We start from the raw sequence: 71713 nt of genomic DNA, 5'->3' as shown, positions 1-71713 counted from the left end.
CACATCAAGTGGGCCCCAGAAGTGGATTTCTGCACCATCTATCATAGTTTACTCATTCTCTGTAAACCTAGGTTACTAGTTTAGTATTTAAACAACTTTTAGAGATTTATTTTGTATCTCATGAAATTTTAGATCTGAACTTTGTACTCTTTGACGGCATGAGTCTCTAAACTCCATTGTTGGGGGTGAGGAGCTCTGCTGTGTGTCGATGAATTAATGCACGTATTTCTGTTTTCTATTTAAACATGCGTGTTCCTATCTAAGATATTCATTCGCACTTCAACATGAATGTGATGAACGTGACAATCATCATCATTCCCCCACGAACACGTGCCTGAAAACCACTTCCATTCCACTATAGAATGAATGAATATCTCTTGGATCTCTTAATCAAAATCTTCGTGGTATAAGCTAGATTGATGGCGGCATTCATGAGAGTCCGGAAAGTCTAAACCTTGTCTGTGGTATTCCGAGTAAGACTCTGGGATTGAATGACTGTGACGTGCTTCAAACTCGTGAGTGCTGGGCGTAGTGACAGACGCAAAAGGATAGTAAATCCTATTCTGGTACGATTGAGAACCTGCAGATGATTAGCCGTGCGGTGACAGCGCACCTGGACCCTTTTCACTGGAAGGATGGATGGTAGCCATTGACAACGGTGATCCACCAACACACAGCTTGCCATAGGAGAAACGTGCGTGCGCGAACAAGAAGGCAGAGGAAAGCAGAGATTCAAAAGACAAAGCATCTCCAAAACTCCAACACATTCTCCATTATTGCATAACAAGTATTTATTTCATGCTCTGTTATTCCTTGCAATCAGATTTGATAAGTGAATTGTTTTATTGTTTTCCTGACAAAGAGTTACAAGATAACCATAGCTTGCTTCAAGCCAACAATCTCCGTGGGATCGACCCTTACTCACGTAAGGTATTACTTGGACGACCCAGTGCACTTGCTGGTTAGTGGTACGAGTTGTAAAAAGTGTGATTTACAATTCGTGCACCATTCTTCATAGCCAATAATTGACCACTTCATTGCAATTCCTTGTGAGATGATCCGAGGTTTAAATACTTCGGTTAATTTTTATTGGGGTTTGTACTTGTGACAACTCAAAATTTTGATGTGAGAATTGTTTGTTGGTTTAGAAATATACTTGCAACGAGAATTCATTTGAGGAAATTCTAAACCATCAACTAAAATTCTCACTATCAAAATGGCGCCGTTGCCGGGGAATTGCAATGGTGCTATGTTATTGGCTATTGTAAATATTGTGAATATGTTTACCTTTTTCTTCTTTGTTAATTTTTGCTAGTTCTAGGATTTGGTTTTCTTTGTCTCTTGTTAGAATTTGTTTTTGCTTTCTCTTATCACCATGAATTCTCATCACTTTGGCTATGAGTTTGGTTCAAACTATGTTGTAGGAAATGGAAACTTTAATGAGGATGTGCATCAAGGATTTGGAAATCAAAGGATGGAGGAGCCCCAAGCTTATGGACAACCTTCTTGGCAACAACCTCCTTCCGAATCGAGTTTGACAAGAGTGCTTGGGAACATGACTACTCTCCTCACAGAGATGCGCAAAGAACAAAAGGCATTTTATTCCATCCGAGCCGTTCAAGCGCCACCCCAACATGACCACTCTTCAGATTCTTATGGGTATAATCCTAATCCTAATGTATACCAATCTAATGTATGTGATGACCCTTATTGTGATTGTCAACCACAACCATCATATGCATATCAACCCCCTCCTCAACATAGCCCTCAACAACCATACTCACAAGCCTCCTACCACCATCCACCTCCATATGACCATAATCTATATCTAGAGCCACCACCATTCCAACACCAATACCCACAAGAACCACAAATTCCATATACACCACCTCAAGACTTTCACCAATATGAACTACCTTCCAACTACAATACCTTTCCCTCAAATAATGAACCCTCTCTTCCACCACCACCGTCCAATGAAGACCTCACGCAAGAACTAAGAGATCTTGAATCTCATATCCTAAGGTAACAAGAGGGGACGGAAAAGTAGTTTAAGGAGCTAGAAGCCAAGATGGCTATCATAGTAGAAGCCGTTAGTCATATAACCTCCCACCTAAGCTCATACATCCCAAGTACTCCCATTCTTGAATGTGGAAAAGCAATCAAGGAGCATAGTGAGGGAGTGAATTCGGAGCTCCAAGTTGAAGAAGAGGAGTTAAAGCAAGAAGTACAACAAGAGAAGGAGGTAGAGATTATTGAACAAGAGGAAGTAGTGGTTGGGTATTTAGGATATGTTGAGTACGTAGAGGAATCTCAAATCGAAGGGCCTTCTTCTACGGAGTTTGGAAGAGATGTTAAAGAGGAGAGTGAAGTTAAGGAAATGGATAGAGAGTTGAGGGAAATTGATCAAGAAGTGGATTCCATCATTAGTGATTTTTTGTCCACATTGATCAATCCCCTTAATGATCTTATTGAGCCTTCTCCCATTGGATTAGAAAGCAATGTTGAGGAGGATGTGCAACCTCTAAGGCATATTGTAAGTGAAGAATTGGAAGAAGTGTTCCAAGCAACAAGCCCTCCTATCTATGATGATTCCGCCTCAATATATGATCCTTTTGAGCATGATGAGTCCTTCCACACTATGCTTGAAATGAATGACGAGGTAGACTTCACTAAACCTCCTATTTATGATTTGAGTGATGGGGAAGAGATAGAAGAATTTTGTGAAGAAGAATGTGAACTTGAGGAAGCTTAGCAAGAGGTAGATCTTGAAGAACCTTGCCAAGTGGTGGACACCTCTAGAAGAGGATGGACGGGAGTGGAATGCGCTTTATCAAGACCGTTGGGAACTCCTCTACCTAGGTTGTCATCTAACCCTTCATTTGAGTGGGTAAAACTTCTAACTCTTGGCTTTATTATCCCACTTGAATTTGGTTTGCTTGAAACGGATGGACAACTTAGGGCGCTTTGTGGAATTAAGCGTGAGAGAAGGATGTTTAGTGGTTAGCGTTGTAAGTCTAGGCTCATTATGGTTGGAAGCTCGAAATTGAAGAGCATGGATTGGTGTAATGCTCGATTGAATGGGTCTAGGAGGATCGTTTGGTGCCTTCATGAGAATTCGACTTCTCTACCACCCGAAGAGGACTACCATGATCAAATCAAAGATGGGTGTGAGAATAAGATATGGGATCCCGGATCGCCACATGAAGACCAATTATGGGAGCTCATATCTTGGGAAGAACTACCCCCAAGCTTGGTGAAAATGGTTGAAAATTCTAACAACCGTTTGACGAGCAAGCATCCTTAGAGGTTCAAGGATGAATACAAGCATAAGCCACCATGACAAGGAGCTTTCCAAATGTCTAACTTAAGGACTTAAACTAAAAATGCTTGGTGGGAGACACCCCACCATGGTAAACTCTTTTCACTCTCTTGTAGATATAATTAATGAATGAATTGAGCTCCATTGTAGGTAGCTTCTTTACTCCTTTGCATATTCTATTTTACTTACTAGGGTGTTTATACATTTTATGCCTTGAATAATGATTATTATTTGAATTTGAGTTTTTGCTTGGATTGTAAGTTTTCTCAAATTGTTTGAAAAATCCTGAAAAATCCAAAAATATGGGTAATTTTGCATTTTGGCTGGTTTTTGAGTCATAGGGAAGGTTAGGAGAACTTTGAACTGTTTCTAGTGTTTCTGAAAAAAAAAAGGAGAACCAGGGACGCGTGCGCACGCTGTATGCACACACGTCGATAAGTGAATACAGCCCCTCATACATGGAACCCAAGAGTCGCGCGAACACCACGCGTGCACTGCACTCCTTGCGCAAGTTGCGACCCACGCGGACGCGTACATCACGCGTCCGCATCAACGAGCACTCTCCCCATCCACGCTTAAGCGCATCTGGTGCTTCCGTGTTAATTCCTTCTTCGCTCCACCCACGCGCACGCGTCCAGGACGCGTAAGCGTGGATTTAAAACCATAACCCAAAGGACACGAGAAACCCTCTCCAATTGCGTCTTTTCTTATCCCTCTCTTCCAACGTCTCATTCACCTTCTCCTCTCCCTCAACTCTCTGAACCACCTCCGGCCATCCAGTTTTCTCCCTCTTTCTCTATCTCTCTTCCCTCTTCTCACATCTCTCTCTCCAGTCCTCTCTTTTTGCTCTCTGTCCGGCGACTCACCGTCCGGCAAGCCACTTATTAACCATCACCCCCTGCCACCATCACCATACCCCTTTCTCTCTTCTTCTCCCATTCCACACCTTTTCCTTACTGAACCTCACTCCTCCCTCTGCCCTGTACTCGCACCGCTCCCTGCTACACGCTGGCACCTATGCCGCCGCGAGCCAGGCTGCCGTCGTTGGTGGTTCTGCCTTCCCCGGTTCGTCCTTTCCTCCTCTTACCATTTCTCCAATTCTGTTTCGCTCTCCCTTCCAGTTTCTCCGGCCTTCTGCTCTGTCTCTTTACTTTCTTTTATTAATTCTGTTTGTTGATTTTTGTTAGATTAGCTGTTCGAATTCTGTTTGTTAGGATAGATAGAGATGCATGCTGTTAGGTAGATAGGTTGTGGTTAGAAGATTCTTGGCCTGATAAGTGCTCCGTTCCTGTTTACTTTCTGAATTTAAATTGCTTGGTTGCAGAGTGATGGTGTTACATGCTCTTACATACTGCTATGCTGTTATTTTGAATGCTGCTGATGAGCGGATAATTTATACGCTTTTTGACATTGTTTTACATAGTTTTTAGTATAATTTAGTTAGTTTTTAGTATATTTTTATTAGTTTTTAAATAAAAATCACATTTCTGGACTTTACAATGAGTTTGTGTACTTTTCTGTGATTTCAGGTAATTTCTGGCTGAAATTGAGGGACTTGAGCAAAAATCATATTCAGAGGTTGAAGAAGGACTGCAGATGTTGTTGGATTCTAACCTCCCTGCACTCAAAGTGGATTTTCTGGAGCTACAGAACTCCAAATGGCGCGCTATCAATTGCTTTAGAAAGTAGACATCTATGGATTTCCAGAAATATATAATAGTTCATACTTTGCCTGAGTTTTGATGACGCAAACTGGCATTCAACGCCAGTTCCATGTTGCATTCTGGAGTTAAATGCCAGAAACAGGTTGCAAAGTGGAGTTAAACGCCAGAAACAGGTTACAAACTGGCGTTCAACTCCAAGAGAAGCCTCTATACGTGTAAAGCTCAATGCTCAGCCCAAGCACACACCAAGTGGGCCCCAGAAGTGGATTTCTGCATCATTTACTCATTTATGTAAACCTTAGTAACTAGTTTAGTATAAATAGGACTTTTTACTATTGTATTTACATCTTCGGATCAGATCTTTGATCAATTTTATGCTATCTTATACCTTTATGGGGGCTGGCCATTTGGCCATGCCTGAACCTTCATCACTTATGTATTTTCAACAGTAGAGTTTCTACACACCATAGATTAAGGTGTGGAGCTCTGCTGTTCTTCATGAATTAATGCGAAGTACTACTGTTTTTCTATTCAATTCAAGCTTATTCCTATTTTAAGATATTCATTCACACCCAAGAACATGATCAATGTGATGATTATGTGACGCTCATCACCATTCTCACCTATAAACGCGTGCCTGACAACCACTTCCGTTCTACATGAAGAAGAGATAGAATGAGTATCTCTTAGATATCTAATATAGGGGACCGAGTCCGAGATATTAGAGTCTTTGTGGTATAAGTTAGAACCCATGGATGGCCATTCCTGAGATCTGGAAAGTCTAAACCTTGTCTGTGGTATTCCGAGTAGGATCTGGGAAGGGATGGCTGTGACGAGCTTCAAACTCGCGAGTGCTGGGCGTAGTGACAGACGCAAAAGGATAGTAAATCCTATTCCAGTATGATCGAGAACCGACAGATGATTAGCCATGCAGTGACAGCGCATTGGACCATTTTAACAGAGAGGACGGGATGTAGCCATTGACAACGGTGATGCCCAACATACAGCTTGCCATGGAAGGAAGTAGGAATGATTGGATGAAGACAGCAGGAAAGCAGATGTTCAGGAGGAACGAAAGCATCTCTATACACTTATCTGAAATTCTCACCAATGAATTACATAAGTATCTCTATCCTAGTTTATATTTTAATTATGTCTTTATTATCAATTCACCATAACCATTTGAATCCGCCTGACTGAGATTTACAAGGTGACCATAGCTTGCTTCAGGCCGACAATCTCCATGGGATCGACCCTTACTCACGTAAGGTTTATTACTTGGACGACCCAGTGCACTTGCTGGTTAGTTGTGCGAAGTTGTGACAAAGTGTGATTAACGTTTGAGAGCACCAAGTCTTTGGCGCCATTGTTGATGATCGCAATTTCGTGCACCAAGTTTTTGGTGCCTGGTTGACGAAATTGTGATTACACTTTGATTATGTAAAATTCATTGCTCTTTCTTTCCCTGGCAATGGCACCAAAAACATGATGCCAATACCATGGTTCACAACTTCGCACAACTAACCAGCAAGTGCACTGGGTCGTCCAAGTAATACCTTACGTGAGTAAGGGTCGAATCCCACAGAGATTGTTGGTATGAAGCAAGCTATGGTCACCTTGTAAATCTCAGTCAGGCGGATATAAAATAGTAATGGGGTTTTCGAAATTAATTAATAAAATAAGGATAGAAATACTTATGTAAATCATTGGTGAGAATTTCAGATAAGCATGTAGAGATGCTTTCGTTCCTCTGAACCTCTGCTTTCCTGCTGTCTTCATCCAATCCATCTTACTCCTTTCTATGGCTGGCTTTATGTAAGGATGTCACCAGTGCCAATGGCTACTTTCGATCTCTCTCGGGAAAATGGTCCAAATGCTCTGTCACAGCACGGTTAATCGTCTGGAGGCATCACCCTTGTCGTTGGTTGCATCCTATTCCTCTCTGTGAAAATGGTCTGATGCGCTGTCACTGCATGGCTAATCATCTTGGAGGTTCTCGATCATACTGGAATAGGATTTACTATCCTTTTGCGTCTGTCACTACGCCCAGCACTCACGAGTTTTGAGTTCGTCACAGTCATTCAACCCCAGAGTCCTACTCGGAATACCACGGACAAGGTTTAGACTTTCCGGACTCTCATGAATGCCGCCATCAATCTAGCTTATACCACGGAGATTCTAATTAAGAGATCTAAGAGATACTCATTCAATCTAATGTAGAACGGAAGTGGTTGTCAGGCACGCGTTCATAGGGAATGATGATGATTGTCACGTTCATCACATTCAGGTTGAAGTGCGAATGAATATCTTAGAAGCAAAATAAGATGAATTGAATAGGAAAATAGTAGTACTTTGCATTAATCTTTGAGGAACAGCAGAGCTCCACACCATAATCTATGGAGTGTAGAAACTCTACCGTTGAAAATACATAAGTGAAAGGTCCAGGCATGGCCGAGAGGCCAGCCCCCAAAACGTGATCAATAGTCTCCTAAGATGAATAATGGATTAAAACTGAGACCAAAGATCCCTAATACAATAGTAAAAAGTCCAATTTATAATAAATTAGCCACTAGGGTTTACAGAAGTAAGTAATTGATGCATAAATCCACTTCCGGGGCCCACTTGGTGTGTGCTTGGGCTGAGCTTGAATGTTACACGTGCAGAGGCTCTTTCTGGAGTTGAACGCCAGCTTTTGTGCCATTTTGGGCGTTGAACTCCACTTTGCAACTTGTTTCTGGCGCTGGACGCCAGAATTGGGCAGAGAGCTGAGGTTGAACGCCAGTTTGCGTCATCTAAACTTGGACAAAGTATGGACTATTATACATTGCTGGAAAGCCCTGGATGTCTACTTTCCAACGCAATTGGAAGCGTGCCATGTCGAGTTCTGTAGCTCCAGAAAATTAACTTTGAGTGCAGCGAGGTCAGAATCCAACAGCATCAGCAGTCCTTCTTCAATCTCTGAATCTGATTTTTGCTCAAGTCCCTCAATTTCAGCCAGAAAATACCTGAAATCACAGAAAAACACACAAACTCATAGTAAAGTCCAGAAATGTGAACTTAACATAAAAACTAATGAAAACATCCCTAAAAGTAACTAGATCCTACTAAAAACATACTAAAAACAATGTCAAAAAGCGTATAAATTATCCGCTCATCACAACACCAAACTTAAATTGTTGCTTGCCCCAAGCAACTGAAAATCAAATAGGATAAAAAGAAGAGAATATACTATAAATTCCAAACTATCAATGAATCATAGCTTCAATCATATGAGCGGGACTTATAGCTTTTTGCCTCTTGAATAGTTTTGGCATCTCACTTTATCCATTGAGGTTCAGAATGATTGGCATCTATAGGAACTCAGAGTTCAGATAGTGTTATTAATTCTCCTAGTTCAGTATGTTGATTCTTGAATACAGCTACTTTATGAGTCTTGGCCGTGGCCCTATGCACTTTGTTTTCCAGTATTACCACTAGATACATAAATGCCACAGACACATAACTTGGTGAACCTTTTTAGATTGTGACTCAGCTTTGCTAAAGTCTCCAATTAGAGGTGTCCAGGGTTCTTAAGCATACTCTTTTTTTGCTTTGGGCCTTGACTTTAACCGCTCAGTCTCAAGTTTTTACTTGACACCTTCACGCCACAAGCACATGGTTAGGGACAGCTTGGTTTAGCCGCTTAGGCCAGTATTTTATTCCTTTAGGCCCTCCTATCCACTGATGCTCAAAGCCTTGGATCCTTTTTATTTACCCTTGCCTTTTGGTTTTAAGGGTTATTGGCTTTTTTTGCTTGCTTTTTCTTTTTCTATTTTTTTTCGCCATTTTTTTTTCTGCAAGCTTTGTATTCACTGCTTTTTCTTGCTTCAAGAATCATTTTTATGATTTTTCAGATTATCAAATAACATGTCTCCTTGTCATCATTCTTTCAAGAGCCAACATATTTGACATTCATAAACAACAACTTCAAAAGACATATGCACTATTCAAGCATTCATTCAGAAAACAAAAAGTATTGTCACCACATCAAAATAATTAAACTAGTTTCAAGGATGAATTCGAAACCATGTACTTCTTGTTCTTTTGTTTTGAAAACATTTTTCATTTAAGAGAGGTGATGGATTCATATTCACTACTTTAAGGCATAGACACTTAGACATTAATGATCATGTAATAAAGACATAAACATAGATAAACATTTAACATAAGAAAACGAAAAACAGAAAATTTGAGAACAAGGAATGAGTCCACCTTAGTGATGGTGGCGTTTTCTCCTTGAGGAACCAATGATGTCCTTGAGCTCTTCTATGTCTCTTCCTTGACTTTGTTTTTCCTCCCTCATTGCTCTTTGATCTTCTCTAATTTCATGAAGGATGATGGAGTGCTCTTGATGTTCCACCCTTAGTTGCTCCCAATAATTGTGTGGAGGAAAATGTATCCCCTGAGGTATCTCAGGGATCTCTTGATTTGCAGTCAAATGTTCTACCACTGAGCTATAGACCCTTGAGATGAATCTCTCCATCTCCTATGACTCGGAGGTGGAAGCTTTTGTCTTCCCTTTCCTCTTTCTAGAGGTTTCTCTGGCCTTAGGTGCCATTAATGGTTATGGAAAAACAAAAAAAGCTATGCTTTTACCACACCAAACTTAGAATGTTGCTCGCCCTCGAGCAAAAGAAGAAAGAATAGTAGAAGAAGAAGAAGATATGGAGGGATGTATGTATTCGGCTATATGGGTGGGATTGGGTGGGAAAGAGATTTTGAATTTTGAAGGTAGTTGGGGTGTATGGATGTGAGTGGTGAAGAGGTGATGGGGGAGAGATTAAGGTGATTGGTGAAGGGTTCTTGGGAAAGGATGATATAGGATTATGAGGAGGGAAGGTGAGTGGAGGTATGTGGGGATCCTGTGGGGTCCACAGATCTTGAGGTGTCAAGGATTTACATCCCTGCACCAATTAGGCATGTAAAATGCCTTTGCATGCATTTCTGGCGTTTAGACGCCGAAGTGATGCTTGTTCTGGGCGTTCAACGCCCATGTGCAGCATATTTCTGGCGTTGAACGCCAGCTTCATGCTTGTTTCTGGCCTTCAGCGCCAGCTCCATGCTCTGTTTTGGCGTTGAATGCCAGCCAGATGCTCCTTACTGGCGTTTAAACGCTAGTAAGCCCTTCCTCCAGGGTGTTCAATTTTCAATGCTGTTTTTCATTCTGTTTTTGATTTTTCAGTAGTTTTTGTGACTCCACATGATCATCAACCTAATAAAACATGAAATAACAAAGAGAAACTAAAATAAAAATGATTAAATAACATTGGGTTGCCTCCCAACAAGTGCTTCATAATGTCAATAGCTTGACAATGGGCTCTCATGGAGCCTCACAGATGTTCAGAGCATTGTTGAGACTTTCCAACACCAAACTTAGAGTTTGGATATGGGAGTTCAATACCAAACTTAGAGTTTGGCTGAGGCCTCCCAACACCAAACTTAGAGTTTGACTGTGGGGGTTTTAGTTGACTCTGTACTGAGAGAAGCTTTCTATGCTTCCTCTCCATGGTTACAGAAGGAGATTCTTGAGTTTTAAATACAAGGTTGTCTTTATTAAGTTGAAGGATCAATTCTCCTCTGTCCACATCAATCACAGCTCTTGCTGTGGCTAGGAAGGGTCTTCCAAGGATGATGGATTCATCCTCTTCCTTCCCAGTGTCTAGGATTATGAAATTAGCAGAGATGTAAAGGCCTTCAACCTTTACTAACACGTCCTCTACCTGACCATAAGCCTCTTTTCTTGAATTGTCTACCATCTCTAATGAGATTCTAGCAGCTTGCACCTCAAAGATTCCCAGTTTCTCCATTACAGAGAGTGGCATGAGATTTATTCCTGACCCAAGGTCACATAGAGCCTTCTCAAAGGTCATGGTGCCTATGGTGCAAGGTATTAGAAACTTTCCAGGATCCTGTTTCTTCTGAGGCAATCTCAGTTGATCCAATGCATTTAGTTCATTGGTGAACAGGGGAGGTTCATCTCCCCAAGTCTCATTACCAAATAAATTGGCATTAAGCTTCATGATTGCACCAAGGAACTTGGCAACTTGCTCTTCAGTAACATCCTCATTCTCTTCAGAAGAGGAATACTCATCAGAGCTCATGAATGGCATAAGGAGGTTCAATGGAATCTCTATGGTCTCTAGATGAGTCTCAGATTCCTTTGGTTCCTCAGAGGGAAACTCCTTATTGATCACTGGGATTCACGTTCTCCTCCTCTCTTGTGGGTTCAGCCATGATGGTCAATTCAATGGCCTTGCACTCTCCTTTTGCATTTTCTTCTGTATTTCTTGGGAGAGCACTAGGAGGGGTTTCAGTGATCTTCTTACTCAGTTGGCCCACTTGTGCCTCCAAATTTCTAATGGAGGACCTTATTTCATTCATGAAATTTAGTGTGGCCTTAGATAGATTAGAGACTAAATTTGCTAAGCTAGATGGATTCTGCTCAGAATTCTCTGTCTGTTGCTAAGTGGAGGATGGAAAAGGCTTGCTATTGCTAAACCTGTTTCTTCCACCATTATTAAAGCCTTGTTGAGGCTTTTGTTGATCCTTCCATGAGAGATTTGGGTGATTTCTCCATGAGGGATTATAAGTGTTTCCATAGGGTTCACCCATGTAATTCACCTCTGCTATTGCAGGGTTTTCAGGATCATAAGCTTCTTCTTCAGAAGATGCCTCTTGAGTACTGTTGGATGCAGCTTGCATTCTATTCAGACTCTGAGAAATTATATTGACTTGCTGAGTCAATATTTTATTCTGAGCCAATATGGCATTCAGAGTATCAATTTCAAGAACTCCCTTCTTCTGAGGCGTCCCATTACTCACAGGATTCCTCTTAGAAGTGTACATAAACTGGTTATTAGCAACCATGTCAATGAGTTCTTGAGCTTTTGCTGGTGTTTTCTTTAGGTGAATGGATCCACCTGTAGAAGTATCCAATGACATCTTAGCTAATTCAGACAGACCATCATAGAATATATCCAGGATGGTCCATTCTGAAAGCATGTCAGAAGGGCACTTTTTGGTCAGTTGCTCGTATCTCTCCCAAGCTTCATAGAGGGATTCACCTTCTTTCTGTCTGAAGGTTTGAACATCCACTCTAAGCTTACTGAGCTTTTGAGGAGGAAAGAACTTGGCTAAGAAAGCCGTGACCAGCTTATCCCAAGAGTTCAAGCTATCCTTGGATTGAGAGTCTAACCATATTCTAGCTCTGTCTCTCATAGCAAACGGGAAAAACATCAGCCTGTAGACTTCAGGATCTACTCCATTAGTCTTAACAATGTCACATATCTGCAAGAATTCAGTTAAGAACTGAAAAGGATCTTCAGATGGAAGTCCATAAAACTTGCAGTTCTGCTGCATCAGAGAAACTAATTGAGGTTTCAGCTCAAATTTGTTTGCTCCAATGGCAGGGATGGAGATGCTTCTTCCATGTAAATTGGAATTAGGTGCAGTAAAGTCACCAAGCATTCTCCTTGCATTATTATTATTTTTGGCTACCATCTCCTCTTCCTGTTCGAAAATTCCTGTAAGGTTGTCTCTGGATTGTTGTATTTTAGCTTCTCTTAAGTTTCTTTTCAGAGTCCTTTCAGGTTCAGGGTCTGCTTCAACAAGAGTGTTCTTGTCCTTGCTCCTGCTCATGTGAAAAAAAAGAAGAGGACTAAAGATACCGGGTATCCTCTTTACCACAGTATAGAGGTTCCCTTGTGTGAGTAGAAGAAAAGAAGAATAAGAATGTAGAAGAGAAGAATTCGAACTCAGAGGAGAGGAAGGGGTTCAAATTTTGGGTGAAGAGAAGTGTTAGTAGATGAATAAATAAATAGAAGGAGATAAGGGAGAGGGAATTTCGAAAATTAATTTTTGAAAAGAAGTTGATGATTTTCGAAAATTAAAGGAGAATTAAAATTTAAATTAAAATTTAAACAATTAATTAACTAAAAAGATTTTTTTTTGAAAAAGAGGGAGATATTTTCGAAAATTAAAATCAGAGAGCTGGCGTTGAACGCCAGTTTGCGTCATCTAAACTTGGGCAAAGTATGGACTATTATACATTGCTGGAAAGCCCTGGATGTCTACTTTCCAACGCAATTAGAAGCGCGCCATTTTGAGTTCTGTAGCTCTAGAAAATTCACTTTGAGTGCAGCGAGGTCAGAATCCAACAGCATCAGCAGTCCTTCTTCAACCTCTGAATCTGATTTTTGCTCAAGTCCCTCAATTTCAGCCAGAAAATACCTAAAATCACAGAAAAACACACAAACTCATAGTAAAGTCCAGAAATGTAAATTTAACATAAAAACTAATGAAAACATCCCTAAAAGTAACTAGATCCTACTAAAAACATACTAAAAACAATGTCAAAAAGCGTATAAATTATCCGCTCATCACAACACCAAACTTAAATTGTTGCTTGCCCCAAGCAACTGAAAATCAAATAGGATAAAAAGAAGAGAATATACTATAAATTCCAAACTATCAATGAAACATAGCTTCAATCATATGAGCGGGACTTATAGCTTTTTGCCTCTTGAATAGTTTTGACATCTCACTTTATCCATTGAGGTTCAGAATGATTGGCATTTATAGGAACTCAGAGTTCAGATAGTGTTATTGATTCTCCTAGTTCAGTATGATGATTCTTGAACACAGCTATTTTATGAGTCTTGGCCGTGGCCCTAAGCACTTTGTTTTCCAGTATTACCACCGGATACATAAATGCCACAGACACATAATTGGGTGAACCTTTTCAGATTGTGACTCAGCTTTGCTAAAGTCCCCAATTAGAGGTGTCCAGGGTTCTTAAGCACACTCTTTTTTTGCTTTGGACCTTGACTTTAACCGCTTAGTCTCAAGTTTTCACTTGACACCTACACGCCACAAGCACATGGTTAGGGACAGCTTGGTTTAGCCGCTTAGACCAGGATTTTATTCCTTTAGGCCCTCCTATCCACTGATGCTCAAAGCCTTGGGATTCTTTTTATTTGCCCTTGCCTTTTGGTTTTAAGGGTTATTGGCTTTTTGCTCTTGCCTCTTGGTTTTAAGAGCTTTTGGCTTTTTCTGCTTGCTTTTTTTTTCTATATAATTTTATTTTATTTTATTTTTTTTTTCTGCAAGCTTTGTTCTTTGCTGCTTTTTCTTGCTTCAAGAATCATTTTTATGATTTTTCAGATTATCAAATAACATGTCTCCTAGTCATCATTCTTTCAAGAGCCAACATATTTAACATTCTTAAACAACAACTTCAAAAGACATATGCACTGTTCAAGCATACATTCAGAAAACAAGAAGCATTGTCACCACATCAATATAATTAAGCTAAGTTCAAGGATAAATTCGAAACTCATGTACTTCTTGTTCTTTTGAATTAAAACATTTTTCATTTAAGAGAGGTGATGGATTCATAGGACATTCATAACTTTAAGACATAGTTACTAACTACTAATGATCATGTAATGAAGACACAAACATAGATAAGCACATAACATAGAAAACAAAAAGTAGAAGAAATAAGAACAAGGAATGAATCCACCTTAGTGATGGTGGCGTTTCCTTCTTGAGGAACCAATGATGTCCTTGAGCTCTTCTATGTCTCTTCCTTGTCTTTGTTGCTCCTCCCTCATTACTTTTTGATCTTCTCTTATTTCATGAAGGATGATGGAGTGCTCTTGATGTTCCACCCTTAGTTGTACCATATTAGAACTCAATTCTCCTAGGGAGGTGTTGATTTGCTCCCAATAGTTTTGTGGAGGAAAATGCATTTGAGGCATCTCCGGGATCTCATGGTGATGAGCTTCATACGCCTCTTGAGGTCCATGAATGGGCTCTCTTGCTTGCTCCATCTTTTTCTTAGTGATGGGCTTGTCCTCTTTAATGAGGATATCTCCCTCTATGTCAATCCCAGCCGAATTGCATAGGTGGCAAATGAGGTGAGGAAAGGCTAACCTTGCCATAGTGGAGGACTTGTTAGCCACCTTGTAGAGTTCTTGAGGTATAATCTCATGAATTTCCACCTCTTCTCCAATCATGATGCTATGGATCATGATGGCCCGGTCTATAGTAACTTCAGACCGGTTGCTAGTGGAAATGATTGAGCATTGAATGAACTCCAACCATCCTCTAGCTACAGGCTTAAGGTCCAGTCTTCTTAGTTGAACCGGTTTGCCTTTTGAGTCAATTTTCCATTGAGCTCCTTCTACACATATGTCCATAAGGACTTGGTCCAACCTTTGATCAAAGTTGACTCTCCTTGTATAGGGGCGTGCGTTCTCTTCCATGTTTGGCAAGTTGAACGCCAACCTCATATTTTCCGGACTAAAATCTAAGTATTTCCCCCGAACCATTGTAACATAGTTCTTTGGATCCGGGTTCTTACTTTGATCATGGTTCTTGGTTATCCATGCATTGGCATAGAACTCTTGAACCATTAGGATGCCGACTTGTTGGATGGGATTTGTTAGAACTTCCCAACCTCTTCTTTGAATTTCATGTCGGATCTCCGGATACTCATTTCTTTTGAGTTTGAAAGGGACCTCAGGGATCACCTTCTTTTTGGCCACAACATCATAGAAGTGGTCTTGATGGGCTTTGGAGATGAACCTTTCCATCTCTCGTGACTCGGAGGTGGAAGCTTTTGTCTTCCCTTTTCCTTTTCTAGAGGATTCTCCGGTCTTAGGTGCCATCAATGGTAATGGAAAAACAAAAAGCTTATGCTTTTACCACACCAAACTTAGAATTTTGCTCGCCCTCGAGAAAGAGAAGAAAGAATAGATGAAGAAGAAGAAGAAATGGAGGAGAGGGAGAAGGGGTTGTGTTTCGGCCAAGAAGAGAAGAGAGGGTTGTGTTATGTGAAAATGAGGAAGAATGGCGGGTTATATATAGGGATGGGAGGGGGGTGGAGGTTCGGCCATTTAGGGTGGGTTTGGGTGGGAAATTGATTTTGAATTTTAAAGGTAGGTGGAGTTTATGAGGTAGGTTTATGGGGATGAGTGGATGGATGTGAGTGGTGAGGAGGTGATGGGGAAGAGAGATTGAGGTGATTGGTGAAGGGTTTTGGGGAAGAGTGTTTATGGGATTTTGTGAAAGAGAGTGGTGAGGGGTGAGAAGAAGTGAGTGGAGGTAGGTGGGTATTCTGTGGGGTCCACAGATCTTAAGGTGATCCTATGGAGTCCACAGATCCTGAGATGATCCTGTGGGGTCCACAGATCCTGAGGTGTTCAAGGATTTACAACCTTGCACCAAATTAGGCATGTAAAATGCCCTTGCACACAACTCTGGGTGTTCAACGCCAGGTTGGTGCCCATTTTGGGCGTTCAACGCCCATTTGTTGCCCATTTCTGGCGTTGAATGCCAGAACCATGCTTGTTCTGGGCGTTCAGCGCCAGCTCCTCTCCAGGGTGCAATTCTGGCGTTCAGCACCCAGATGATGCCCATTTTGGGCGTTCAGCACCCAGATACAGCCCATTTTGGGCGTTCAGCGCCAGAACCATGCTCTGTTCTGGCGTTGAACGCCAGGCAGATGCTTCCTCCAGGGTGTGATTTTTCTTCTGCTGTTTTTGATTCCGTTTTCAATTTTTATATTTATTTTGTGACTCCTCATGATCATGAACCTACAAAGACATATAACTAAGAAAAAATATAGTTAGATAAATAAAAATTGGGTTGCCTCCCAACAAGCGCTTCTTTAATGTCAATAGCTTGACAGTGGGCTCTCATGGAGCCTTACAGATGTTCAGAGCATTGTTGAGGCTCTCCAACACCAAACTTAGAGTTTGGATATGGGAGTTCAACACCAAACTTAGAGTTTGGTTGTGGCCTCCCAACACTAAACTTAGAGTTTGACTGTGGGGGCTTTGTTTGACTCTGCTTTGAGAGAAGCTTTTTCTGCTTCCTCTCTATGGATGCAGAGAGAGATCCTTGAGTTGTAAGCACAAGGTTGTCCTTATTTAATTGAAGGATCAATTCTCCTCTGTCCACATCAATCACAGCTCTTGCTGTGGCTAAGAAAGGTCTTCCTAGGATGATGGATTCATCCTCTTCCTTTCCAGTATCTAGGACTATGAAATCAGCAGGGATGTAAAGGCCTTCAACCTTTACTAACACGTCCTCTACTTGTCTATAAGCCTGTTTTCTTGAGTTGTCTGCCATCTCTAATGAGATTTTAGCAGCTTGCACCCCATAGATTTCCAGTTTCTCTATTACAGAGAGGGGCATGAGGTTTATCCCTGAACCAAGGTCACACAGAGCCTTAAAGATCATGGTGCCTATGGTACAAGGTATTATGAACTTTCCAGGATCCTGTCTCTTCTGAGGCAATGTCAGTTGATCCAGATCACTTAGTTCATTGGTTGAACAAGGGAGGTTCATCTTCCCAAGTTTCAATACCAAATAATTTGGCATTTAGCTTCATGATTGCACCAAGGAACTTGGCAGCTTGCTCTTTAGTAACATCCTCATTCTCTTCAGAAGAGGAATACTCATCAGAGCTCATGAATGGCATAAGGAGGTTCAATGGAATCTCTATGGTCTCTAGATAAGCCTCAGAGTCCTTTGGTTCCTTAGAGGGAAGCTCCTTATTGATCACTGGACGTCCCAGGAGGTCTTCCTCCTTGGGATTCACATCCTCTCCTTCCCTTACAGGTTCGGCCATGGTAATAAATTCAATGGCCTTGCACTCTCCTTTTGGATTCTCTTCTGTATTGCTTGGGAGAGTACTAGGAGGGATTTCAGTGATCCTTTTACTCAGCTGGCCTACTTGTGCTTCCAAATTTCTAATGGAAGATCTTGTTTCATTCATGAAACTCACAGTGGCCTTAGATAGATCAGAGACTAAATTTGCTAAGCTAGAGGTACTTTATTCAGAGTTCTCTGTCTGTTGCTGAGTGGATGATGGAAAAGGCTTGCTATTGCTAAACCTGTTTCTTCCACCATTATTAAAGCCTTGTTGAGGCCTTTGATCCTTCCATGAGAGATTTGGGTGATTTCTCCATGATGGATTATAGGTGTTTCCATAAGGTTCACCTAAGTAATTCACCTCTGCTATTGCAGGGTTCTCAGGATTATAAGCTTCTTCCTCAGAAGATGCCTCTTGAGTACTGTTGGATGCAGCTTGCATTCCATTCAGACTCTGAGAAATCATATTGACTTGCTGAGTCAATATTTTGTTCTGAGCCAATATGGCATTCAGAGTATCAACTTCAAGAACTCCCTTCTTCATAGGCGTCCCATTACTCACAGGATTCCTCTCAGAAGTGTACATGAACTGGTTATTAGCAACCATGTCAATGAGTTCTTGAGCTTTTGCAGACGTTTTCTTTAGGTGAATGGATCCACCTGCAGAAGTATCCAATGACATCTTTGATAGCTCAGATAAACCATCATAGAAGATATCCAGGATGGTCCATTCTGAAAGCATGTCAGAAGGACACTTTTTGGTCAGCTGCTTGTATCTTTCCCAAGCTTCATAGAGGGATTCACCTTCTTTCTGTCTGAAGGTTTGAACATCAGCTCTAAGCTTGCTCAGCTTTTGAGGAGGAAAGAACTTGGCTAAGAAAGCCGTGACCAGCTTATCTCAAGAGTTCAGGCTGTCTTTGGGTTGAGAGTCCAACCACACTCTAGCTCTGTCTCTTACAGCAAAAGGGAAAAGCATGAGCCTGTAGACTTCAGGATCTACTCTATTAGTCTTAACAGTATCACAGATCTGCAAGAATTCAGTTAAGAACTGAAAAAGATCTTTAGATGAAAGTCCATGAAACTTGCAGTTCTGCCGCATCAGAGAAATTAGCTGAGGTTTTAACTCAAAATTTTTTGCTCCAGTGGTAGGAATGGAGATGCTTCTTCCATGTAAATTGGATTTAGGTGCAGTAAAGTCACCAAGCATTCTCCTTGCATTATTGTTGTTGGGTTCGGCTGCCATCTCCTTTACTTGTTCAAAATTTTCAATAAGGTTGTCTCTGGATTGTTGTAATTTAGCTTCTCTTAGTTTTCTTTTCAGAGTCCTTTCAGGTTCTGGATCAGCTTCAACAAGAATGCCTCTTTCTTTGTCCCTTCTCATAAGAAAGAGAAGAGAAAAAGAAAAGAAGAGGAATCCTCTATGTCACAGTAAAGAGGTTCCTTATCGTTAGTAGAAGAAGAGAAGAAGAAAAATTCGAACACAGATAGAAGAGGGGGTTCGAATTTGGTGAGTGATGTGAGGAAGAGATGTTAGTAGATGAATAAATAAATAGAATAAGATGAGAGAGGGAGAGGATTTTCGAAAATAATTTTTTGAAAAAGAGTTAGTGATTTTCGAAAATAGTTTTTGAAAAAGGTTAGTAGTTTTCGAAAATTAAGATTTAAAAATTTAAATAATTAGTTAATTAAAAAGAAATTTTGAAAAAGAGGGAGATATTTTCGAAAATTGGAGAGAGAGAGTTAGTTAGGTAGTTTTGAAAAAGATAAGAAACAAACAAAAAGTTAGTTAGTTAGTTGAAACAAATTTTGAAAAGATAAGAAGTTAGGAAGTTTAGAAAAAGTATTTTGAAATCAAATTTTTGAAAAAGATAAGATAAGAAGATATTTTTGAAAAGATATGATAGAAATTAGTTTTTAAAAAAGATTTGAATTTTAAAATCACAATTAATGACTTGATTCACAAGAAATCATAAGATATGATTCTAGAACTTAAAGTTTGAATCTTTCTTAACAAGCAAGTAACAAACTTGAAATTTTTGAATCAAAACATTAATTGTTATTGTTATTTTCAAAAATTTGATATAAAAATAAGAAAAATATTTTTGAAAAATATTTTAGGAATTTTTGAAAATAACTAAGAAATTTGAAAAAGATTTGATTTTTGAAAAAGATTTTGAGAAAGATAAGATTTTTAAATTGAAAATTTGATTTGACTCATAAAAAAAAACAACTTGATTTTTAAAAATTTTTGAAAAAGTCAAATCTAATTTTCGAAATTTATGAGAGAAAAGAGGGAAAGATATATATTTTTTTTATTTTTGAATTTTTATGATGAGAGAGAAAAACAAGAAAAATGATGCAATGCATGAAAGTTATGGATCAAAACAATGAATGCATGCAAGAATGCTATGAATGTCAAGATGAACACCAAGAACACTATGAAGATCATGATGAACATCAAGAACACATTTTTGAAAAATTTTTAATGCAAAGAAAACATGCAAGACACCAAACTTAGAATTCTTTAATGCTTAGACATAAAGAATTCAGGAATGCATATGAAAAACAAGAAAAGACACAAAACATGCAAATGCAAAGATCAAACAAGAAGACTTACCAAGAACAACTTGAAGATCATGAAGAACACTATGAATGCATGAATTTTCGAAAAATGCAAAATGGATATGCAATTGACACCAAACTTATAACATGACACATGACTCAAACAAGAAACATGAAAAATATTTTTGATTTTTTATGATTTTATGATTTTTTTGTATTTTCTTTTAATTTTTTCGAAAATCATTTTGAAAAAAGAAAAATAAGGATTCCAAAATTTTTAATATGAATTCCAGGAATCTTATGCTCCTTAGTCTAAAGCTCTAATCAAAGGTTCAGGCATGGCTTAATAGCCAGCCAAGCTTTAGTATGTAATCCAGACATGACACGCCTAACATGCCCTACAGTTGTGGCTTTACAGCCAACCAGGCTTCAACATGCTTTATGAAACACTAGAATTCATTCTTAAAAATTCTGAAGAAAAATATATTTTTGAAAACATTTTTATTTTAAAATTTTTTTTTGAAAACAAAGGAAAAATTTTTGAAAGATTTTTGAAAAATTTTTGAAAATAAAACAAAAAGAAAATTACCTAATCTGAGCAACAAGATGAACCGTCAGTTGTCCAAACTCGAACAATCCCCGGCAACGGCGCCAAAAACTTGGTGGACGAAATTATGATTACACTTTGATTATGTAAAATTCATTGCTCTTTCTTTCCCTGGCAATGGCACCAAAAACATGATGCCAATACCATGGTTCACAACTTCGCACAACTAACCAGCAAGTGCACTGGGTCGTCCAAGTAATACCTTACGTGAGTAAGGGTCGAATCCCACGGAGATTGTTGGTATGAAGCAAGCTATGGTCACCTTGTAAATCTCTGTCAGGCGGATATAAAATAGTAATGGGATTTTCGAAATTAATTAATAAAATAAGGATAGAAATACTTATGTAAATCATTGGTGAGAATTTCAGATAAGCGTGTAGAGATGCTTTTGTTCCTCTGAACTTCTGCTTTCCTGCTGTCTTCATCCAATCCATCTTACTCCTTTCTATGGCTGGCTTTATGTAAGGATGTCACTGGTGCCAATGGCTACTTTCGATCTCTCTCGGGAAAATGGTCCAAATGCTCTGTCACAGCACGGCTAATCGTCTGGAGGCATCACCCTTGTCGTTGGTTGCATCCTATTCCTCTCTGTGAAAATGGTCCGATGCGCTGTCACTGCATGGATAATCATCTTGGAGGTTCTCGATCATACTGGAATAGGATTTACTATCCTTTTGCGTCTGTCACTACGCCCAGCACTCACGAGTTTTGAGTTCGTCACAGTCATTCAATCTCAGAGTCCTACTCGGAATACCACGGACAAGGTTTAGACTTTTCGGACTCTCATGAATGCCGCCATCAATCTAGCTTATACCACGAAGATTCTGATTAAGAGATCTAAGAGATACTCATTCAATCTAATGTAGAACGGAAGTGGTTGTCAGGCACGCGTTCATAGGGAATGATGATGATTGTCACGTTCATCACATTCAGGTTGAAGTGCAAATGAATATCTTAGAAGCGAAATAAGATGAATTGAATAGGAAAACAGTAGTACTTTGCATTAATCTTTGAGGAACAGCAGAGCTCCACACCTTAATCTATGGAGTGTAAAAACTCTACCGTTGAAAATACATAAGTGAAAGGTCCAGGCATGGCCGAGAGGCCAGCCCCCAAAACGTGATCAATAGTCTCCTAAGATGAACAATGGATTAAAAGTGAGACCAAAGATCCCTAATACAATAGTAAAAAGTCCTATTTATAATAAACTAGCCACTAGGGTTTACAGAAGTAAGTAATTGATGCATAAATCCACTTCCGGGGCCGACTTGGTGTGTGCTTGGGCTGAGCTTGAATGTTACACGTCCAGAGGCTCTTTCTGGAGTTGAACGCCAGCTTTTGTGCCATTTTGGGCGTTGAACTCCACTTTGCAACTTGTTTCTGGCGCTGGACGCCAGAATTGGGCAGAGAGCTGGCGTTGAACGCCAGTTTGCATCGTCTAAATTTGAGCAAAGTATGGACTATTATACATTGCTAGAAAGCCCTGGATGTCTACTTTCCAACGCAATTGGAAGCTCACCATTTCGAGTTCTGTAGCTCCACAAAATCCACTTTGAGTGCAGGGAGGTCAGAATCCAACAGCATCAGCAGTCCTTCTTCAACCTCTGAATCTGACTTTTGCTCAAGTCCCTCAATTTCATCCAGAAAATACCTGAAATCACAGAAAAACACACAAACTCATAGTAAAGTCCAGAAATGTGAATTTAACATAAAAACTAATGAAAATATCCCTAAAAGTAACTAGATCCTACTAAAAACATACTAAAAACAATGTCAAAAAGCGTATAAATTATCCGCTCATCAGCGCCGTTGCCAGAGATTGTTCAAGTTTGGACAACTGACGGTTCATCTTGTTGCTCAGATTAGGTAATTTTATTTTAATTTTAATCTTTTTGTTTTTATTATTCTTATTTTCGAAAAATATACAAAAAAAATTAATAAAATCATAAAACCAAAAATAATTTGATGTTTCTTGCTTGAATCTAGTGTCAAGTCATAAGTTTGGTGTCAATTGCATGTTTATCTCTTTCTTGCATTTTTTGAAAATTCATGCATTGCATTCTTCATGATCTTCAAGTTGTTCTTGGTAAATCTTCTTGTTTGATCTTCATATTTTCTTGTTTTGTGTCTTTTCTTGTTTCTCATATGCATTTTTGAATTATTAATGTCTCAACATTGAAAATTTCTAAGTTTGGTATCTTGCATGTTTTTCTTTTCTAAAAAAAATTTTCAAAAATAAGTTCTTGGTGTTCATCTTGACATTCAAAGTGTTCCTGGTATTCATCTTAACATTCAAAGTGTTCTTGCATGCATCAATTGTTTTGATCCAAAATTTTCATGCATTAAGTATTTTTCATGTTTTTCTCTTCCATCATTAAAAATTCAAAAATAAAAAAAATATCTTTCCCTTATTCTCTCATAAATTTTCGAAAAGTTGAGTTGATTTTTTCAAAACTTTTTAAAATTTAGTTGTTTCTTATGAGTCAAGTCAAATTTTCAATTTAAAAACCTTATCTTTTTCAAATCTTTTTCAAAAATCAAATTTTTTTAAATTTCTTTTTCAAAATAAGTTTCAATCACATCTTTTTCAAAATCAATTTCAAAATCTTTTCTAACTTCTTTTCTAACTTCTTATCTTTTCAAAAATTGATTTTCAAATCTTTTTCAATTAACTACTTGACTTTTTGTTTGATTTTAAAAGTTTACTATTTCAATCATATCTTTTTCAAAACTACCTAACTAATTCTCTCTCTAATTTTTGAAAATCACCTTCCTCTTTTTCAAAATTCCTTTTTAATTAACTAATTATTTTTAATTTTAATTTTATTTCTTTTCTTATTTTCAAATTTTAACTTTTAATTTAAATTAAAAACAAAAATATTTTTCTTTTCTTTTCAATAATTTTCGAAAATTCTTCTCTCTCATCTCCTTCTAATTATTTATTTATTTACTAACACTCTTCTTCATCTAAGAATTCGAACCCACTCCTCTCCCCTGTGTTTGGATTCTTATCTTTCTCTTTTTGCTACTCACATAAAGGAATCTCTATACTGTGACATAGAGGATTCCTCTTTTCTGTTCTCCTCTTTTTTATATGAGCAGGAACAAGGATAAGAACATTCTTGTTGAAGCTGATCCGGAACCTGAAAGAACTCTGAAGAGGAAGCTAAGGGAAGCTAAAGCACAACTCTCTGGAGAAAATCTGACTGAAAATTTTGAAAAAGAAGGAGACATGGCCAAAAATAATAACAACGCAAGGAAGATGCTTGGTGACTTTACTGCACCAAATTCCAATTTACATGGAAGAAGCATCTCAATCCCTGCCATTGGAGCAAACAATTTTGAGCTAAAGCCTCAATTAGTTTCTCTGATGCAACAGAACTGCAAGTTTCATGGACTTCCATCAGAAGATCCTTTTCAGTTCTTAACTGAATTCTTGCAAATCTGTGATACTGTTAAGACCAATGGGGTTGATCCCGAGGTCTACAGACTTATGCTTTTCCTGTTTGCTATAAGAGACAGAGCTAGAATATGGTTGGACTCTCAACCTAAAGATAGCCTGAACTCTTGGGATAAGCTAGTCACGGCTTTCTTAGTCAAGTTCTTTCCTCCTCAAAAGCTTAGCAAGCTTAGAGTGAATGTTCAAACCTTCAAACAGAAAGAAGGTGAATCCCTCTATGAAGCTTGGGAGAAATACAAAGAACTGACCAAAAAGTGTCCTTCTGACATGCTTTCAGAATGAACCATCCTGGATATATTCTATGATGGTTTGTCTGAGTTATCAAATATGTCATTGGACCACTCTGCAGGTGGATCCATTCACCTAAAAAAAATGCCTGCAGAAGCTCAGGAACTCATTGACATGGTTGCTAATAACCAGTTCATGTACACTTCTGAGAGGAATCCTATAAGTAATGGGACGCCTCAAAGGAAGGGAGTTCTTGAAATTGATACGCTGAATGCAATATTGGCTCAGAACAAAATATTGACTCAGCAAGTCAATATGATCTCTCAGAGTCTGAATGGATTGAAGGAATCATCCAACAGTACTAAAGAGGCATCTTCTGAAGAAGAAGCTTATGATCCTGAGAACCCTGCAATAGCAGACGTGAATTACATGGGTGAACCCTATGGAAACACCTATAATCCCTCATGGAGAAATCATCCAAATTTCTCATGGAAGGATCAACAAAAGCCTCAACAAGGCTTTAATAATGGTGGAAGAAACAGGTTTAGCAATAGCAAACCTTTTCCATCATCCACTCAGCAACAGACAGAGAATTCTGAGCAGAACCCATCTAGCTTAGCAAATATAGTCTCTGATCTATCTAAGGCCACTGTGAGTTTCATGATTGAAACAATGTCCTCCATTATAAATTTGGAGGCACAAGTGGACCAGCTGAGTAAAAGGGTCACTGAAACTCCTCCTAGTACTCTCCCAAGCAATACAGAAGAAAATCCAAAGAGAGAGTGCAAGGCCATTGATTTGACCATCATGGCCGAACCTACAAGGAAGGGAGAGGACGTGAATCCTAGTGAGGAATACCTCCTGGGACGTTCAGTGACCAATAGGGAGTATCCCCTTGAGGAACCAAAGGAATCTGAGGCTCATCTAGAGACCATAGAGATTCCATTAAACCTCCTTCTGCCCTTCATGAGCTCTGATGAGTATTCTTCTTTTAAAGAGAATGAAGAAGTTACTGAAGAGCAAGTTGCTAAGTACCTTGGTGCAATCATGAAGTTAAATGCCAAATTATTTGGTAATGAGACTTGGAAAGATGAACCTCCCTTGCTCACCAATGAACTGAATGCATTGGATAGGCAGAAATTACCTCAAAAGAAACAGGATCCTGGTAAATTCTTAATTCCCTGTAACATAGGCACCATGACCTTTGAGAAAGCTCTGTGTGACCTGGGGTCAGGAATAAACTTAATGCCACTCTCTGTAATGGAGAAACTTGGGATCCTTGAGGTGCAAACTGCCAAAATCTCATTAGAGATGGCAGACAACTCAAGAAAACAGGCTTATGGATTAGTAGAGGACGTGTTAGTAAAGGTTGAAGGCCTTTACATCCCTACTGATTTCATAATCCTAGACACTGGAAAGGATGAGGATGAATCCATCATCCTTGGAAGACTCTTCCTAGCCACAGCAAGAGCTGTGATTGATGTGGACAGAGGAGAATTGGTCCTTCAACTGAATGAGGACAACCTTGTGTTTAAAACTCAAGGATCTCCTTCTGTAACCATGGAGAGGAAGCATGAAAAGCTTCTCTCACTGCTGAGTCAACCAAAGCCCCCACAGTCAAACTCTAAGTTTGGTGTTGAACCCCCACATTCAAACTCTAAGTTTGGTGTTGGGAGGTTCCAACCTTGCTCAGAATATCTGTGAGGCTCCATGAGAGCTCACTGTCAAGCTATTGACATTAAAGAAGCGCTTGTTGGGAGGCAATCCAATGATATTTAATCATATCTATTTTATTTTCTTTTTGTTATTTCGTGTTTTATTAGGTTGATGATCATGTGATGTCACAAAAACTACTGAAAAAAATAAAAAATAGAATGAAAAATAGCATTAAAAATAGCACACCCTGGAGGAGGAGCATTCTGGCATTTAAACGCCAGAAACAAGCATCTGTCTGGCGTTTAACGCCAAAACAGGCAGCAGTCTGGTGTTAAATGCCAGGATTGCACAGCAAGGGCATTTTACACGCCTAATTAGAGCAGGGATGTTAAGTCCTTGCCCCATTGGATCTGTGGACCCTACAGGATCCCCACCTACCACACCTCTTCTTCTCTCCTCCTCACACCTTCTCATAACACTCTTCCCCAAAATAACCTCCATCAATCACCTCTATTACTCCTCCAAAACCATCATACAACCCACCTATACCCACCCACTCAAATTCAACCCATCACTCCTTCCTTCTCACACATCATAACCACCAAAAACCCCCTTGGCCGAATACACATTCTCCCTCCATCTCCTCCATTTTCTTCTTCTTCTACTACTTTCTTTCTTCTTTTGCTCGGGGATGAGCAAACCTTCTAAGTTTGGTGTGGTAAAAGCGTTGCTTTTTGTTTTTCTATAACCATTTATGACACCTAAGGCCAAAGAAACCTCTAGAAAGAGGAGAGGGAAGGCAAAGGCTTCCACCTCTGAGTCATAGGAGATGGAGAGATTCATCTCAAAAGCTCATCACCAAGAAAAGGATGGAGCAAACAAGAGATCATGGACCTCAACAAGAGCATGAAGAAATCCCTAACCATGAAATCCCTGAGATGCCTCAGGGGATACACTTTCCTCCACAGAATTATTGGGAGCAAATCAATACCTCCCTAGGAGAATTAAGTTCCAACATGGGACAACTAAGGATGGAGTACCAAGAGCACTCCATCATCCTCCATGAGATTACAGAAGATCAAAGAGCTATGAGGGAGGAGCAACAAAGACAAGGAAGAGACATAGAGGAGCTCAAGAGCACCATTGGTTCTTCAAGAAGAGGAAGACGCCACCCTCACTAAGGTGGACTCATTCCTTAATCTCCTTGTCTATTTATTTTACTATCTTTCGATTTTTTGAGCTTTATGTTTTATTTATGTTTGTGTCTTTACTACATGATCACTAGTGTCTAAGTGTCTATGCCTTAAAGTTGTGAATGTCCTATAAATCCATCACCTTTCTTAAATGAAAAATGTTTTAATTACAAAAGAACAAGAAGTACATGGTTTCGAATTCATCCTTGAAACTAGTTTAATTATTTTGATGTGGTGACAATACTTTTTATTTTCTAAATGAATGCTTGAACAGTGCATATGTCTTTTGATATTGTGGTTTATGAATGTTAAATATGTTGGCTCTTGAAGAATAAGGAAAAAGGAGAAATGTTATTTGAAGATCTGAAAAATCATAAAAATGATTCTTGAAGCAAGAAAAAGCAGTGAATACAAAAGCTTGCGGAAAAAAATGAGAAAAATAGCAAAAAAAAAGAAAAAGAAAAAGCAAGCAGAAAAAGCCAAAAGCTCTTTAAACCAAAAGGCAAGAGAAAAAAGCCAATAGCCCTTAAAACCAAAAGGAAAGGGTAATAAAAAGGATCCAAGGCTTTGAGCATCAGTGGATAGGAGGGCCTAAAGGAATAAAACCCTGGCCTAAGCGGCTAAACCAAGCTGTCCCTAACCATGTAGTTGTGGCGTGAAGGTGTCAAGTGAAAACTTGAGACTGAGCGGTCAAAGTCAAGGTCCAAAGCAAAAATAGAGTGTGCTTAAGAACCCTGGACACCTCTAATTGGGGACTTTAGCAAAGCTAAGTTACAATCTGAAAAAGTTCACCCAATTATGTGTCTGTGGCATTTATGTATCCGGTGGTAATACTGGAAAATAAAGTGCTTAGGGCCACGGCCAAGACTCATTAAGTAACTGTGTTCAAGAATCAACATACTGAACTAGGAGAATCAATAACACTATCTGAACTCTAAGTTCCTATAGATGCCAATCATTCTGAACTTCAATGGATAAAGTGAGATGCCAAAACTATTCAAGAGGCAAAAAGCTACAAGTCCCGCTCATCTGATTGGAGCTAAGTTTCATTGATATTTTAGAATTATAGTATATTCTCTTCTTTTTATCCTATTTGATTTTCAGTTGCTTGGGGACAAGCAACAATTTAAGTTTGGTGTTGTGATTAGCGGAAAATTTATACGCTTTTTGGCATTGTTTTTACATAGTTTTTAGTATAATTTAGTTAGTTTTTAGTATATTTTTATTAGTTTTTAAATAAAAATCACATTTCTGGACTTTACTATGAGTTTGTGTATTTTTCTGTGATTTCAGGTAATTTCTGGCTGAAATTGAGGGACTTGAGCAAAAATCAGATTCAGAGGTTGAAGAAGGACTGCAGATGTTGTTGGATTCTGACCTCCCTGCACTCAAAGTGAATTTTCTAGAGCTACAGAACTCTAAATGGCGCGCTCTTAATTGCGTTGGAAAGTAGACATCCAGGGCTTTCCAGCAATATATAATAGTCTATTCTTTGCCCGAGTTTAGGTGACGCAAACTGGCGTTCAACGCCAGTTCCATGTTGCATTCTGGAGTTAAACACCAGAAACAGGTTGCAAAGTGGAGTTAAACGCCAGAAACAGGTTACAAACTGGTGTTCAACTCCAAGAGAAGCCTCTACACGTGTAAAGCTCAATGCTCAGCCCAAGCACACACCAAGTGGGCCCCAGAAATGGATTTCTGCATCATTTACTCATTTCTGTAAACCCTAGTAACTAGTTTAGTATAAATAGGACTTTTTACTATTGTATTTACATCTTCGGATCAGATCTTTGATCAGTTTTATGCTATCTTATACCTTTATGGGGGCTGGCCATTCGGCCATGCCTGAACCTTCATCACTTATGTACTTTCAACGGTAGAGTTTCTACACACCATAGATTAAGGTGTGGAACTCTGATGTTCTTCATGAATTAATGCGAAGTACTACTGCTTTTTCTATTCAATTAAAGCTTATTCCTATTCTAAGATATTCATTCGCACCCAAGAACATGATGAATGTGATGATTATGTGATGTTCATCACCATTCTCACCTATGAACACGTGCCTGACAACCACTTCTGTTCTACATGAAGAAGAGATAGAATGAGTATCTCTTAGATATCTAATACAGGGGACCGAGTCCGAGATATTAGAGTCTTCGTGGTATAAGTTAGAACCCATGGATGGCCATTCTTGAGATCCGGAAAGTCTAAACCTTGTCTGTGGTATTCCGAGTAGGATCTGAGAAAGGATAGCTGTGACGAGCTTCAAACTCGCGAGTGCTGGGCGTAGTGACAGACGCAAAAGGATAGTAAATCCTATTCCAGTATGATCAAGAACCGACAGATGATTAGCCATGCAGTGACAGTGCATTGGACCATTTTTACAGAGAGGACGGGATTTAGCCATTGACAACGGTGATGTCCAACATACAGCTTGCCATGGAAGGGAGTAGGAATGATTGGATGAAGACAACAGGAAAGCAGATGTTCAGGAGGAACAAAAGCATCTCTATACGCTTATCTGAAATTCTCACCAATGAATTACATAAGTATCTCTATCTTAGTTTATATTTTAATTATGCTTTTATTATCAATTCACCATAACCATTTGAATCTACCTGACTGAGATTTACAAGGTGACCATAGCTTGCTTCAAGCCGACAATCTCCATGGGATCGACCCTTACTCACGTAAGGTTTATTACTTGGACGACCCAGTACACTTGCTGGTTAGTTGTGCGAAGTTGTGACAAAGTATGATTCACGTTTGAGAGCACCAAGTCTTTGGCGCCATTGTTGATGATCACAATTTCGTGCACCAGCTGCCTTGCTGATTAAGCTGCATTGTTTTGTCTGAGGTTGCCTAATTCATAGGAAAACTTTGCTTGATATACATGCTGATATATGAATTCACATGAGTTTTTTGGCTGCCATTTACTATCCGGGAACATCCGTTTTACTACCGGAATGCTGTCTAAATTTCTAGAAATTGTGTTGTTTTCGAACTCGTTACCTAGAATTGCACTTGGCACTTTTAAATTGAGATTCACTTGACTTCCACCAATTTCAATTTTTAGGTTACTTTGGTTGCCATTTCCGTGTTTATTTTTGTTTCCCGTCACATGCATTGGAATGGTTAGTTCAAGAATTTGTTTGTCGGATTTCTGTGACAAATAATATCTTGCCTAACTCATCTATGTGAACCTTCATGTGCTTTCACTGCCAAGTTAAATCAAATGCTTTTGTGACTCATACTAAGTTTACCATTTGACTTTAACTTGCATTTTCCTGAATATGGTTCATTCACTTGCAATATTTGGTGCATTCCACTGGTGTAACCCTTTTTGATTCAAAATGGTTTTCAACTTGGTTTGGGTTACACTAGTGCATATTTCACTCTTTCAACACCAATTACTGCAATCTTAGTGACCATGACATTGTTGATGACTTGTTTTCCATTATATGCTTTGATGTAATTTCATATTTCATCATCAATGACTTGCATCATCCTCATGATTGTGGGTATGCTTGTTCTTTATATAATTATTTGAGCTTCTCTTGGTTGAGCCCAATAATTGTCATGCCACTAACATATGACTTAGTTTTCTAACTTTTGACCTTGTTAGCATTCTAACTCTCTTTTTACTTTTCTCACTAACACTTATGTTCTTTTGGGCATGATGACTATGGCTGCCTAACAAACAAGCACTCTGTTCTCATTGCACGATTTCTTGGCTGTAGTTGATTCGAATTCTGTATTTTGTCTGCTTGCATTCCAAGTTTTCATTCTTTTGACTCACTTCATGAATATGTCAATCCTCTTGCCTTTTGTTTATGCTTAATGACTTACTTTGTTTTCCTCTACGTGTCTTAATTGTTTGTATCCTGTATATCTCTTTTACAGGATGGCCGACAAAGGAAAAGCCAAGGTCACTTCAAGAAAGAGGAAGAAACCTTAAGCCTTCACTCTTTTTCCTTACCACGACTATGCCAAGAACCCTCTTAATGAGGAGGACAAGGCTAACCAGCAGCTGCTGCCTACAGATGCATATAGGTTCCCTAACCTATACTGCGAGCTCCACTTCCCGACATACCGGAAGAAGAATCTAAATATAGAAAAGAAACTGGCTATCCCAACTGACTCAATGCGAGCCATTCAGACACGTGTTCAGGGGATGGCATAGGTTTTATTGATAGGTAGCTAGGCAGGGTGAACTCATCATGAGTCAAGGAATTTTATAGTAACTTCTTCAGACACACCCTTGATTTAGTCCACCTGCAAGACGGTCAGATATTAGTTACGGAGGTAGCTATTGAGGATAGACTCCAATGTCTGCCTAGGACCGGTAACACAGATGCCATTGAGCAGGCAGAGGTGGCGATACATTGTATGACATTTGATTATGATGCTCTGAGGGATGTTATTGCCACCCCAGATGCCCCTTGGGTGATGGATGCTAACAACAAGAAGTCTAAGGGGATGCATTTTACAAATCTTTCGAGGGAGGCTAGGACATGGCAGCAGATCTTTGCCTATTATGTCATGCCGACCACCCACTTTACTGAAATTCCAGTGGACATGCTTGTCCCGATCGGATGTGTTATGGAGGAAAAGGAGGTATACTTCCTCCGATTGATCAGGAGATACATGTGGCGAGCACATGTCCGTGGCATACTTCCATTTCCCACTTTGGTCACCGAGATGATTCAGCTGGCAGGTGCCCCATGGGAGGCAGATGATGAGACACCACCCCCCGACTACGGAAAGGAGGAAGTGATTTCGTGGGGGTCATGGGTGCATGAGAAACCCGCATCCCGGCGCCGTTCCAGAGCCAGAGCAGTAGCGACACCTGGCCCTTCTTCATCCACAGCCGCAGCAGGTCCATCAGCACCAACAGCACCGGCACCACCACCAGCACCCCAGCTGACGTATCTCTTAGTACAGCATCTGATCCGCTTCATAGAGCGTAGTGAGCGCCGCATCATGCTTTGCCTGGACAGAGTGGATCAGATGTTTGTGGCACTGGGCGTTGAGTTGCCCCCTTTTCCCAACTTTTTCGCATCTGAGGAGGAGGAGCACGAGGAGGAGCCAGCTCAAACAGATACACCTTTACAGACACAGGCCGTCCCAGAGGCTTAGCAGCCCCTTGAGGAGCCACAGCCTCAGCCCCAGTAGCCAGATGCGACTCTTGACCCCCATTCTGAGCCCGAGCAGTAGCATCGAGGACGATGCTTCATTTTAAGTGTGGGGAGGTCATCGTCGTCACCGTCGGTGGATAGCGATTTTCGGGTGAATGATAAACCACTATTTTATGGTTTATCTTGTGCTTAATTGAGTGGATTTTATCAACTCTTTACCCACTTATTCATACTATTTGCATGGTTTTACATTTGCCTTCCTAATTTTGCGGTATGATTGAAAACATGCTTCTTTGATCTTATATTTGCTAATTATTAATCCTCTCTTATTACCATTAGATGCCTTGATATGTGTGTTAAGTGCTTTCAAAGATTACAGGGCAGGAATGGCTCAGAGGATGGAAAGGAAGCATGCAAAAGTGGAAGGAATACAAGAAGTTGGAGAAACTGCTAAGCTGTCCAGCCTGACCTCTTCGCACTCAAACGGCTATAACTTTAGCTACAAAGGTCCAAACGACGCGGTTCTAGTTGTGTTAAAAAGCTAACGTCCGGGGCTTCGATTTGATATATAATTTGCCATAGCTGCCTCAAAGTTAGATGACGCAAACGCGTGAATGACGCGTCCACGTCGCATCTGCGAACCTCAACCCGCGCAGCCGTATGGACGACGCCTCCGCGTCACTTGCCGGCAACCTGGACGTAACAGAAATCACAGGGGGCAATTTCTGGGCTGCTTTTGACCCAATTTTCAGCCCAGAACACACAGATTAGAGGCTATAAAGTGGGGGAATGCATCCATTCATAATAGAGCCTCCAATTAGTTAGTTTTCATGATTTAGATTTAGTTTAGAGAGAGGTTCTCTCCTCTCTCTTCTCTCTTTAGGATTAGGATTTAGAATTAGGATTTTATTCACTTTCCGGATTATCTCTTTAGCAGGTACAATATTCCTTTTCATTTACTTTTGCAATTTGATTTATGAATTCTTCCATGTTACAGACATTTTTATTCCAATAGATTTATTTTTCTCCTTTTGGTCTTGGTTAAAAAATCAGTAACTCAGGAGTTATCAAACTCAAACATGATTGATAATTGTTATCTTGTTAATTAAATTGAACTTCAATAATCCCAATCTTTTCTTAGGAAATAAATAGGATTTGAAGATCAAACCAGTTAATCCCTTGACCTTCCTTTATCTTAGTAAAGGTTAACAAAGTGGAATTAAGATTCAATTCTCATCATCATTGATAAGGATAACTAGGATAGGACCTCTAATTTACTCGCCATTTAAATTGCTTGTTCTTCATTTACTTTAATTGCTATATAAACTATTCACTCCTCATTCTCAAAACCCCAATTTACAATCTCCATAACCAATAATAAGAACATACTTCCCTACAGTTCCTTGAGAAGACGACCTGAGGTTTGAATACTTCGGTTATCAATTTATTTAAGGGGTTTGTTACTTGTGACAACCAAAACATTTGTATGAAAGGACTTTGAAAGGTTTAGAGACTATACTTGCAACGAGGATTTATCCGCAAATTTCTAGACCACGCAAAAGTTCCTCTCGTCAAAATGGCGCCATTGCCGGGGAACTGCTAACGTGTGCCTTATTATTCGTTATTGTAAATATTTTTCTTTTACTTATTTATTTACTTCTGTTTTTCCTTTTTAATTTTATTTGCTACTATGAACTCTCACCCCTCTCGCTTTGAGTTTGGTTCTAACTTTGTTGAAGGAAATAGAAGTTACAGCAGGAATATGCATCAAGGTCAGACCAATCAAGGATGGATGGAGCCAAGAGGATCTAATCAACCCTTTAGGTAACAACACCCTCCAAGATATCACGGACAACAACCATTCTACAATGCATACCCAGCTGAAAGATATGATGGACAACCTTGTGACTACCAACAAGTCCCAGCCCGTGCCTATAGACCAACCTGTCAACATAACCTCGAACCACCACACTCACAAGCTTCTCTTCACTATTCGCCATCGTATGATCCTTTCCTACCCCAGTTCCAATCCAATCACCCACAAGCACCACCACTTCCCTATGTTTCATGTCCAAATCCATCACCCCGAGAATCAGAGGTTCGCTTTAAGGCAACAGTAAATAAACTTTAAACAACCATTCGACAACTGGAGCAAGCAGTAATTCAATTAGCTTCTAGATGCGCGAACATTCAAGGACCAACCACAGCCCCATATGGACAATCTAACGAAGAGCGTAGCATGAAGGAAATACTAGAAACTCCAATGGACAAGACAAAGAATGAATTCATACTAGAACAAGTAGAAGAAGTTGTCAATACGCAAGAAGAAGAGTTGGTTAAAGATTTAGGAGACGCTGAACCTCCAAGGGAATTCAGAGCTGAAGAGAACTCTGTCAAGGACATTACAGTTGATGCTAAGGAGGACAGTACACAATCCCCAAGGCAAGTCGTTTATGAAGAACTAGACGGAATAACCCAAGACACAAATTCCCTTGATGGTGATAGTCACAAGTCAAGTTCTCTTAGTAATGAACTTGCATCCGTAAGTGAATTCTCTGAGATCGAAGAATCTTCCCCAAATGAATACGAAGATGATGCAGAGGTAGATTTCTCTCAACCTCCAATCTGTGACTCGAGTGATGAGAAAGACACAGAAGACTTTGACCAGGACACAGATGTATTTGAAGAATCTTGCAAAGAAGTGGAGGAATTCACAGAAGAGCACAAGGGAGTAGAACTTACAGAACCACCGAAAACACCTATCCCAAGGCCATTACCACCCAATACAAGCTTCAAGTGGGTACAATCCTTATCTTTAATCTTTACTTTTCCACTTGAATATGGTTTGCCTGAAACAGATGGCCAGCTTAGAGCTCTCTGCGGTTTTAAGAGTAAGAGGGAAATGGCTCGCACTCAGAGATGGTGCACAAGGTTCAATAAGGTTCCAAGCTTCAACTCGAAGTGCACAGATTGGTATCACGTTCAATCGAATGGATCTCGGAAAACGTTTGGTCATCTTGGTGAGAATCTAATTTCCAAACCGCCCGGATGGAAAAGTATAGATCAAAATGAAGGCGGATTTAGAACCAAAGTTTGGGATCCTGGAAAATATTCTGATATTCATCACCCCGGGAGCCTGAAAATATGTTTGAAGCTGCTCAGAAGCTTTACATGCCTAGTTTCGGACCCCGGAGGCTGTTGGCATTCCAAACATTGGTAGAGATTTCTGGATGAATTTAAATGCAAGCCACCATAACAGAAAGCTCATCTAATGTCCAACTTAAGGACTTTAACTAAAAGTGCTAGGTGGGAGATAATCCACCATGGTATGATCGTTCCTTTTGCAATTTTAATTTTATTTAGTTTTGTTTGTTTTTGAATTTTATTTTTACTTTATTGAACCTGGAATCATGCATAGCATTCACATTAAGCATTGCATTCTGCATACTGCATTCTGCATTCTTCAAAAAAAAAATTGCAGGTATTGGGAGAGAATAATGAACAGAAAGTTACGCAGGAGCAGCGCTGGAGGCGTGCCAATGGCACAAATCGTCCCACGCGACCGCGTTGCTGACGCGACCGCGTCATATGGGAATAATGGCTTCCCACGCGACCGCGTGCCCCACGCGGCCGCGTGACCAGGATTTCGACGTCAAAGTGGTGCACACTCGAAAGTTGTGCGAGAGTGGTGCTGGATTGGTACTGAACGCATAATCCTTCTGGTGCACGAAATTGTGATCCCTGGTATTGGCTCCAAAAACTTAGTGCTCTAATCTTAATTCATAATTTGTCACAACTTCGATACAACTAACCAGCAAGTGCACTGGGTCGTCCAAGTAATAAAACCTTACGTGAGTAAGGGTCGATCCCACGTAGATTGTTGGTATGAAGCAAGCTATGGTCATCTTGTAAATCTCAGTCAGGCAGATATCAAATGGTTATGGAGTTTTCGAATAACAATAATAAATAAACAGAAAATAAAGATACGAATACTTATGCAAATCATTGGAGAGAAATTCAGATAAGCGTATAGAGATGCTTTCGTTCCTCTAAACCTTTGCTTTCCTACTGTCTTCATCCAATCATTCCTACTCCTTTCTATGGCATGCTTTATATAGGGCATCACCGTTGTCAATGGCTACATCCCATCCTCTCTGTGAAAAAGGTCCAAATTCTCTGTCACGGCATGACTAATCATCTGGAGGTTCTCGATCATACTGGAATAGGATTCACCCTCCTTTTGCGTCTGTTACTACGCCCAGCACTCGTGAGTTTGAAGTTCGTCACAGCCATCCCTTCCCAGATCCTACTCAGAATACCACACACAAGGTTTAGACTTTTTGGATCTCAGGAATGGCCATCCATGGGTTCTAACTTATACCACGAAGATTCTAATATCTCGGACTCGGTCCTTTGTATTAGATATCTAAGAGATACTCATTCTAGCTTGTTTGCATGAAGAACGGAAGTGTTTGTTAGGCACGTGTTCATAAGTGAGAATGATGATGAGCGTCACATAATCATCACATTCATCATGTTCTTGGGTGCGAATAGATATCTTAGAAGCGGAATAAGTTGAATTGAATATAAAATAGTAGTACTTTGCATTAAATCATGAGGAACAGTAGAGCTCCACACCTTAATCTATGGAGTGCAGAAACTCTACCATTGAAAAATACATAAGTGAAAGGTTCAGGCATGGCCGAATGGCCAGCCCCCATGATCTAAGAACTAGATGTCCCAAGATGTCTAATACAATAGTAAAAAGTCCTATTTATACTAAACTAGTTACTAGGGTTTACAGAAGTAAGTAATTGATGCATAAATCCAGTTCCGGGGCCCACTTGGTGTGTGCTTGGGCTAAGCTTGAAGTTTACACGTGCAGAGGCCTCTTTTGGAGTTGAACGCCAAGTTGTAACGTGTTTTTATTGTTCAACTCTGGTTCGTGACGTGTTTCTGGCGTTTAACTCCAGACTGCAGCGTAGAACTGGCGTTCAACGCCCTTTTGCATCATCTAAACTCGGGCAAAGTATGGACAATTATATATTGTTGGAAAGCCCTGAATGTCTACTTTCCAAAGCTGTTAAGAGCGCGCCATTTTGAGTTCTGTAGCTCCAGAAAATCCACTTTGAGTGCAGGGAGGTCAAAATCCAACAGCATCAGCAGTCCTTCTTCAACCTCTGAATCTGATTTTTGCTCAAGTCCCTCAATTTCAGCCAGAAAATACCTGAAATCATAGAAAATTATACAAACTCATAGTAAAGTCCAGAAATGTGACTTTAACATAAAAACTAATAAAAACATCCCTAAAAGTAACTAGATCCTACTAAAAACAATGCCAAAAAAGCGTATAAATTATCCGCTCATCACAACACCAAACTTAAATTGTTGCTTGTCCCCAAGCAACTGAAAATCAAATAAGATAAAAAGAAGAGAATATACTATAAATTCCAAAATATCAATGAAACATAGCCCCAATCAGATGAGCGGGACTTGTAGCTTTTTGCCTCTTGAATAGTTTTAGCATCTCACTTTATCCATTGAGGTTCAGAATGATTGGCATCTATAGGAACTCAGAGTTCAGATAGTGTTATTGATTCTCCTAGTTCAGTATGTTGATTCTTGAATACAGCTACTTTATGAGTCTTGGCCATGGCCCTAAGCACTTTGTTTTCCAGTATTACCACTGGATACATAAATGCCACAGACACATAACTGGGTGAACCTTTTTAGATTGTGACTCAGCTTTGCTAAAGTCTCCAATTAGAGGTGTCCAGGGTTCTTAAGCACACTCTTTTTTTGCTTTGGGCCTTGACTTTAACCGCTCAGTCTCAAGTTTTTACTTGACACCTTCACGCCACAAGCACATGGTTAGGGACAGCTTGGTTTAGCCGCTTAGGCCAGTATTTTATTCCTTTAGGCCCTCCTATCCACTGATGCTCAAAGCCTTGGATCCTTTTTATTTACCCTTGCCTTTTGGTTTTAAGGGTTATTGGCTTTTTCTGCTTGCTTTTTCTTTTTCTATTTTTTTTCGCCATTTTTTTTTCTGCAAGCTTTGTATTCACTGCTTTTTCTTGCTTCAAGAATCATTTTTATGATTTTTCAGATTATCAAATAACATGTCTCCTTGTCATCATTCTTTCAAGAGCCAACATATTTAACATTCATAAACAACAACTTCAAAAGACATATGCACTGTTCAAGCATTCATTCAGAAAACAAAAAGTATTGTCACCACATCAAAATAATTAAACTAGTTTCAAGGATGAATTCGAAACCATGTACTTCTTGTTCTTTTGTTTTGAAAACATTTTTCATTTAAGAGAGGTGATGGATTCATATTCACTACTTTAAGGCATAGACACTTAGACATTAATGATCATGTAATAAAGACATAAACATAGATAAACATTTAACATAAGAAAACGAAAAACAGAAAATTTGAGAACAAGGAATGAGTCCACCTTAGTGATGGTGGCGTTTTCTCCTTGAGGAACCAATGATGTCCTTGAGCTCTTCTATGTCTCTTCCTTGACTTTGTTGTTCCTCCCTCATTGCTCTTTGATCTTCTCTAATTTCATGAAGGATGATGGAGTGCTCTTGATGTTCCACCCTTAGTTGCTCCCAATAATTGTGTGGAGGAAAATGTATCCCCTGAGGTATCTCAGGGATCTCTTGATTTGCAGTCAAATGTTCTACCACTGAGCTATAGACCCTTGAGATGAATCTCTCCATCTCCTATGACTCGGAGGTGGAAGCTTTTGTCTTCCCTTTCCTCTTTCTAGAGGTTTCTCTGGCCTTAGGTGCCATTAATGGTTATGGAAAAACAAAAAAAGCTATGCTTTTACCACACCAAACTTAGAATGTTGCTCGCCCTCGAGCAAAATAAGAAAGAATAGTAGAAGAAGAAGAAGATATGGAGGGATGTATGTATTCGGCTATATGGGTGGGAAAGAGATTTTGAATTTTGAAGGTAGTTGGGGTGTATGGATGTGAGTGGTGAAGAGGTGATGGGGGAGAGATTGAGGTGATTGGTGAAGGGTTCTTGGGAAAGGATGATATAGGATTATGAGGAGGGAAGGTGAGTGGAGGTATGTGGGGATCCTGTGGGGTCCACAGATCTTGAGGTGTCAAGGATTTACATCCCTGCACCAATTAGGCATGTAAAATGCCTTTCCATGCATTTCTGGCGTTTAGACACCGAAGTGATGCTTGTTCTGGGCGTTCAACGCCCATGTGCAGCATATTTCTGGCGTTGAACGCCAGCTTCATGCTTGTTTCTGGCCTTCAGCGCCAGCTCCATGCTCTGTTTTGGCGTTGAACGCCAGCCAGATGCTCCTTACTGGCGTTTAAATGCCAGTAAGCCCTTCCTCCAGGGTGTTCTATTTTCAATGCTGTTTTTCATTCTATTTTTGATTTTTCAGTAGTTTTTGTGACTCCACATGATCATCAACCTAATAAAACATGAAATAACAAAGAAAAACTAAAATAAAAATGATTAAATAACATTGGGTTGCCTCCCAACAAGCGCTTCTTAATGTCAATAGCTTGACAGTGGGCTCTCATGGAGCCTCACAGATGTTCAGAGCATTGTTGAGACTTTCCAACACCAAACTTAGAGTTTGGATATGGGAGTTCAATACCAAACTTAGAGTTTGGCTGAGGCCTCCCAACACCAAACTTAGAGTTTGACTGTGGGGGCTTTAGTTGACTCTGTACTGAGAGAAGCTTTCTATGCTTCCTCTCCATGGTTACAGAAGGAGATTCTTGAGTTTTAAATACAAGGTTGTCTTTATTAAGTTGAAGGATCAATTCTCCTCTGTCCACATCAATCACAGCTCTTGCTGTGGCTAGGAAGGGTCTTCCAAGGATGATGGATTCATCCTCTTCCTTCCCAGTGTCTAGGATTATGAAATTAGAAGAGATGTAAAGGCCTTCAACCTTTACTAACACGTCCTCTACCTGACCATAAGCCTCTTTTCTTGAATTGTCTACCATCTCTAATGAGATTCTAGCAGCTTGCACCTCAAAGATTCCCAGTTTCTCCATTACAGAGAGTGGCATGAGGTTTATTCCTGACCCAAGGTCACATAGAGCCTTCTCAAAGGTCATGGTGCCTATGGTGCAAGGTATTAGGAACATTCCAGGATCCTGTTTCTTCTGAGGCAATCTCAGTTGATCCAATGCATTTAGTTCATTGGTGAACAGGGGAGGTTCATCTCCCCAAGTCTCATTACCAAATAAATTGGCATTCAGCTTCATGATTGCACCAAGGAACTTGGCAACTTACTCTTCAGTATCCTTATTCTCTTCAGAAGAGGAATACTCATCAGAGCTCATGAATGGCATAAGGAGGTTCAATGGAATCTCTATGGTCTCTAGATGAGTCTCAGATTCCTTTGGTTTCTCAGAGGGAAACTCCTTATTGATCACTAGACGTCCCAGGAGGTCTTCCTCACTGGGATTCACGTTCTCCTCCTCTCTTGTGGGTTCGGCCATGATGGTCAACTCAATGGCCTTGCACTCTCCTTTTGCATTTTCTTCTGTATTTCTTGGGAGAGCACTAGGAGGGGTTTCAGTGATCTTCTTACTCAGTTGGCCCACTTATGCCTCCAAATTTCTAATGGAGGACCTTGTTTCATTCATGAAATTTAGTGTGGCCTTAGATAGATTAGAGACTAAATTTGCTAAGCTAGATGGATTCTGCTCAGAATTCTCTGTCTGTTGCTAAGTGGATGATGGAAAAGGCTTGCTATTGCTAAACCTGTTTCTTCCACCATTATTAAAGCCTTGTTGAGGCTTTTGTTGATCCTTCCATGAGAGATTTGGGTGATTTCTCCATGAGGGATTATAAGTGTTTCCATAGGGTTCACCCATGTAATTCACCTCTGCTATTGCAGGGTTTTCAGGATCATAAGCTTCTTCTTCAGAAGATGCCTCTTGAGTACTGTTGGATGCAGCTTGCATTCCGTTCAGACTCTGAGAAATCATATTGACTTGCTGAGTCAATATTTTATTCTGAGCCAATATGGCATTCAGAGTATCAATTTCAAGAACTCCCTTCTTCTGAGGCGTCCCATTACTCACAGGATTCCTCTTAGAAGTGTACATAAACTGGTTATTAGCAACCATGTCAATGAGTTCTTGAGCTTCTGCTGGTGTTTTCCTTAGGTGAATGGATCCACCTGCAGAAGTATCCAATGACATCTTAGCTAATTCAGATAGACCATCATAGAATATATCCAGGATGGTCCATTCTGAAAGCATGTCAGAAGGGCACTTTTTGGTCAGTTGCTTGTATCTCTCCCAAGCTTCATAGAGGGATTCACCTTCTTTCTGTCTGAAGGTTTGAACATCCACTCTAAGCTTACTGAGCTTTTGAGGAGGAAAGAACTTGGCTAAGAAAGCCGTGACCAGCTTATCCCAAGAGTTCAAGCTATCCTTGGGTTGAGAGTCCAACCATATTCTAGCTCTGTCTCTCATAGCAAACGGGAAAAACATGAGCCTGTAGACTTCAGGATCTACTCCACTAGTCTTAACAGTGTCACATATCTGCAAGAATTCAGTTAAGAACTGAAAAGGATCTTCAGATGGAAGTCCATAAAACTTACAGTTCTGCTGCATCAATGAAACTAATTGAGGTTTCAGCTCAAATTTGTTTGCTCCAATGGCAGGGATGGAGATGCTTCTTCCATGTAAATTGGAATTAGGTGCAGTAAAGTCACCAAGCATTCTCCTTGCATTATTATTATTTTTGGCTACCATCTCCTCTTCCTGTTCGAAAATTCCTGTAAGGTTGTCTCTGGATTGTTGTATTTTAGCTTCTCTTAAGTTTCTTTTCAGAGTCCTTTCAGGTTCAGGGTCTGCTTCAACAAGAGTGTTCTTGTCCTTGCTCCTGCTCATGTGAAAAAAAAGAAGAGGACTAAAGATACCGGGTATCCTCTTTACCACAGTATAGAGGTTCCCTTGTGTGAGTAGAAGAAAAGAAGAATAAGAATGTAGAAGAGAAGAATTCGAACTCAGAGGAGAGGAAGGGGTTCAAATTTTGGGTGAAGAGAAGTGTTAGTAGATGAATAAATAAATAGAAGGAGATGAGGGAGAGGGAATTTTGAAAATTAATTTTTGAAAAGAGGTTGATGATTTTCGAAAATTAAAGGAGAATTAAAATTAAAATTAAAATTTAAACAATTAATTAACTAAAAAGATTTTTTTTGAAAAAGAGGGAGATATTTTCGAAAATTAGAGAGGGATAGTTAGTTAGGTAGTTTTGAAAGAGATAAGAAACAAACAAAAAGTTAATTAGTTAGTTGAAACAAATTTTGAAAATCAATTTTTAAAAGATAAGAAGATAAGAAGTTAGAAAAGATATTTGAAAAAGATATGATATGAAAAGGTATGATTAAAAAGATATGATTTTGAAAAAGATAAGATAAAAAGATATTTTTGAAAAGATATGATTGAAATTAGTTTTGAAAAAGATTTGATTTTTAAAATCACAATTAATGACTTGATTCACAAGAAATCACAAGATATGATTCTAGAACTTAAAGTTTGAATCTTTCTTAACAAGTAAGTAACAAACTTGAAATTTTTGAATCAAAACATTAATTGTTGATGATATTTTCGAAAATATGATATAAAATTAAGAAAAAGATTTTTGAAAAATATTTTTAGAATTTTCGAAAAGAAATAAGAAAAATGAAAAAAAGATATGATTTTTGAAAAAGATTTTGAAAAAGATAAGATTTTTAAACTGAAAATTTGATTTGACTCATAAGAAACAACTAAATTTTAAAAAGATTTGAAAAAGTCAACTCAAATTTTCGAATTTATGAGAAGAAAAAGGGAAAGATATTTTTTTATTTTTGAATTTTTAATGATGAAAGAGAAAAACATGAAAAAGATTCAATGCATGAAAATTTTGGATTAAAACCTGTGATGCATGCAAGAACACTATGAATGTCAAGATGAACACCAAGAACTTATTTTTGAAAATTTTCAAGAAAAAAAGACATGCAAGACACCAAACTTAAAAATTTTTAATATTTAGACACTAATGTTTCAAGAATGCATATGAAAAACAAGAAAAGACACAAAACAAGAAAATATGAAGATCAAACAAGAAGACTGGCCAAGAACAACTTGAAGATCATGAAGAATGCAATGCATGAAATTTTCGAAAATAATTTTTAGAAAATTAAAAAGATGCAATTAACACCAAACTTAAAACTTGACTCAAGACTCAAACAAGAAACACAAAAAATATTTTTGATTTTATGATTTTGTAAATTTTTTTGTATTTTTCGAGAATTAATTGGGAAAACGAAAAAGAAGAAAATATATATTTTTTTTCGAAAATTTATTTTAAGAGAAATGAAAACAAAGAAAAATTTTTGAAAAAGTTTTTGAAAACCAAATAAAAGTTGAAACAAGAAGAAAATTACCTAATCTGAGCAACAAGATGAACCGTCAGTTGTCCAAACTCAAACAATCCCTGGCAACAGTGCCAAAAACTTGCCAAAAACTTGGTGCTCTAATCTTAATTCATAATTTGTCACAACTTCGATACAACTAACCAGCAAGTACACTGGGTCGTCCAAGTAATAAAACCTTACGTGAGTAAGGGTCGATCCCACGGAGATTGTTGGTATGAAGCAAGCTATGGTCATCTTGTAAATCTCAGTCAGGCGGATATCAAATGGTTATGGAGTTTTCGAATAATAATAATAAATAAACAGAAAATAAAGATAGGAATACTTATGCAAATCATTGGTGAGAAATTCAGATAAGCGTATAGAGATGCTTTCGTTCCTCTGAAACTCTGCTTTCCTGCTGTCTTCATCCAATCATTCCTACTCCTTTCCATTGCAAGCTTTATATAGGGCATCACCGTTGTCAATGGCTACATCCTATCCTCTCTATGAAAAAGGTCCAAATGCTCTGTCACGGCACGGCTAATCATCTGGAGGTTCTCGATCATACTGGAATAGGATTCACCCTCCTTTTGCGTCTATCACTAAGCCCAGCACTCGCGAGTTTGAAGTTCATCACAGCCATCCCTTCCCAAATCCTACTCGGAATACCACATACAAGGTTTAGACATTTCGGATCTCAGGAATGGCCATCCATGGGTTCTAACTTATACCACGAAGATTCTAATATCTCGGACTCCGTCCTCTGTATTAGATATCTAAGAGATACTCATTCTAGCTTGTTTGCATGTAGAACGGAAGTGTTTGTCAGGCACGCGTTCATAAGTGAGAATGATGATGAGCGTCACATAATCATCACATTCATCATGTTCTTGGGTGCGAATGGATATCTTAGAAGCGGAATAAGTTGAATTGAATATAAAACATTAGTACTTTGCATTAAATCATAAGGAACAATAGAGCTCCACACCTTAATCTATGGAGTGCAGAAACTCTACCGTTGAAAAATACAAAAGTGAAAGGTTCAGGCATGGCCGAATGGCCAGCCTCCATGATCTAAGAACTAGACGTCCCAAGATGTCTAATACAATAGTAAAAAGTCCTATTTATACTAAACTAGTTACTAGGGTTTACAGAAGTAAGTAATTGATGCATAAATCCACTTCCGGGGCCCACTTGGTGTGTGCTTGGATTGAGCTTGAAGTTTACACGTGCAGAGGCCTCTTTTGGAATTGAACGCCAAGTTGTAACGTGTTTTTGGCGTTCAACTCTGGTTCGTGACGTGTTTCTAGCGTTTAACTCCAGACTGCAGCGTAGAACTGGCGTGCAACGCCCTTTTGCGTCGTCTAAACTCGGGCAAAGTATGGACTATTATATATTGCTGGAAAGCCCTGGATGTTTACTTTTCAACGCCGTTGAGAGCGCGCCATGTGGAGTTCTGTAACTCTAGAAAATCTAGTTTGAGTGCAGGGAGGTCAGAATCCAACAGCATCAGCAGTCCTTCTTCAACCTCTGAATCTGATTTTTGCTCAAGTCCCTCAATTTCAGCCAGAAAATACCTGAAATCACAGAAAAACACACAAACTCATAGTAAAGTCCAGAAATATGAATTTAACATAAAAACTAATAAAAACATCCCTAAAAGTAACTAGATCCTACTAAAAACATACTAAAAACAATGCCAAAAAAGCGTATAAATTATCCGCTCATCACATTCCCATGCGGTCCCGTGACCCACGCGACCGTGTCATATCCTTCTATAGCCCACTCACGCGATCGCATGCCCCACGCAATCACGTCACTTAAAATTTGGCAATTAATGATTTTGAACAGAGAGTTGTGCGAGTGCGAGGCTGCCCTCGCGCCAGTCGCATAAAATGGGTCACGCGACCGCGTGACCGACGCGACCGCGTCAATCAGTTTAAGCGCAATTCACGCGACCGCGTGCCCCAGGCGGCCGCGTCGCTCGCGTCGCACAACTCATTCAAAATATCTTATATCTTTCTTTTCCAAATCCTTATTTTTTCTCTTTTCTTATTTCTTTCTGTTCCGAGGGTTACCTGAAACTGGAGGTCGATCTCGGTTGAGATCCTCTGTACGGATCAGTACCGACGTGTCCGGCTGGTAGGAGACAACCGGAGCTGTCATGTCCGACTTGTTGGACTAGTTGTACTGCAGATCCTTCGTCACCGGAGGGTGGGGGTACCTGCAAGAGACTCCGATGCTTAAGTTAGCATGGGTATTAAACAGGTGTTATGTAGAATCAGAGTATGAGTTATACCTGGGTGTTCCAGTGTATTTATAATGGTGAGATGTGACCTTTGGATAAGATAAGTTAGTTATCTTATCTTATCTTTATCTTTTGGGTTGAGGTCAGCGTATCTTCAACGGAACCGCCCTTCTCTTCGTAGGCCTGAACGACCTTTGGATTTGGGTCGTATTCCTTGAATTGGGCCCTTTTTGGGCTTTCCTATCGATTTGGCTGAGTTCTTCGTAAAGAAGTCGGTCTGCTTGACCTAAAGAGGTCGGTCGCTTTATCGTCGATCACCCCAGGTCGGATATCTCGACCCAGGGTATGAACAGTGCCCCTGCTTGAGCTCGGTCTTCTTTGTTGAGGTCGAGTCCTTGACTTCGGTCCTTCTTGTAGCGAAGCCGAACTCAAGCATCTTGTCGACTCCTTTTTGTAGCAGCTTTTGAATGTAGAACGTTTTTCCTCAACAAGCGCGCGCTTTTGTATTAGCGCTTTTTTGGGAATACAAGCGGTTTTAATATCCGCATTTAATTGGCATTTAATTGCCCCGTTTCCCCTAACATCTCTATTTTTGAATTTTGCATTCAAGAAACGGTTTCTCTCCTTCGCCCTTTTTATAACTTCTTCGCACTTATTCATTTTCTGCCTTTCACTCAGATTTCAACTTTTCTTGCGACGTCGCTTGGTGATTTCTCTGAAGCTTCTGTTTTCGCCTGGAGTTTTGTGGTTTCGCGTTTCTCTCTGTGATACTACTTTTGTTCGTGCTTTTTTGCTCGTGAGAGGGCAATTCCAGATTTCGTCTTCCATCCTCAATTTCCCTGAAGCTTGCGACTTTTTCCAGGTTGGTATTAGCTTTCTTGTTTCTTTCATAGCTTCGTCTTCAGTTTTTTAGTGAAGCTTTGATTTTGCATGTTTGAAAGTTTGAATCTTTTTCGTGGTCTTGTATTTGCTTGTCACTGCAATGTGTTTTCCCTGACTTTCTTTTATGCATTCTCTTGGCATTTCCGTCGAGGCTTTCTAGGGTTTTGTTGTTGCTTCTGGTTGTTTCCTGTCTGATATTGATAGAGAATCTGCATCTGTTCCTCGCTTTGTTTAGAGATTTCTTTTTGATTCTGACAAAGTTTGCACCTTTGATGATTTCTACTTGGCGTGTTCGATGTTAGTGCTTGCTCTTTGCTGATGATTTTTTGCTTGATTTCGAAAAAGTTTGCGCCTTTGCTGTTTTTCCGCTGATAAACTGTAAGAGGGTGGACCTTTTGCATTTTTTGCTTCCTTTATTTTCTTTCTGGATTTTATTTTGATGAGTACCGGGATGTAGGTTGTAGAAATAACTTAAAGACCTTGCTTTGTTTACTGCCTCCAAGGGATGCCCCAAGACCTTTGTCTTGAGTCTTGGGGTTTTCTCTTTTTGTTTATCTGCCCGTCGAGATGTTTTGCCCTCTATCCGAGATGTTTTTAAGTAATCCATTCTTCTTTTCTCTTTGTAGGATTTAGTTGACCTCATGTCTTCCCGAAATAACGTTGTAGAGATGCCTTCCCAGGTTCCCGCGGGTATGGCCGATTGGGTAGACTCCATGGTTCTCATATGTGTCTCGCTGGTTGATTCTGAATTTTGTGCTCAGCTTAGGCAGTTTCATAGTGTCTGTAGTAATTCTGGTAATGAGAAGAACTATGAACTTGTCTCTCCCTCTTCTGACGAGAGAGTCTGCTTTTCAACTCGGGTTGTTGATGGTCGCCCTTTCTTTTATGCTTATGATTTTTTCTTTGGTCAGCTGGGTATCACCCTTCCTTTTACCAAATTTGAAACCGACCTGTTATGGTCTTGTAATGTTGCCCCTTCTCATCTTCACCCCAATTCCTGGGGTTTTATTAAAATTTTTCAATTGCTGTGCAATGGTTTTGGTATTCTTGCTTCCCAATCTCTCTTTTTCTATCTTTTTGTCTTGACTAAGCCCGGTGTGGTAAAAAAGAAGTCAGCTTGGGTCTCCTTTCGTTCTACCTAGAGAAAGAAGGTTTTTTCCATGTTTGACGAGTCGTTCCATGATTTTAAAAACTACTTTTTCAAGGTCCGAGCTGTTGAAGGAGCTCGGCCCTTTTTTCTGGATGAAAATGACGAACCTGCTTTTCCCTTGGAATGGCAAAAAGACGTGAGGGTCTCCAGGTATTCGTGGGAGATGTTGGATGATGCTGAGCGAGCCTTTGTGACTATCTTGGAAGAACGCTGAGGTCAACCTCCCATCTCGACACAAAGAAATTTCTAACCAATCCTTCTCTTCTTCAAACTGAACTGGGTATCTTTGTGTTTTCTTTATTATCCATGTATGTTGCTTGTAGTTGTCTTTCCGACTTGTTCAACTTGTAACTGATTTTCTATTTTATTTGCAGAGGCAATGAAGAATAGTGAATCCATGAAAGCTTTTAAGAGGGCGCAGAGGGCGACTGCTGCCAGAAATGTTGCTGTCAAGGCGGCTGGGGAAGGATCCTCCCAAGTGCGCGAGAAGCCATCAGTGCAGAGTTCCGCCGGGGTGAAGAAGATGATCCCTACACCCCGAGTTCGTTTGGTAGATCCTCACGTCACCTCTGCTGCTCCTTCTATTGCTCCTCCCAATAAAAAACAAAAGACTGCTGAGCCCTTTGACCTCGATGCTCCTTATTTTAATGCTATTGAATTTGTGGATCAACAAATCGGTCCCTACGACGCTCTCTCCATGGACGATGTGTCCATCCTCCATCACTTGGAGTTTATGGCCCGAAATCATGTGAAGATGGCGTATATGTCAGCTGCCATATATCAGACTGCTCAGAATCTCCCTCTCCACGCTACTAAGGCGTTTATGGAGGAGGCGAAACAAGAGTTTGATCGGATGAAGGAGTTAAAAGAGGAGCTTGAGATGAAGGTAGCCAAGCTGGAGAAGGACTTGAAGAATGAGGAGGCGAGTTCTCAGTCATTGGCGGCTTCTTTGAGGTTGGCTGAGGATGCAGTCCTGATGCACAAGGAGAGTTACCTTTCATCTTATCGGGAGGTGATGCGCCTGAGGGGGGAGCTTGACAGTGTTCGGGAAGATTATGCTGAGCTCCAAAGTCATCTCGTTGGCAGCGTGACTGCTGTTTATGAGAAATTGAGGGAGCAAGTTCAGGTCATTGCTCCCGAGGCCGACCTCACCCTTTTCAGCCTGGATAATATAGTCAGGGATGGCAAGATTGTCCCTGATGATGAGGGTGATGATGATGATGTTGTTGCTCCCCCTGTGTCCTCTACCAAAGTGCCGACCTCTTCGGTTCCTCCTGGTGTGCCCGACTCGGATTACCAGATCCTGAATCGGGAGGATGGAACTGTGGATGCTGTGCCGATCCAGACTCGCCCTCCTTCTCCTTGTCCTGATGCTGCCAAGAAGGCTCCTGACGCTTGCTGGTGCATGAAATTATGATCTCAGGCAACGGTGCCAGAAACTCTGTACGCACGTCTTAATAAATCGTTTTTCATTCACAACTTCGATACAACTAACCAGCAAGTGCACTGGATCGTCCAAGTAATAAACCTTATGCGAGTAAGGGTCGATCCCACGGAGATTGTTGGTATGAAGCAAGCTATGGTCATCTTGTAAATCTCAGTCAGGCGGATATAGAATGGTTATGGAGTTTTCGAATATTAATAGTAAAGTAGGGATAGAAATACTTATGTAAATCCTTGGTGAGAATTTCAGATAAATGCATGGAGATGCTTTCGTCCCTCTAAACCTCTGCTTTCCTGCTATCTTCATCCAATCAGTCTTACTCCTTTCTATGGCTGGCTTTATGTAAGGACATCACCGTTGTCAATGGCTACTTTTAATCCTCTCTGAAAAATGGTCAGATGCGCTGTCACTGCATGGCTAATCGTCTGGAGGCATCACCCACTACAAAAAAATGATATAAAACGGCATTAATAATATGGCGGTTCTATAATATTGCCATAATATTTGAGTATTTTGACGTTTATGATTATTGCCGTAATTCATTGGTAGTTAACGGCGTTTTTTTTTGCTTCTGGCAGTTTTAAATGCCATTATCAATTTGTATAAAATGCTCAACCCTAAATTAACCCATCATTACTGTGTTGAACTTGAAATGCTGCCAGTGTGAGAAAAATCTTGAAGCTCTGCCACTACGATCTCCTCTGTCACGATCTCTCCTCCGACGACTCCTCTCTCCAGTGACGGTCTCCTCCGGCAACGTCTCCTCCAGCGGCGTCTCCTCCAGCAACGACCTCCTTCTGCGACCTCTGCTCCAATGACGGTCTCCTTCGGCGACGTCTCCTCTTGCGACTTCTCCTCCAGCGACGTCTCTTCCAGCGGCTTCTCCTCCAGCGACGATCTCCTCCTGTGGCATTCTCCTACGCTGGCAATCTCGTCAATCGAGCTATTGAGCTGCGAGTTTCTCTTCCGGCAGACTCACGAGTAGGTTCTTCTCTCTCTTTGCCTTTGTTCTCTTGAAAATATTTCATTCTAATCGATGGTTTTAGGCTTGCCTTAGATTAGATGAACAAATTTAATTAAAATTGGTTTGAATCTCAGTATAGTAGTCAAAATGTTTCTCGTTCTTTATTCTCAGCATGTATGTGCTCTATTTTGTTGTTCAATTTCCATAAAAGAAAAGAGGAAAACACTCTTTGTAATTATTATATTCTTGTGATTTGCTATAAAATTATACCATTGCTTTGCTTTTCTGGATGAGTTATGATTTGAGTACGACATAATACTCTTAAAATTAACTTTCTAAGAGATTATATTTAGTTTATTGAACTATAGCAATTTCTCATGTTAGTATACTCATCTTTGTCAGGGCTTTGTCCTGTCTGATCCAAAAAATAGGATGTTCCTTTGCAGTTTCCTCATTGTGATATCATTGGTTTGTGGTGCTTATTTAGTTGGCAATGCATTCACCACCAAGGAGTATAAACAAGTAAGTACGAATTTCTATTCCAAACTTCTAACTCTGAAATATGAATTGCTAGACAGAAAGAGAGAAGATTGTTATAGCTTAACTTTTTGTTGTATCTTACACATTATGTCTCTGAAAAGTCTCAAAATAAAATTTTAGTCATTGCTGTCTTATACTCTATCTCTAGTGTTTCTATCCTTCAATCTTTCTATGATGGCTTCATTCATGTACTAATAGATAGTCATAATCTCCATGGATGCAAATATCATTTATTTTTATTATATAGAGTCTTCTCTCTTTTCTCCCCTGTCTGCTGCACTTTGAAGTTTGAACCCAACTCCTATATGTTTTCTTCTTCTTCTCCTAGGCGAAGGACACCTTCAAAGTTCTCTTCAAATCTGAAGGGAAGGGAAACTTCAGAACAGTGAGCTTCAAGTTCAAAGCAATTGCACCAAGAACAAGACTCACATTCTACAGCTCCTTTTACCATACCAGAATTGATGATTATGGATCTCTCTGTGGCCCTGTTCTTGACCAGGTTATAGTGTTCCCTGTCACCTAAGTTATTAAACCATTAATGTAGTACTTAGTAACTATGATTTTTGCAAGTTACTTGAGCCTGTCTTCTGTATAATTGCATGAGACCACTCTTTTACTCTAGTTTGCTGAGCACAAGACACCAATTTTAATTTCTGTTCATTAAAAAATTTGGCTCAAGAGTTTGAAGAACAAATTTTTAATCATGGGAGTTGAATGTTCATGAAATGATTAAGTAGTATATTTTAGTTTTTGATTGTTACCATGTGTTATTGGAAATCATGAGTTTCAATAAGCATGCATTTGTTTCATGCCAACATTCTGATCAATGCAACTTTTTCCCCTTCTTTTTTCTTTATTTGTTTGTTCCAGGTTTTGGGGTTGTAGGTTCTTGTAGTATAGGAAAAAAAAGGTAGATTTCATGGAATTGGCTACTGGAAGTTACCTTCTAAAGTTGTCGACGTGGTATGCAGTACAGGAGATTTTTGCAGCATGGTTATTGTAACATGGTTATTGGCTACTGGAAGTTACCTACTGAAGTTATTGTAAAATGGTTTTGTACCTGCAGGGTGAGGAGATTTTTGCAGCAGCTATTAGTGAAGTAAAAGAAGAGACAGGACTGAGTATCTAAGTAAATGTGACCAGTTTTTTTTATTGATCATAAGTTCATAACAACTGTTTCATATGGTCCATCTTTTTTTTTCTGTTTAGATTGATACAGAATTTGTAGAAATACTAGCATTCAGGTGTGAATCTTCTAACTTTTGTATGGAATTTAATCCTGATATATCGTTGTAACATTGTATTTATGAATTGTAATAACTAATTTAAAAACACAATATGTATGTATGATTTTCACTGAAATTCTAACTCTATTTTCGATATATTAAGCACAAAAGAGGCATATTAATGATTTTCTTAGGAGGAATTTGAATTTTCAGTGATTGAACAAAAATCATTAATCACCATCACCAAGTCCTGTTTTTCTATTTTTCAGGGAAGTGCAGAATTCATTCTTTGGGAAATCAGATTTGTCATTTCTTTGCATCTTGCGCCATCTTTCTGTTGAGATAAAAAAGCAAGAATTGGAAATTGAAGCAGCTCAGGTACTTTTGTTTGACGATTTCACATCATTCTTCTGTTTATTTTGTTCACCCAACGTAACTTTTCAGCAACTGATACTATAAGTATGAGATGATAGAAGGAGAAATATCCAAAAGATGAACCTAGTGGTGCTAATAAGTTATTTTCTTAATATACAGAAAGAAGAATTAGGATTTGACCACCAGGAGGTAGCCATGCCATCTGTGCCTCCACCAAATAAGGTAAGTTACATGGTTATTTATATTAATTAAGATTTAAGAATGAAAATGTATTGCTGATTTCAGATTATTAATTGTTTCTAGCTTTTGTCAATGGAGGAGCTGCGGGAGAGACGCCTTACTGACCCTCGTCTTCCAAAGTAAGATTTTGGGGGGGTGCAATGTGTTGTTAAAGAATATGTATAAGATTCTATTTAGAGAACATTCATGTATCTAAAGCTAAGGATCTCTGATGACTAAGTTTGTTGCTTCAGAACTTACCGGAACAAAATTGCTACAACTAAATTCACCCCTTGACCAATAGAGATACGGTTCTGTGAACCTACAACTTCAACAAATCAGACCAAATCTCCTCCCAGGTAATACTTTGCAGGGGAAAAGAAGGGTAGATCAATTCTTTGCCTTTTTTAATACTTGTTTAAATGTTTTATGCAGTTTGAATTTTTGGTTTAGAGCAAAGGGAAAACTTTCAGATGATCAGGCCTTGCATAGGTACATTATCTTGTATCAGCTTTTTATTTCTTTTACTCTACATGTTAATGTTGTTATTGCCTAAAGTATTGTACTTATCTCAGTATGCCAAACCATATTCAATTCCGGAAGTGAAGACTACTCACAACAAAAAGAAGAAAAGTACGCGGATTTAATTAAAAGTTTGAAATCTAGCATGGACAACTTGAATAAGGAGGTAACATTTTAGGCACTATTATTTGTAACTACTCTTTCTTCATTCATCTATACTTCTAAATATAGTAAATTTATTTTCTAGTATCATGCGAAAGGTAATATGGATAGCATTTGCATTTTCCTTATATTCGAGTTGTGACTTTTATTGTTGTGTCTGGTGTAAATGTGATCTAAATTGTGTCTTCTTATTGCAGTTGGAAAAGATGAAAAAAAAGAATTAAACTCCATGAAGTAAATAACTCATTTGCATTGATTGCCGTGAAACATGTCTTTTTCTTTGTTTAGATTCTTATGAATTTTATCCGTTGCTCAGGCTAATCAAGAATGGGGAAATATATTCCCTGTGTTCAAGGAAATATCTGTCACTGACAATGCATTAGAAAGGGTTCTTGCTTTGGAGATTGAGCTTGCCGAAGCATTGCAGGCCAAGAAGAAATCAAGCATGCAATTTCAGAGGTACACCTTTCTTTTGGAGCAGTAATTAGATTTTGGTACATATAGATGCTAATTTTGGAAGCACTTCACTTAAATTTACCATTTTCTTTGTTCTCGGTTAAAATTTGATGACTGGTTAGAATCTAAATTCTGATGCATCATCTTTTTTACTCTTTGAAATGAAGTTATGATCTTTTTCTTGTTTTAGCTATCAATTGCATTTTAAAACAAGTACTTTGCTGATTGAATTAAATAATCTCCAAAAGATATTAACACTGTTGTTTTGCACAATTAATTAATGTAGAAGAGTTTTATACTAACATCTAATTAAGAGTCACTTTTATCTACGTGGCAGTTCCTAACTTAATGGAGCAAATCATAATCCCACTACGTACTTATTCCAAATTAAAAGTTCCTTATGAATAATTGCTTGGTTTATATTCTTATTTATTTCATCGGCATACTAATTTCTTATAGTGTTTGATTTTGTACGTTACAGATTCAAGTGTCCTTTTGGTGAATGAAGCAATGCAATTAAGTACGTACCATGAGGAGGATATATGTAGTGGTCTTATTTGTTTATTTTATTTGTTAGTTTGACTCCACTTACATTTGTTAAAATATGTACTTAGTCATACAATATTACATCTTCTTAACTAGATGAAAGAGATGCCAACTACTCATAATGATAGTAACTTTACTCAAGAATTTCACAAGCTTTTCGAAATGATTGAATTATTAGTAACACCTTAGATTTGAACAATTTAAAATTCATTGCTACAAGTAAAAACAAATTCAGTTAAGAATGCCTTATTTTTCACGGTTGAATTAGATTATTGTATGGCATGGGAAGCAATGTCACAAAGTTGGAATAATGGTTTCTTAAATTTAATACACATTAACGGTTCATATCTAAATTGAGTCTCTGTTTTTATTATTAGCAGCAATTGAACTTGAGATTAACTAAGGGTTACAAATAGTACAGCAGCTTGTTTTATATACTGATATGACAAATCTGGAATTGGTTAAGGGACATTTTTCTACTGCATGCAGGTTCTGGATTTTAGCCTTCATCCTCAAGAACTCAAGTCTGTGTCTTATAACACAACATACCACTCAATTAGGCAAGTTTCTTCCATCTTTTATTCCCTCTGATTCTTTTTAGCTATCACTGTTGCTTTTTGGTACATCTTTGATCAATTGACATTGGTCCAAGTAACATAAATAACATATAAATGAAAATGGAGAGAATATTATTGACTGTTGATAACTCAATGTAACTCGTCCAGTAGGTTGAAAATGACACCAAGTAGTGTTTTAATTAAGCTCTCTGCTGTTTCTGGAGATGCTTCAACAATGCATACTATGCAAGAGTTGGAGGAGTAAGCACATACGAATTTAATTCCCTCTGGTTTGTTGCAGGGAACAGCGTCGGTGGTCCTCGCTGGACTTGTTGCCACTACAAAAAAAAGAAGTATAAAAGAGAAAGGAAGTCCCAATCTCTCAGATCTAAAATTCCATCCGAAGACGCGAAGTTCCACCGAGTTTGCTGTCGCAGAAGGAGGAAACTTTTGGCCTCCAAATCTTATTCATCATCACTTAGCTAAGCTACTTGTCTTGTATATTCATATTCTAAGTAGTAAAAACAGCACTTGTTAGATGGTTTAAATACATTATTAGTCTTGACTGATTAGTGTTTATTGCAATGCTTGTATTTTGGTAAGTTTAGTAAGACAAGCTTTTGTATAGGAGTTATTACTTTTGATTTTCAATAATAAAAAATTATATATTATATTAATATTTTGTTTTTGAGTTATATAATATTTCATTTATGGATTATGATTTTTTGCTATTGTGAAATTTTAATCACAAAATTATTTATTTAACGCGATAAAAATGACGGTAAAAATTGTTAAAAACAACGATAAAAAATGTCACTGTCAGGGTAAAATGGCGATTCAAAAATGCCATTTTAACCAACCAAAACGCTACTGTCAAGGTAAAAATGGCGGTTCAAAAATGCCATTTTAACCAACCAAAACGCCACTCTGTCAGAGTAATAATGGCGGTTTAAACCGCCGTTTTAACCTATCCAAAAACCGCCATTTTAACCTTGGAAATAACGGCGGTTTAAACTGTCGTTTTAACCAACCAAAACGACACTCTGTCAGGGTAATAATGGCGGTTCAAACCGCCATTTTAACCAATCAAAAAACCACCATTTTAACCCTGGAAATAACGGCGGTTTGAACCGCCGTTTTAACCTATTCAAAAACCGCCGTTTTAACCCAGGGAATTGTGGCGGTTTTCAGAAAACCGCCGTAATAACCAGAATGGCGCCCAAAATTACGTCACTTTACGAAACCGCCATTATTGGTAATAATGGCGGTTAAAACCGCCTTAAATACAAAAAAAACCGCCATTTTTACCAAAATTTTTTGTAGTGACCCTTGTCAATGGCTACATCCTATCCTCTTGTGAAAATGGTCCAAATGCTCTGTCACAGCACGGCTAATCATCTGAGGTTCTCGATCGTACTGGAATAGGATTCACCCTCCTTTTGCGTCTGTCACTACGCCCAGCACTCGCGAGTTTGAAGTTCGTCACAGTCATTCAATCCCAGAGTCCTACTCGGAATACCACAGACAAGGTTTAGACTTTCCGGACTCTCATGAATGCTGCCATCAATCTTGCTTATACCACGAAGATTTTGATTAAGAGATCCAAGAGATACTCATTCAATCTAAGGTAGAATGGAAGTGGTTGTCAGGCACGCGTTCATAGGGAATGATGATGATTGTCACGTTCATCACATTCAGGTTGAAGTGCGAATAAATATCTTAGAAGTGGAATAAGTTGAATTGAATAGAAAAACAGTAGTACTTTGCATTAATCTTTGAGGAACAGCAGAACTCCACACCTTAATCTATGGAGTGTAGAAACTCTACCGTTGAAAATACATAAGTGAAAGGTTCAGGCATGGCCGAATGGCCAGCCCCCATGATCTAAGAACGAGACGTCCCAAGATGTTCAAAGATGTCTAATACAATAGTAAAAAGTCCTATTTATAATAAACTAGCTACTAGGGTTTACAGAAGTAAGTAAATGATGCATAAATCCACTTCCGGGGACCACTTGGTGTGTGCTTGGGCTGAGCTTGAATGTTACACGTGCAGAGGCTCTTTCTGGAGTTGAACATCAGGTTGTAATGTATTTCTGGCGTTCAACTCTGCTTTGTGACTTGTTTCTGGCGTTTAACTCCAGACAGCAGCGTAGAACTGGCGTTCAACGCCCTTTTACGTTATCTAAACTCGTTCAAAGTATGGACTATTATACATTGCTGGAAAGCCCGAGATGTCTACTTTCCAACGCAATTGGAAGCACGCCATTTTGAGTTCTGTAGCTCCAGAAAATCCACTTTGAGTGCAGGGAGGTCAGAATCCAACAGCATCAGCAGTCCTTCTTCAACCTCTGAATCTGATTTTTGCTCAAGTCCCTCAATTTCAGCCAGAAAATACCTGAAATCACAGAAAAACACAAACTCATAGTAAAGTCCAGAAATATGAATTTAACATAAAAACTAATAAAAACATCCCTAAAAGTAACTAGATTCTACTAAAAACATACTAAAAATAATGCCAAAAAGCGTATAAATTATTCGCTCATCACAACACCAAACTTAAATTGTTGCTTGTCCCCAAGCAACTGAAAATTAAATAGGATAAAAAGAAGAGAATATACTATAAATTCCAAACTATCAATGAAACATAGCTCCAATCAGATGAGTGGGACTTGTAGCTTTTTGCCTCTTGAATAGTTTTGGCATCTCACTTTATCCATTGAAGTTCAGAATGATTGGCTTGTATAGGAACTCAGAGTTCAGATAGTGTTATTGATTCTCCTAGTTCAGTATGATGATTCTTGAACACAGCCATTTTATGAGTCTTGGCCGTGGCCCTAAGCACTTTGTTTTCCAGTATTACCACCTGATATATAAATGCCACAGACACATAATTGGGTGAACCTTTTCAGATTGTGACTCAGCTTTGCTAAAGTCCCCAATTAGAGGTGTCCAGGGTTCTTAAGCACACTCTTTTTTTTTTTTGGACCATGACTTTAACCGCTCAGTCTCAAGTTTTAACTTGACACCTTCACGCCACAAGCACATGGTTAGGGACAGCTTGGTTTAGCCGCTTAGACCAGGATTTTATTCCTTTAGGCCCTCCTATCCACTGATGCTCAAAGCCTTGGGATCCTTTTTATTTGCCCTTGCCTTTTGGTTTTAAGGGTTATTGGCTTTTTGCTCTTGCCTCTTAGTTTTAAGAGCTTTTGGCTTTTTCTGCTTGCTTTTTCTTTTTCTTTCTATTTTTTTCGCCTATTTTTTTCTCTTTTTTTTCTGCAAGCTTTGTTCTTTGCTACTTTTTCTTGCTTCAAGAATCATTTTTATGATTTTTCAGATTATCAAATAACATGTCTCCTTATTATCATTCTTTCAAGAGCCAACATATTTAACATTCTTAAACAACAACTTCAAAAGACATATGCACTATTCAAGCATTCATTCAGAAAACAAGAAGCATTGTCACCACATCAATATAATTAAACTAAGTTCAAGGATAAATTCGAAACTCATGTACTTCTTATTCTTTTGAATTAAAACAGTTTTCATTTAAGAGAGGTGATGGATTCATAGGACATTCATAACTTTAAGACAAAGTTACTAAATACTAATGATTATGTAATGAAGACACAAACATAGATAAGCACTTAACATAGAGAACGAAAAACAGAGAAAGTAAGAACAAAGAATGAGTCCACCTTAGTGATGGGTGCGTTTCCTTCTTGAGGAACCAATGATGTCCTTGAGCTCTTCTATGTCTCTTCCTTGTCTTTGTTGCTCCTCCCTCATTGCTTTTTGATCTTCTCTAATTTCATGAAGGATGATGGAGTGCTCTTGATGTTCCACCCTTAATTGCCCCATGTTGGAACTTAATTCTCCTAGGGAGGTGTTGATTTGCTCCCAATAATTTTGTGGAGGAAAATGCATTTGAGGCATCTCCGGGATCTCATGGTGATGAGCTTCATGCGCCTCTTGAGCTCCATGAATGGGCTCTCTTGCTTGCTCCATCCTTTTCTTAGTGATGGTCTTCTCTTCCTCAATGGGAATGTCTCCTTCTATGAAAGCTCCGGCTGAGTAACATAGATGGCAAATAAGATGAGGAAAAGCTAGCCTTGCCATGGGGGAGGACTTTTCGGCTATTTTGTAGAGTTCAAGGGAGATGATTTCATGAACTTCTACTTCCTCTCCAATCATGATGCTATGAATCATGATGGCCTGATCCACAGTAACTTCGGATCGGTTGCTAGTAGGGATGATGGAGCGTTGTATGAACTCTAACCATCCTCTAGCTACAGGCTTGAGGTCCAGTCTTCTTAGTTGAACCGGCTTGCCTTTGGAGTCAATCTTCCATTGAGCTCCTTCCACACATATGTCCATGAGGACTTGGTCCAACCTTTGATTAAAGTTGACACTTCTAGTGTAGGGGCGTGCATCTCCTTGCATCATAGGCAAGTTAAACGCCAACCTCACATTTTCCGGACTAAAATCTAAGTATTTCCCCCGAACCATGGTGAGATAATTCTTTGGGTCCGGGTTCTTACTTTGATCATGGTTCCTAGTGATCCATGCATTGGCATAGAACTCTTGAACCATTAGGATGCCAACTTGTTGGATGGGTTTTGTTAGAACTTTCCAACCTCTTCTTTGGATTTCATGTCGGATATCCGGATACTCATTTCTCCTGAGTTTGAAAGGGACCTCGGGGATCACCTTCTTCTTGACCACAACATCATAGAAGTGGTCTTGATGAGCTTTGGAGATGAATCTTTCCATCTTCCATGACTCGGAGGTGGAAGCTTTTGTCTTCCCTTTCCCTTTTCTAGAGGATTCTCCGGTCTTGGGTGCCATCAATGGTAATGGAAAAACAAAAAGCTTATGCTTTTACCACACCAAACTTAGAATATTGCTCGCCCTCGAGCAAGAGAAAAAAGAATAGATGAAGAAGAAGAAGAAATGGAGGAGAGGGAGAGAGGTGTATTCGGCCAAGAAGAGAAGAGAGGGTTGTGTTGTGTGAAAATGAGAAAGAATGGAGGGCTTTATATAGGGAAGGGAGGAGGGGTTAGGTTCGGCCATTTAGGGTGGGTTGGGTGGGAAATTGATTTTGAATTTTGAAGGTAGGTGGAGTTTATGAGGTAGGTTTATGGGGAAGAGTGGATGGATGTGAGTGGTGAAGTGGTGATAGGGAAGAGAGATTGAGGTGATTGGTGAAGAGTTTTGGGGAAGAGTGTTTATGGATTGTGTGAAAGAAGGGTGAGAAGAAGTGAGTGGAGGTAGGTGGGGATCCTGTGGGGTCCACAGATCCTGAGGTGTTTAAGGATTTACAACCTTGCACCAAATTAGGCATGTAAAATGCCTTTGCACACAACTCTGGGCGTTCAGCGCCAGATTGGTGCTTGTTCTGGGTGTTGAACGCCCATTTGTTGCCCATTTCTGGCGTTGAACGCCAGAACCATGCTTGTTCTGGGCGTTCAGCGCCAGCTCTTCTCCAAGGTGCAATTCTGGCGTTCAAACACCCAGATGCTGCCCATTTTGGGCGTTCAGCGCCAGAACCATGCTCTGTTCTGGCGTTGAACACCAGCCAGGTGCTTCTTACTGGCGTTTAAACGCTAGTAAGGTCTTCCTCCAGGGTGTGATTTTTCTTCTGCTGTTTTTGATTCCGTTTTTGATTTTTATTTATTTTGTGACTCCACATGATCATGAACCTAATAAAACATGAAAGAACAAGAAAAATAGAATTAGATAAATAAGAATTGGGTTGCCTCCCAACAAGCGCTTCTTTAATGTCAGTAGCTTGACAGTGGGCTCCCATGGAGCCTCACATATGTTCAGAGCATTGTTGAGACTCCCCAACACCAAACTTAGAGTTTGGATATGGGAGTTCAACACCAAACTTAGAGTTTGGTTGTGGCCTCCCAACACCAAACTTGAAGTCTGACTGTGGGGACTCTGGTTGACTCTGTAGTGAGAGAAGCTTTTTATGCTTCCTCTCCATGTTTACAGAAGGGTAACCTTGAGTTGTGAACACAAGGGAGTCCTCATTCAATTGAAGGACTAATTCACCTCTGTCAACATCAATCACAGCTCTTGCTGTGGCTAGGAAGGGTCTTCCAAGGATGATGAATTCATCCTCATCCTTCCCAGTATCAAGGACTATGAAATCAGCAGGGATGTAAAGGCCTTCAACCTTTACTAACACATCCTCTACTTGTCCATAAGCCTGTTTTCTTGAATTGTCTGCCATCTCTAATGAGATTTTAGCAGTTTGTACCCCATAGATTCCCAGTTTCTCTATTACAGAGAGGGCATGAGGTTTATCCCTGAACCAAGGTCACACAGAGCCTTTTCAAAGATCATGTTGCCTATGGTACAAGGTATTACGAACTTTCCAGGATTCTATTTCTTCTGAGGCAATGTCAGTTGATCCAGATCACTTAGTTCATTGGTGAACAAGGGAGGTTCATCTTCCCAAGTCTCAATACCAAATAATTTGGCATTTAGCTTCATGATTGCACCAAGAAACTTGGCAGTTTGCTCTTCAGTAACATCGTCATTCTCTTCAGAAGAGGAATACTCATCAGAGCTCATGAATGGCATAAGAAGGTTTAATGGAATCTCTATGGTCCCTAGATGAGTCTCAGATTCCTTTAGTTCCTCAAAGGGAAGCTCCTTATTGATCACTGGACGTCCCAGGAGGTCTTCCTCCTTGGGATTCACGTCCTCTCCTTCCTTCACAGGTTCGACCATGGTGATCAATTCAATGGCCTTGCACTCTCCTTTTGGATTTTCTTCTGTATTGCTTGGGAGAGTACTAGGAGGGATTTCAGTGATCCTTTTACTCAGCTGGCCCACTTGTGCCTCCAAATTTCTAATGGATGACCTTGTTTCATTCATGAAACTCACAGTGGCCTTAGATAGATCAGAGACTAAGTTTGATAAATTAGAGGTATTTTGTTCAGAGTTCTCTGTCTGTTGCTGAGTGGATGATGGAAAAGGTTTACTATTGTTAAACCTATTTCTTCCACCATTATTAAAGCCTTGTTGAGGCTTTTGATCCTTCTATGAGAAATTTGGGTGATTTCTCCATGATGGGTTAAGGTGTTTCCATAAGGTTCACCCATATAATTTACCTCTGCTATTGCAGGGTTTTCAGGATCTCTAGCTTCTTCTTCAGAAGATGCCTCTTGAGTACTGTTGGATGCAGCTTGCATTTCATTCAGACTCTGAGAAATTATATTGACTTGCTGAGTCAATATTTTGTTCTGAGCCAATATGGCATTCAGAGTATCAATTTCAAGAACTCCCTTCTTCATAGGCGTCCCATTACTCACAGGATTCCTTTCAGAAGTGTACATGAACTGGTTATTAGCAACCATGTCAATGAGTTCTTGAGCTTCTGCAGGCATTTTCTTTAGGTGAATGGATCCACCTGCAGAAGTATCCAATGACATCTTAGCTAACTCAGACAGACCATCATAGAATATATCCAGGATGATCCATTATGAAAGCATGTCAGAAGGACACTTTTTGGTCAGTCCTTTATATCTCTCCCAAGCTTCATAGAGTGATTCACCTTCTTTCTGTCTGAAGGTCTGAACATCCACTCTAAGCTTACTCAGCTTTTGAGGAGGAAAGAACTTGGCTAAGAAAGCCTTGACCAGCTTATCCCAAGAGTTCAGGCTATCCTTAGGTTGAGAGTCCAACCATACTCTAGCTCTATCTCTTACAGCAAAAGGGAAAAGCATGAGCCTGTAGACTTCAGGATCTACTCCAATAGTCTTAACAGTATCACATATCTGCAAGAATTCAGTTAAGAACTGAAAAGGATCTTCAGATGGAAGTCCATGAAACTTGCAGTTCTGCTGCATCAGAGAAACTAATTGAGGTTTCAGCTCAAAGTTGTTTGCTCCAATGGCAGGAATGGAGATGCTTCTTCCATGTAAATTGGAATTTGGTGCAGTAAAGTCACCAAGCATTCTCCTTGCATTATTGTTGTTGGGTTCGGCTGCCATCTCCTTTACTTGTTCGAAATTTTCAATAAGGTTGTCTCTGGATTGTTGTAATTTAACTTCTCTTAGTTTCCTCTTCAGAGTCCTTTCAGGTTCTGGATCAGCTTCAACAAGAATGCCTTTTTCCTTGTTCCTGCTCATAAGAAAGAGAAGAGAACAAGAAAAGAAGAGGAATCCTCTATGTCACAGTAAAGAGGTTCGTTATTGTTAGTAGAAGAAGAAAAGGAATAGGGGTGAAGAAGAATGAAGAATCCAAACACAAGGGTAAGGATAGGAGCAGTGATGTGAGATGAAGAGAAGTGTTAGTAGATGAATAAATAATTAGAAGGAGATGAGGGAGAAGGATTTTCGAAAATTATTTTTGAAAAAGGGTTAGTGATTTTTGAAAATAGTTTTTGAAAAAGGTTAGTAGTTTTCGAAAATTAAAATCAAAAATTAAAATAATTAGTTAATTAAAAAGAAATTTTGAAAAAGGGGGGAGATATTTTCGAAAATTAGAGAGAGAGAGTTAGTTAGGTGGTTTTGAAAAAGAAAAGAAACAAACAAAAAGTTAGTTAGTTAGTTGAAACAAATTTGAAAATCAATTTTGAAAAGATAAGAAGATAAGAAGTTAGAAAAGATATTTTAAAATCAAATTTTGAAAAAAGATAAGATAAGAAGATATTTTTGAAAAGATATGATTGAAATTAGTTTTGAAAAAGATTTAATTTTTAAAATCACAATTAATGACTTGATTCACAAGAAATCACAAGATATGATTCTAGAACTTAAAGTTTGAATCTTTCTTAACAAGCAAGTAACAAACTTGAATTTTTTGAATCAAAATATTAATTGATGATGTTATTTTCGAAAATTATGAGATAAAGATAAGAAAAAGATTTTTTTGAAAAATATTTTTAAAATTTTCGAAAATAACTAAGAAAAATGAAAAAGATTTGATTTTTGAAAAAGATTTTGAAAAAGATAAGATTTTTAAATTGAAAATTTGATTTGACTCTTAAAAACAACTAGATTTTAAAAATTTTTTAAAAGTCAAATCTAATTTTCGAAATTTTAAGAGAGAAAAAGGGAAAGATATTTTTTTTTTTATTTTTTTTTGAATTTTTATGATGAGAGAGAAAAAAATTAAAACATCATTTTCATGTTTTTCTCTTTTCTTTTTGGATCAAAACAAGGAATGCATGCAAGAATGTTATGAATGTCAAGATGAACACCAAGAACACTTTCAATGTCAAGATGAACATCAAGAACTTATTTTTGAAAATTTTTATATGCAAAGAAAACATGCAAGACACCAAACTTAGAAATCTTTCATGTTTAGACACTATGAATGCAAAAATGCATATGAAAAATAAGAAAAGACACAAAACAAGAAAACATCAAGATCAAACAAGAAGATTTATCAAGAACAACTTGAAGATCATGAAGAACACCATGAATGCATGATTTTTTTCGAAAAATGCAACATGAACATGCAATTGACACCAAACTTATAACATGACACATGACTCAAACAAGAAACATGAAATATTTTTTATTTTTATGATTTTATGATTTTTTTTTTGGATTTTTCGAAAATTATTTGAAAAATAAAAATAAGGATTCCAAAATTTTTAATATGAATTCCAGGAATCTTATGCTCTTTAAACTAAAGCTCCAATCAAAGGGTCAGGCATGGCTTAATAGCCAGCCAAGCTTTAGCATGTAACTCAGACATGACACGCCTGACATTCCCTACCCAGAAGGATTAGGCATGGCTTTACAGCCAGCCAGACTTCAACATGCTTCATGAAACACTAGAATTCATTCTTAAAAATTCTGAAGAAAACATATATTTTTTTGAAAACATTTTTTTTATTTTAAAATTTTTTCGAAAACAAAGGAGAAATTTTTGAAAGATTTTTTTTTTGAAAAAATTTTGAAAAGAAAACAAAAAGAAAATTACGTAATCTGAGCAACAAGATGAACCGTCAGTTGTCCAAACTCGAACAATCCCCGGCAACGGCGCCAAAAACTTGGTGCACGAAATTGTGATCTCAGGCAACGGCGCCAGAAACTCTGTACGCACGTCTTAATAAATCATTTTTCATTCACAACTTCGATACAACTAACCAGCAAGTGCACTGGGTCGTCCAAGTAATAAACCTTACGCGAGTAAGGGTCGATCCCACGGAGATTGTTGGTATGAAGTAAGCTATGGTCATCTTGTAAATCTCAGTCAGGCGGATATAGAATGGTTATGGAGTTTTCGAATATTAATAGTAAAGTAGGGATAGAAATACTTATGTAAATCCTTGGTGAGAATTTCAGATAAATGCATGGAGATGCTTTCGTCCCTCTAAACCTCTGCTTTCCTGCTGTCTTCATCCAATCAGTCTTACTCCTTTCTATGGCTGGCTTTATGTAAGGACATCACCGTTGTCAATGGCTACTTTTAATCCTCTCTGGAAAATGGTCCAATGCGCTGTCACTGCATGGCTAATCGTCTGGAGGCATCACCCTTGTCAATGGCTGCATCCTATCCTCTTGTGAAAATGGTCCAAATGCTCTGTCACAGCACGGCTAATCATCTGAGGTTCTCGATCGTACTGGAATAGGATTCACCCTCCTTTTGCGTCTGTCACTACGCCCAGCACTCGCGAATTTGAAGTTCGTCACAGTCATTCAATCCCAGAGTCCTACTCGGAATACCACAGACAAGGTTTAGACTTTCCGAACTCTCATGAATGCTGCCATCAATCTAGCTTATACCACGAAGATTCTGATTAAGAGATCCAAGAGATACTCATTCAATCTAAGGTAGAACGGAAGTGGTTGTCAGGCACGCGTTCATAGGGAATGATGATGATTGTCACGTTCATCACATTCAGGTTGAAGTGCGAATGAATATCTTAGAAGCGGAATAAGTTGAATTGAATAGAAAAACTGTAGTACTTTGCATTAATCTTTGAGGAACAGCAAAGCTCCACACCTTAATCTATGGAGTGTAGAAACTCTACCGTTGAAAATACATAAGTGAAAGGTTCAGGCATGGCTGAATGGCTAGCCCCCATGATCTAAGAACGAGACATCCCAAGATGTTCAAAGATGTCTAATACAATAGTAAAAAGTCCTATTTATAATAAACTAGCTACTAGGGTTTACAGAAGTAAGTAAATGATGCATAAATCCACTTCCGGGGCCCACTTGGTGTGTGCTTGGGCTGAGCTTGAATGTTACACGTGCAGAGGCTCTTTCTGGAGTTGAACGCCAGGTTGTAACGTATTTCTGGCATTCAACTCTGGTTTGTGACTTGTTTCTGGCGTTTAACTCCAGACAGCAGCATAGAACTGGCGTTCAACGCCCTTTTACGTTATCTAAACTCGTTCAAAGTATAGACTATTATATATTGAGGGAAAGCCCTGGATGTCTACTTTCTAACGCAATTGGAAGCGCGCCATTTTGAGTTCTGTAGCTCCAGAAAATCCACTTTGAGTGCTGGGAGGTCAGAATCCAACAGCATCAGCAGTCCTTCTTCAACCTCTGAATCTGATTTTTGCTCAAGTCTCTCAATTTCAGCCAGAAAATACCTGAAATCACAGAAATGTGAATTTAACATAAAAACTAATAAAAACATCCCTAAAAGTAACTAGATTCTACTAAAAACATACTAAAAACAATGCCAAAAAGCGTATAAATTATCCGCTCATCACTTGCTGATCTCTTCTTGAAAATTTTTGTAGTTGTCCCGGCTTGTGGGATCTTTTAGAACTTTTTTATTTATTTGCTGACGCTTCTTAGCAAATTTTTATGAGGAACAAAAAGTATCTTGTTATCTCTTCGTGGTAGGTTTTGGTGGCCTTCCATGCCTTATAACTTTATTGAGTAAAAGTAGTTGTTTGACTTGACATCTTTTTTATTTTTCTATTGATGTTCGAAATCTTGCTGCTCGACCTCCTTGGATTACTTTGCTTTATTTGCTTGTATCTTGGATCCTTTGAGGCTGTGATTGTATAGATTCAACTTGTATTTCGGTTTTCTGTATTTGTGACCGATTCCTTTGCATTGGTCCCCTTCTAAGTTATTTTGGTAATCCTCTTTTTTGGATCTTTGTTAGGTCTCTTTCAGGAATTACTTTGATAACTTTTTCGATAGTAGGAGTCCGACTTGGTTATATCGGTCTCCTTTAAGTTATTTTTTATAGTCCTCTTTCTTGGATCTTTGTCAGATCTCTTTTAGGGACTACTTTGATAACTTTTCAGTAGTAGGAGTTTGACTTGGTTATATCGGTCTCCTTTAAGTTATTTTTTGTAGTCCTCTTTCTTGGATCTTTGTCAGATCTCTTTTAGGGACTACTTTGATAACTTTTCAGTAGTAGGAGTCCGACTTGGTTATATCGGTCTCCTTTAAGTTATTTTTTTGTAGTCCTCTTTCTTGGATCTTTGTCAGATCTCTTTTAGGGACTACTTTGATAACTTTTCAGTAGTAGGAGTTCGACTTGGTTATATCGGTCTCCTTTAAGTTAGTTTTTGTAGTCCTCTTTCTTGGATCTTTGTCAGATCTCTTTTAGGGACTACTTTGATAACTTTTCAGTAGTAGGAGTCCGACTTGGTTATATCGGTCTCCTTTAAGTTATTTTTTGTAGTCTTCTTTCTTGGATCTTTGTCAGATCTCTTTTAGGGACTACTTTGATAACTTTTCAGTTTTGGGCTGACTTTGTTATGTCGGGCCCTTCTAAGTTAAAGTAATCCTCTTTAATAGGGTTGGCCAGACCTCTTTCCAGGGTTTACTTATAACTTGGGTTGACTTGGTTCGACATCTTAACGTTTGACCAGTCTTTAAGTTATTATTTTAGCGATCCGTAAGACCTCGTCAGGTTCTTTTTTAGATCACTTTCGATAACTTCTTACATTATTATGTGTTCATCTCTGCCGATTTGTAGAAAGTGGTTGTCATCTCTAGATCGTCCTTTAGGTGAATCGCGTTTTCACCTTTATCGAACGGTTTGTCTTTATCGTGATCGTGCAGTGAAATTGTTTTTCACTTTCTGCCGATCTGTTGCTTTATAATCGGACGATGAATACTTCAGATTAATGATTCTTGAAATCTTTGTAGAATATCTAAAATGTATTTTATTTAAAGGAAAAGTGCAAATATATACATATGGGATTGTCTGAGTCTCAACTCGGTGCCTCATTAAAAAACCTTTTCAGGAAAAAGAGTGCATCCAATGATGAGATCTTTTATCTCTTCTAACTGTAGTACCTTCTTAGGTTGCAGGTGTGCCATGACCTGGGAAGCTCTCGTCCATCGAGTTCAGACAGTTTGTAGTAGCCTTTTCCAAGTACTTCTATAACTCGGTAAGGTCCTTTCCAGTTTGCTGCCAGCTTTCCTTCTCCTGGTCGAGTTGTTTCGATATCATTTCGGATTAGGATGAGATCATTCTCTGCAAAACTTCTCAGCACTACCTTTTGATTATATCTGGAAGCCATTCGGCACTTTAGAGCTTCTTCCCTGATCCGAGCTCTTTCCTGGATTTCAGGTAACAAGTCGAGTTCTTCTCTCTGAAGTTGGGAGTTTGCTTCCTCATTGTAGTGAACTACTCTAGGCGACCCTTCCTCAATCTCTACTGGGATCATTGCCTCTATTCTGTATGCTAATCGGAAGGGAGATTCCTTCGTAGTGGAATGTGGCGTTGTTCGATATGCCCATAGGACTTGTGGAAGCTCTTCTGCCCAGGCTCCTTTTGCATCTTGTAATCTCCGTTTTAATCCGGCCAGTATGACTTTCTTAGCGGCTTCGGCCTGTCCGTTGGCTTGTGGGTGTTCAACGGAGGTGTACTGGTGCTTTATATTCAAGTCTGCTACTAGTTTCCTGAATCCTGCATCTGTGAATTGAGTGCCATTGTCTGTGGTTATTGAATATGGAACCCCAAACCTCGTGACAATGTTTCTATATAAGAATTTCCGGCTTCTTTGAGCGGTGGCATTGGCTAGGGGCTCTGCCACGATCCACTTTGTAAAGTAATCTACCCCTACTATGAGGAATTTGACTTGTCCTGATCCCTGTGGGAAGGGGCCGAGAAGATCGATTCCCCATTTTGCAAATGGCCAAGGCGAGGTCACGCTGATGAGCTCTTCTGGCGGGGCGATGTGAAAGTTGGCATGTTTCTGACATGGTGGACATGTCTTTACAAATTCTGTGGCTTCCTTCTGTAGAGTTGGCCAATAAAATCCCGCCCGGAGTACTTTTTTGGCGAGAGCTCGTGCTCCGAGATGATTGCCACAAATGCCGCCGTGTATTTCTTCTAGCACTTCCTTTGTGTTGGAGGTCGGCACGCATTTTAGTAAAGGTATAGAGATTCCTCTTTTGTACAAGATGTTGTTTATGATGGTGTAGTACTGTGCTTCCCTTTTTAACCTCTTTGCCTCCTTTTCTTCTGTGGGGAGCGTTCCTGTTTTGAGGTAGTTGGTTATGGGGGTCATCCATCCTTGGTCCTGACTTGTTATAGTCATGACTTTTTCCTCTTCCAAGATTGACGGGTTCTGCAACATTTCCTGGATGAGGCTTCTATTGTTGCCCCCTAGTTTGGTGCTGGCTAGTTTTGAGAGTGCATCAGCTCGGCCATTTTGTTCACGGGGTATGTAGCAGATCTTATACTCCCCGATTTGTCCGAGCTGTTCCTTGGTTTTATCCAAATACTTTTTCATGGTGGAATCTTTGGCTTGGTAGCTCCCTGTTATTTGTGATGTGACCACTTGTGAATCGCTGTAAATGTTGAGTTTTTGAGCTCCGACCTCTTTAGCCAGCTTCAAACCAGCTAATAATGCTTCATATTCCGCCTGGTTGTTTGAGGCCGGGAACCCGAACTTGAGGGAGAGCTCAACTTAGGTTCCTTGGTTGCTTTCTATTATCACGCCTGCGCCGCTTCCAGTTTTATTTGAAGAACCATCCACGTAAAGATTCCATTCTGTGGGGGTTTCTAGGGCATCTGTGAATTCTGCGATAAAGTCGGCCAGATACTGTGATTTGATGGCCGTCCGAGCTTCATATTGGAGGTCAAACTCTGACAACTCGACTGCCCATTGTAGAATTCTGCCTGCTAGATCTGTTTTCTGCAATATTCCTTTTATGGGCTGGTTAGTTCGAACCTTAATGGTGTGAGCCTAGAAGTACGGGCGGAGTCGTCGAGATGTTAGGACAAGAGTATAGGCAAATTTTTCTGTTTTCTGGTAGTTCAGCTCGGATCCCTGTAGTGCCTTGCTAATGAAGTAGACAGGTTGTTGCCCATCTTCGTCTTCTCTAACTAGTGCTGAGGCTATTGCCTGGCTCCCTACTGCGAGATATAATATGAGCGGTTCTCCTTCTCGTGGTCGAGATAGGATAGGTGGTCGTCCTAAGAACCCTTTGAAGTCTTGGAAGGCTTGCTCACATTCTGTCGTCCATTCAAATTGTTTTCCCTTTCTTAAAGTAGCATAGAAGGGAAGGGATCTTATCGCAGCTCCTGCTAAGAATCGGGATAGGGCAGCCAGTCTCCCATTGAGTTGTTGTACTTCTTTGACACAGGTTGGGCTCTTCATGTTGAGTATGGCTTGACATTTGTCTGGATTTGCTTTAATTCCCCTTTGTGTGAGCATGAAACCTAAGAATTTTCCTGCTTCTACTGCGAAAGTGCATTTTGCGGGATTGAGTCGCATGTTGTGCTTCCTTATGGTGTCGAACACTTGAGCCAGGTCGGATAATAATGTATCTTCGTTTTGTGTCTTTATCAACATGTCGTCCACATAAACTTCCATGATTTTTCCGATGTGATCTGAGAAGACTTTATTCATTAGCCTTTGATAAGTAGCTCCTGCGTTCTTGAGACCGAAAGGCATCACGATGTAGCAGTAGTTTGCCTTTGGTATTAAGAACGAGGTCTTTTCCTGATATGGTGGATACATGGGGATTTGGTTGTATCCCGAATATGCGTCCATAAATGAGAGGTATCTGTATCCGGAGGAAGCATCTACCAGAGCGTCGATGCTTCGGAGTGGGTATGGATCTTTTGGGCAGGCTTTGTTGAGGTCGGTGTAATCGGTGCACATTCGCCACTTCCCATTTGATTTTTTCACCAAGACGACGTTAGCTAGCCATAGTGGGTACTTGACTTCTCTTATAAATCCTGCCTCCAGTAGTGCTTGTACTTGTTCTTCCACAGCTTTGGATCGTTCTGGCCCGAGTTTCCTTTGTCTCTGATGCACCGGCCGAGATCCTGGGTAGACCGCCAACTTGTGGCACATTAGCTTAGGGTCTATGCCTGGCATGTCTGCGGCTTTCCATGCGAAGAGATCGACATTATCTCGTAAGAATTGTATCAGTAATTCTTTTGAGTCTCCTCTTAGGATCGTGCCAATATTGGTCGTTTTGTCCGAGGTGTCTCCAATTTGAATCTTCTCTATCTCGCCTTCTGGTTGCGGACGGAGTTCTTCTCGTTGCTAGACTCTGCC

General features: G+C 39.3%; 2 protein-coding genes and 4 non-coding genes across 9 annotated transcripts; 5 read left to right on the top strand and 1 right to left on the bottom strand.

The window, feature by feature from the left end:
* Nucleotides 1-12021: 12021 nt before the first annotated feature.
* Nucleotides 12022-12129, top strand: LOC112752883 (small nucleolar RNA R71). Its single transcript, XR_003177292.1, has one exon. It is a non-coding gene; the product is annotated as a small nucleolar RNA R71 (small nucleolar RNA).
* A 6295-nt stretch (nt 12130-18424) lies between these two features.
* On the top strand, nt 18425-18532 carry LOC112752808 (small nucleolar RNA R71). The gene has a single exon (XR_003177223.1). It is a non-coding gene; the product is annotated as a small nucleolar RNA R71 (small nucleolar RNA).
* A 5950-nt stretch (nt 18533-24482) lies between these two features.
* On the bottom strand, nt 24483-24590 carry LOC112752254 (small nucleolar RNA R71). The gene has a single exon (XR_003176701.1). It is a non-coding gene; the product is annotated as a small nucleolar RNA R71 (small nucleolar RNA).
* A 17206-nt stretch (nt 24591-41796) lies between these two features.
* LOC112752179 (small nucleolar RNA R71) lies at nt 41797-41904 on the top strand. The gene has a single exon (XR_003176626.1). It is a non-coding gene; the product is annotated as a small nucleolar RNA R71 (small nucleolar RNA).
* Nucleotides 41905-50244: 8340 nt separating this feature from the next.
* LOC140179656 (protein BIIDXI-like) lies at nt 50245-52222 on the top strand. Of its 4 annotated transcripts, none has more exons than XM_072219125.1 (4): nt 50245-50654; nt 51069-51159; nt 51506-51676; nt 52048-52222. In XM_072219125.1, the coding sequence occupies exons 1-4, from the start codon at nt 50488-50490 to the stop codon at nt 52060-52062; spliced, it is 444 nt and encodes a 147-aa protein (XP_072075226.1). In that variant the 5' UTR covers nt 50245-50487; the 3' UTR covers nt 52063-52222. The 4 variants fall into 4 exon arrangements, with proteins under 4 accessions (XP_072075226.1, XP_072075225.1, XP_072075227.1 ...); XM_072219127.1 differs by having other exon boundaries at nt 50311-50654; nt 51084-51159; XM_072219124.1 differs by lacking the exon at nt 52048-52222 and having other exon boundaries at nt 51506-51746.
* Nucleotides 52084-55911, top strand: LOC140179201 (nudix hydrolase 10-like; the record flags this gene model as incomplete). The annotated part of the gene is made up of 13 exons (XM_072217864.1): nt 52084-52140; nt 52244-52300; nt 52387-52469; nt 52640-52781; nt 52938-53000; nt 53082-53137; nt 53252-53356; nt 53433-53489; nt 53573-53685; nt 53998-54140; nt 54619-54657; nt 55173-55243; nt 55542-55911. Coding segments are annotated over 7 exons (501 nt in total), but the record flags the coding sequence as incomplete, so codon positions are not given.
* Between the last annotated feature and the right edge of the window lie 15802 nt (nt 55912-71713).

Source organism: Arachis hypogaea, chromosome 15 (genome assembly GCF_003086295.3).
Source record: "Arachis hypogaea cultivar Tifrunner chromosome 15, arahy.Tifrunner.gnm2.J5K5, whole genome shotgun sequence".
NCBI lineage: Eukaryota > Viridiplantae > Streptophyta > Magnoliopsida > Fabales > Fabaceae > Arachis > Arachis hypogaea.
The sequence above is the reverse complement of the archived record's forward strand: the minus strand, read 5'-3'. Positions and strand labels throughout refer to the sequence as shown.

What these genes read in the sequence shown, in the direction of transcription:
- LOC140179656 (XM_072219124.1), top strand. Translation starts at nt 50,488, where the DNA reads ATGACGGTCTCCTTCGGCGACGTCTCCTCTTGCGACTTCTCCTCCAGC. An exon ending in CTCTTCCGGCAGACTCACGA is followed by an intron (nt 50,655 to 51,068) that starts GTAGGTTCTTCT and finishes TCCAAAAAATAG; the next exon opens with GATGTTCCTTTGCAGTTTCC. An exon ending in CCACCAAGGAGTATAAACAA is followed by an intron (nt 51,160 to 51,505) that starts GTAAGTACGAAT and finishes TTCTTCTCCTAG; the next exon opens with GCGAAGGACACCTTCAAAGT.